The sequence below is a fragment of the Ranitomeya imitator genome, chromosome 4 (genome assembly GCF_032444005.1).
Source record: "Ranitomeya imitator isolate aRanImi1 chromosome 4, aRanImi1.pri, whole genome shotgun sequence".
Lineage (NCBI taxonomy): Eukaryota > Metazoa > Chordata > Amphibia > Anura > Dendrobatidae > Ranitomeya > Ranitomeya imitator.
In genome coordinates, this window is record NC_091285.1 from 70644069 (window position 1) to 70716157 (window position 72089).

Sequence of the window (72089 nt, forward strand, 5' to 3'; positions counted from 1 at the left end):
GATTTCCAGTGGTGGATTTCTTGTACCCCGCGGAGGTACACAAGACGAGATACATGTGAAATGCAAGTTGATATATACAAAACATTTGACCCCGAGAACACTTGCAACACATAGAAAAAATTATTATCGCATTTTGTAGAACATAAGACATCAGTCAGATGAAAGCAAAGCTATCTTTAAAGGGACACAAAACGTAGGAGTTAATCCTTTATCAACTGCTACACCGTCCTTTGCTGCAAAAAGAAATGGTGGAAAGAATCTTTCCATGGATTCTGTTATGTAAAGAACATCATTGTTCTCCGGGGCAATAGTTGGGATCTCTTCAAGTACCCAGCTATGAAATAATTAATTTTATATTTCTAAGAAGCTTGCCCCATAATGTGTGTTTAGGGTTGGGAAATTAAAGGGAATGTTTCATTTATTTCATTTTAGTTTCATCAAATGACTTACTAGGATCAATTTTTTTAATTCGCAAATGACCCCCTCCCCAGCCATGTCAGTTGCCCCCTTTATGTGCTGTGAAAACTTGACATGTGACTCAGCAAGCAGTGTTATGATCTGAGTGTGATAACATCCCTTCTGCTGTTGAGAGGTCTAAGGGTACGTTCACATAGACTAACTGGTGGCACAGTTCAACCACCAATCAGTAAACTTTTAATTCACCACCAAAGTAAATGATGCGCTCTCAGCCATCTACACTATTTTACTCACTTTGCACGGACTGCAATTGATCTTACCATTGCGAGTCCTGTTTACGCAGTACAATGCACAGCCGAGATAAATAATCTTTTATGTAGAAAAAAAATCATATTACCTGATGAAAAAGGGTTTTTCTCATACATCGGGTAGTCGGCAGCCTGTTTAAACAGCAAGATAATCATAAAACATTCGTTTATACCAATACTCGTTCACAATTGTTTTACAGTGAAAACCACTTAAGAAGATCCTTATCTGTGCCCAGGAGACCCGAATTCATCAAGAATGTGTTGTTTAGGAGCAATTTAATGTCTCCAATGCACAGTAGTTCGATCCACACATGCCTAAGTAGGAGAAAAAAGAAAATACATCTGGATAACGGTGTAATGAAATGACATGAATTATTGTTTCTGTCTTATACGGAAAATACCCACATGCATCAGAACTGTAGTCCCAAAATGACAACAACCAGGGAGGTGGATAGTAGCAGGAAAATCATTTTAAAGGAAATCTTTCACCAGTTGTCAAGTCAGCAGTCTTCCCCATGATTGTGGAGTGTACTGAAACAGACTAAGGGACCTTTTTAAATGCTTAGGAAGCCTTTGCAGGTGTTTATTGTTAATTATTCTAATTTGCTGAGATAGTACCTTTTCGGTTTTCACTGACTGGTAAGCCCTAATCATCAACATTAACAGAAATAAACACTTGAAACAGATTACTCTGTAATGACTTTTTATAATATATGAGTTTCACTTTTTGTATTGAAGAGCTGAAATAAATTAACTTTTTGATGACATTCTAATTTTGTGAGAAGCACCTGTACTTTATTGGATGCTGAAGTTTTGATTCAAAACTGTTTATTTTCTGTACTTCTACAAGATCTCTGAAAGCTGAGCTCTTCTGTGTTTTTTTTATGAGAGATTTGCTGCCAAATTCTTGGCAACTGCTTAATTTCTGAAGGAAAAAAGGATCTGAAATCCAACATGCTGGATCCTTCTCTTCGCCAACATCATCTGTCGGGGAGAGTCTAGAGGCCCAAATACACATTTGGCTGTTGGTGGCTTCAGTCAACTTTAATGTGTATGTGGACTTAGAATAAAATATAACCACCAGGTGTTTGCCACTTAATCTGAGAGCAGCATAATGTGGAGACACATACTCTGATTACACCGATTTGTCACTTACTGGGCTGCTTCCTGTAGTTTGTGAAAAAAACATAAGTTTTATTAACCCTAATGTTCTGTTCGGGTCATAGTGACCCGAACAGACTTTTTGCGGCCCTGTAGATTTTTTTCTGTAAGTCTATAAAACTTGAGACTCCTTGACTTTTCCTCATTTGGGGGACCTACCTATGAGTATTTTTTTTTTCTTTTTCGTTTATTTTTTGCTACACGCAAAAAGTTACACTTGTTGTGTTCGGGTCATAGTGACCCGACATCGTTTTTTACAGCTGTGAGGCCATATTTTCAGTGAAATAAAGGAGTTATAACCTCAGTTGGGTCTATTTATTGCATCTACTATTGTATATCAATTGATTTATTTCCTAAATGATTTCAATGGGGTCGTACACGCGCTCTACCGGGGGTATGCACTGAGATCTGCGCACCATAAAAATGGCTTTATATTGATTATTTTTGGTGCGCAGTCTATTCTAAAATGTAGAGTGCATCCGGAGAGATCACTAGGTGTGCACTACACGTGTATATTATGCGCAGAACGGACTGCTCAGAACGCGCTGTCTAAGACGTTTTTTTTTTTTGGAAAGCTGAGCTGTAAAGTCTTGCAAATAATTTTTTTTTGCTAAGTAAGTCTGTCTTCCTGGCTTATCTGCTTGTTTTCAGAAGGGTTCTTATCTTCTCTGCTCTTATCAGTACACATATGCTAGCCCAGACATGTTACCTTTCAGTTTCTTTGGAGAGCAGCTGTGTACATACCTCTGTTCCAGGATATCTCTGGTCCAGGCAGTATCTTTGTTTTCTACAGGTATGTTGCTTGTTATGCTTTTACTAATCAATTCTATTATAGATTGTATATTGTAAAGGAATACTTTTATTTTATTTTATTACATGTAATTAGTGTTATTACTGTGTGATACACTGCTCTATACTTAGCATGATAGATTGCTGGATATTGAGCACTGGTATGCTTTGATGTAGTATAGAAGCTCTTATTGTTTTTGCAACCAAAGGTGGTGTAGACACATTAGATCAACTCATTGGTACCTATTCCTGCAAAAGAAAATCAAATCGGTGGCCAATGATTCTCTTCTACAACATTCTGGATTTGTCAGCCTATAATTCTTTTGTGTTGTGGAGGGAAATCAATCCCAATTGGAACCCCAACAAACTCCATAAAAAAAGACTATTTATAGAAGGACTGGGGAAGTCACTGGCTAGGCCTTATATTGAGAACAGGAAAGTTACACCAAGAACAGAAGCAGCAGCAGGCCTGGTACAAAGCATCCATCAAGATGCCAAGGACAGTGAAGCCATGTCCTCCACAAGCGCTTCTACCCCCATGGCCTCTTCCGGCATCAAAAGAAAAAGATGCAGCTATTGCCCTTCTACTTGTGACAACAAGACGAGTATAACATGTTCTGGCTGTAAAACATTTCTATGCAAAAATCATGTGTATTGTTTTTCATGCAAGAATCCGTAAATTTATATGATCATGTAAATATATTCACATTGTAATGTTTATTATCTTTAATTTTTTTTCACAAAATGTTTGATTTGATTGTTTTGTTTTTGTTTTTTTTACAAAATATGTGTAGTTTTCTATTTTCGTTTTGCTCATTGATCTGTTTTTTCAGAATAAAAACAACAAAAAAAAGATTTCTAGTTCATTTTTCTTTTTTTTTACTACCAAACATGTTCACAAACAGTCTAGTAAGCAAAAAGTATAAAAAAAATGGAGTTAGAGTGTCTAAAATCAAGGTTTAATAAGCCGGGTCATAGCGACCCGGAACACTACAAGTGTATAGTAAATGCGAACAAAACAGCAGGGTTGAAGGGAGATTATCCCTAGAGGACTTGCAAACCTGCAGCCAAGTAGTCCTTCATATTCTGTATAACTGAGCAACCGCTACTGATTGGCTGATTTCTGCCTATGCACAGTGTACACAGAAATCGGGCAAACAGTAGTGGATATGGGATTTGTCTGCCTAGTAGCAGGCCAGATAGTCCACAGGTGATAATCTCCTGCCAATAAAACACTGGTTTCATGAAAGCACACTGAGCAGACCGGTCTCTATATTACGCTGCGCTCAGATTAGGTAACAAAAGCCTGCTGATAGATTTATTTTAAAGACTAAATAGTGTGGACATGTTGATTTTATTATTTTTTCTGCTCTAATTAGATTGAGGTCAGTAGAATAGAAATAATTTGTGATAGAGAAATCTCATAGCCTATCACAGTCCCTTGGAAGTGATGGAGTACATGCATCTTCCCCATAAACCAGAAAGTGATTGAGATCCTCCATGTAGACCCTTATTTGTGTATATTGTTGTAAGTGGCAATATACCTTAGATAGCTGTCAGATGCCTGGTTATTGGGCCAACTGCTATTCCTCTGAACCTTAGGACACGTGCACACGTGGCTTGTGTTCTCAAAGGAAAAGGTGAATAAGCCACTGACAGCCAACTCTGCAGGCATCTTATCACATTAGTACAAAATGATGGGGCATGGTGAAATTCAACATGCTACATGCCAAATCTGGCTCAAACACATGCAAAACATAAAAAGAATGACAATGTGTAGAATCTGGAGCCTGCAAAAACACTAAGCGTAAAACAGCCAAAGTAAAATTAGATTCATTTTTATTGAAGACACATAATACAAAATATGCTAAAGGAAGACATTTTGAATACTTTTGTATTGTATTTGCAATACAATTTGTTATTGTACATCAAAAGAAGATATTAAAACAGAGACTGACAACCTCTACTGGTGACTAAATTAGAAGAACATAATTGACAACAGCCAAATTACATATGCAAATGACATGACAAAGGTAAAGAAGAGGCAAACTCTGTGTGGAGGTCAGACCAGAGAAGAACACCCCGACGCGCGTTTCGCATACAGCTTCTTCCGATTATTTGATTAATCCAAGTCCTGTTATTCCTTTTATAAGACCTATGGTGACATTTGATCTACTATTGTACTAATAGTTTTATATGACTCACAGTATGGAATTCTTTACCTGATTCATCAAGGTTATTTACCAGTATCATTTTTTTGTGTTGGTGAATTGTTCTGACACTTGTCTATAAAATCCATGATTAGTGATGAGCGAGTATACTCATTGCTCAGATTTTCCCAAGCATGCTTGGGTGGTCTCCGAGTATTTATGACTGCTCGGAGATTTCGTTTTTGTCGCACAGCTACATGATTTGTGGCTGCTGGACAGCCTGAATACATGTGGGGGTTGCCTGTTTGTTAGGGAATCTAATAAACTAAATCTCCGATCATGCCAAAATACTCGGAGGACACCCGAGCATGCTTGGGAAAACCCGAGCAATGAGTATACTCGCTCATCACTATCCATGATATTTCTTTACTATCTGTAGATGGATTATGGGATAGAAAGCTGCACATGTAATTTGGCAGTTATAATTTAGGCATTCGTAGTGGTGTCGTGTCTGTTGTAACATCTCCTTTTAGCATATTTTGTATTATGTGTCTGAAATAAGAATTAATCTACCGTATATACTCGAGTATAAGCCGAGATTTTCAGCCCATTTTTTTGGGCTGAAAGTCCCCCTCTCGGCTTATACTCGAGTCATATACCCGGGTGTCAGCAGGGAAGGGGGAGCGGGGGCTGTGTAATCATACTTACCTGCTCCCGGCGTGGTCCCTGCAGTCCCTGGCTTCCCCGGCGCTGCAGATTCTTCCTGCACTGAGCGGTCACATGGCACCGCTCATTACAGAAATGAATAGGCAGCTCCACCCCCATAGGGGAGGAGCCGCATATTCATTGCTGTAAATGATCGGTGCCATGTGACCGCTCAATTACAGGAAGAAGCTGCAGCGCCGGAGAAGCCAGGGACTGCAGGGACCGCGCCGGAGCAGGTAAGGGGAGCGCAGCGCTATAATTACCTGCTCCTCGCTCCGGTGCGGCTCCGTCTGCAGCGTCCTCTAGCAATGACGCTCAGGTTAGAGGGCGCTGTGACGTAGTCAGTGCGCGCCCTCTGCTGAGCGTCAGTGCTGGAGACGGAGCCACAGAGGAGCAGGTAATTATTGAAAGCGCCGGCGTCCTGAGCAAGAGAGGTGAGTATGTGATTTTTTTTTTTTATGGCAGCACCAGCAGCATTCTAAGGAGCACCTATGGGGCCATAAAGGTGCAGAGCATATATGGGGCACAGCATTCTAAGGAGCACCTATGGGGCCATAAAGGTGCAGAGCATATATGGGGCACAGCATTATAAGGAGCACCTATGGGGCCATAAAGGTGCAGAGCATATATGGGGCACAGCATTATAAGGAGCACCTATGGGGCCATAAAGGTGCAGAGCATATATGGGGCACAGCATTATAAGGAGCACCTATGGGGCCATAAAGGTGCAGAGCATATAAGGGGCACAGCATTATAAGGAGCATCTATGGGGCCATAAAGGTGCAGAGCATATATGGGGCACAGCATTATAAGGAGCATCTATGGGGCCATAAAGGTGCAGAGCATATATGGGGCACAGCATTATAAGGAGCACCTATGGGGCCATAAAGGTGCAGAGCATATATGGGGCATAGCATTATAAGGAGCACCTATGGGGCCATAAAGGTGCAGAGCATATATGGGGCACAGCATTATAAGGAGCACCTATGGGGCCATAAAGGTGCAGAGCATATATGGGGCACAGCATTATAAGGAGCACCTATGGGGCCATAAAGGTGCAGAGCATATATGGGGCACAGCATTATAAGGAGCACCTATGGGGCCATAAAGGTGCAGAGCATATATGGGGCACAGCATTATAAGGAGCACCTATGGGGCCATAAAGGTGCAGAGCATATATGGGGCACAGCATTATAAGGAGCACCTATGGGGCCATAATCAAAGGTGCAGAGCATATATGGCACAGCATTATAAGGAGCACCTATGGGGCCATAAAGGTGCAGAGCATATAAGGGGCACAGCATTATAAGGGGCACCTATGGGGCCATAAAGGTGCAGAGCATATAAGGGGCACAGCATTATAAGGGGCACCTATGGGGCCATAAAGGTGCAGAGCATATATGGGGCACAGCATTATAAGGAGCACCTATGGGGCCATAAAGGTGCAGAGCATATATGGGGCACAGCATTATAAGGAGCACCTATGGGGCCATAATCAAAGGTGCAGAGCATATATGGCACAGCATTATAAGGAGCATCTATGGGGCCATAAAGGTGCAGAGCATAAATGGGGCACAGCATTATAAGGAGCATCTATGGGGCCATAAAGGTGCAGAGCATATATGGCACAGCATTATAAGGAGCATCTATGGGGCCATAATCAACGGTGCAGAGCATTCTATATAGCACAGTTGTATATGGAGCATCTATGGGGCAATAATGAACGGTATGGAGCATCTATTTTTATTTTTGAAATTCACCGGTAAATGCTGCATTTTCTACCCTAGGCTTATACTCGAGTCAATAAGTTTTCCCAGTTTTTTGTGGCAAAATTAGGGGGGTCGGCTTATACTCGGGTCGGCTTATACTCGAGTATATACGGTAATTTTACTTTGGCTGTTATATTCCTGGTGTTTTTGTAGGTTCTTTAGTCTTTCAGGAGAGACTTGTACAACATGATCTTACATAAAGGTTTTTGCATGGAAGAATCTTGTCATGCCATGTCAGCAAAAGAAAGTAAAACATTACAAAAATACATTTTAAGAAATTCAACCTAAAATAAAGATGAAATTTGAGTATTTAGTCATTCACTTGAATAAATTCTTTCTAAGGTATGCCAACGTAGCAAACTTTACTATCATCAATGATAATAAAAGAGAACTTGTTTGCATTTAAAACCATCATCAATTATAATCTGATTAGGAACCAGAACAGATCAACGCTCAGTAAAAAATGCAATACTCTGATTTTTACCTAAGGAAGGACCTAATCCAAATCTGAATTGCATTTTAACAAGTTTTGCATTTAACATGTTGATACCATACAATGCCAAAATAACAATTTCCCTACCAAAAAGCATGGTGGTAGCATCTTGCTCCACAACAGACCCACAAAAGCTTCAGATGATAGAGGTAAAAATCAATAAAAAAAATTACCTTTGATAAAAAAAAACCTGCTACTCTCTACAGAATACAAGATGATCACAAAAATAAAGTAAATAAGACGTCTGGGAAATGAATACAATGTCCATAGATGTACAGGTAATAGTGACCCGGCCATATAAACTCAAGTAGTCCTTTGTAACAAGAATATCTGCAGCTGCCTTGTATGAGAAATACGTCTTTAATTTTATAGGCTTGTATTGTATGATGATTCAAGTAAGCAATCTTTAACTGACTGACATCAAAGACTTGGTTCTGAATCTTCATTGATTTGGCAGAATATCGTACATGCTGTCTTCTTCTATTTTTAAAGATCTTAAATGTGGACTTATCAGTCCATAAAACCTCAAATGTTGTCAAGCCTTCAGTGTTGCATTTTCTGTTTTCAGCCATGACATGGTGGTTTTAAAACTGAAAATATGTAAGCTGGAAAGTGGCAAGAATGTGGAGAGGATGAAAATTATTACATTAAAAATCTCTAACAATTTCAAAATACATTTCAATCTTCATCTCTTGAGTTCCCTATGTGCATTTCTTTCCAAATCCATAGTCATGGATAAGGAGTTATTCTCTACTTGCTACTTTTACATCCTCCACCATTTTGCCAAGACCTTATATTAGATTTTGGAAAAAGACTGAGGGGATCTTGCTCCTTTAATCCTAAAAACAATAGTGTGGCCAAATGTTAATGTTGGGAAATAAGACATGGCACAACATCAGAATTCCCAAATTTCCTAAAAATGTTGTGATGGGGTTAAGGTCAGGAGTCTTTGGACGGTGTCAGTGTCTTCAGACCATTTTCTAAAATGTTGCTTGAATACTATAGACGTTTCCACACACTGAAATTAAGGGGACAGCCAAAACCATTAAAGGCAATCCAATACCAGTACTTTTCTTGAAACAAACTTTACAGTTTGCATTACACATGGACAAACAAAAATCCAGGGTCATCTTTCTTCCTCGTAGAAGCTGAGTGCAGGTCATAACCATTGAGCACACATTTACAATGTTCATAATTAATTCCTGTATGTTGTGCTTTCCATCAATCCAGCCTAATATAGTAGAACAGTCTAGGGTTGGCCCTATACATCAGATAAATATATCAGTCAAATCATCCAGTTTTGATGGGACCAACTTATCTAATGTGTTTGAAGGCTTTTCTCTTCTTCCTATCAGAAGTTGTCATGTGAAATAATTATCATGCAGCTGAAAATTATCTACCCAATCTATTTGATCACCAGGAGATAAGCTAAGGTCACAAGCGTCTTCGTCACCTCTTCTTACAAATAAGGCATGCACATATGGTGAGATATTATCCAACTATCCAGTGTAAATAGTGGAGACTCGATTTTCCCCTAAACACAGATCTCAGTGGAAAAATGGCGAAGCATGTTGGATATCAACATGCTCCATCCTTTTGTTCTTATGGGAGATAAGATGTCATCCGAGATACCTGGTGGTGACTTAAGGTACCGTCACACATAACGATATCGTTAATGATATTGTTGCTTTTTGTGACGTAGCAACGATATCATTAACGTAATCGTTATGCGTGACAGTGACCAACGATCAGGCCCCTGCTGGGAGATCGTTGGTCGCTGGGGAATGATCAGGACTTTATTTCATCACTGGATCTCTCACTGACGTCGCTTAATCGGCGTGTGTGACACCGATCCAACGATGTCTTCACTGGTAACCAGGGTAAACATCGGGTTACTAAGCGCAGGGCTGCGCTTAGTAACCCGATGTTTACCGTGGTTACCATCCTAAAAGTAAAAAAAAAAACACTACATACTTCCATTCCTGTCACATCCTTCAGCGTCAGCTTCCCTGCGTCCCCCAGTGTCAGCGTTGGCCGGCCGTAAAGCAGAGCACAGTGGTGACGTCACCGTTCTGCTTTCCAGCCAGCGCTTACACAGTGCAGGGAAGCTGAGGCCGGGGGATGCGACAGGAATGTAAGTATGTAGTGTTTTTTTTTTACTTTTACAATGGTAACCAGGGTAAACATCGGGTTACTAAGCGCGGCCCTGCGCTTAGTAACCCGACGTTTACCCCGGTTACCCGGGGACTTCGGCATCGTTGGTCTCTGGAGAGCTGTCTGTGTGACAGCTCTCCAGCGACCACACAATGACTTACCAACGATCACGGCCATGACTTACCAACGATCGCTGGTCGTGATCGTTGGTAAATCGTTAAGTGTAACGGTACCTTTACTCCCCTCTTTTTTTTAGACTAAATATGTGATGGTGGAATGTCGAAAGAAGCATAGCTCTTCAGTACAACCGCTGTACCAAAAGTCCAACCCCAATAACTGGAACTGGTTTTCACAAACCTTGAACTATATAGCATGTAGATAGATTCATATGACTGGATGTTGAAAGTCACTGAACCACATCATCTGCTTTTTACTTATTAGGGGTAGGAATGCTAATGCACATGTTAGGCTACTTTCACACTAGCGTTTTCTGCAATCCATCACAATGCGTCATTTTGCAGAAAAAACGCATCCTGCAAAAGTGCTTGCAGGATGCGTTTTTTCCCCATAGACTTGTATTTGACGACGCATTTGCGACGGATTGCCACACGTCGCATCCGTCGAGCGACGGATGCGTCGTGCTTCTGCGGACCGTCGGGAGCAAAAAACGCTACATGTAACGTTTTTTGCTCCTGACGGACCGCTTTTTCCGACCACGCATGCGCGGAGGGAACTCCGCCCCAACCTCCCCGCACCTTACAATGGAGAAATGCATCCGCTGCCTCCATTGTGCAATGCGTTAAATGCTAGCGTCGGAAGTTTGCTTAAAATCGTTGTTCTCTGCCGCGCACCATCCTGTGTTAACGTTATGTTTTTAGGTGAATATAACAATAATTTTAAAGATTGTTCTGTGCACATGGAGGTGCAGCCAGCATGTCTAACGGGCCCTTACACAGCCATTGTTTGGGTTTCATGTAACCGATCAGCACTCATTTAGCAGCCGTGGTCGGAATTTCTGAATGAGCCATTAGGGCCCATTTACACTACACATTCATCTTACTATAGAACAAAACGCTCAGCAGACGGGTGAAATAATCTTTTGTGCTTCACGACAGATTTATATTTCTTGGCAGCATATTATCCTGTATATTGTGGTCTGAGAATGATTGAGATGCACAGGCCGGCAGTAGGTCTCCTGATCCAAACTCAGCAACTTTATCAATGTCTATGACACTGTTGAGTTCAGGTTATCTACTATATAATTGTCTAAAGGTCACTTCCGTCTTTCTGTCTGTCTGTCACGGAAATCCTGCATCGCTGATTGCTCTGTGACCGCTCCTGGCACATAGAGCCGGATGTCAGCTGCGATAGTCAGCTGACACCCGGCCGCGTTCAGTCGCGCTCCCCCCGTGATCGCGGCCGATCACATATCACATACTCTCCCGTCACTGGGTATTAAGTCCCAGGTCACCTTGACGGGATAGTACGTCATATGGGATTAAGGGGTTAAGAAGCCCTCCTCCCCTGCGCTCACCTGTATTAACTGCACCTGTTTGAACTCATTACCTGTATAACAGACACCTGTCCACACACTCAATCACACACCAACCTCTCCACCATGGCTAAGACCAAAGAGCTGTCTAAGGACACCAGGGGCAAAATTGTGGACCACCACAAGGTCTGGGGCTCCATGCAAGATCTCACCTCGTGGGGTGAGGATGTTTCTGATAAAGGTCGGGAGTCAGAACTACATGGGAGGACCTAGTCCATAACCTGAAGAGAGCTGGGATCACAGTCTCAAACATTACTGTTAGTAACACAGTACGCCTTCATGGATTAAAATCCTGTAGGGCATGCAAGGTTTCCCTTCTCACCCCAGCACATGTTCAGGCCTTTTTGAAGTTCACCACTGACCTGCTGAATGATTCAGAGGAGGCATGAAGCATGGCGGTGGAAACATCATACTTTGCGGTTGCTATTCTGCAAAGGAGACAAGACAACTACACCGTAGTGAAGGGAGGATCAATGGGGTTATGTATGGCAAGATTTTGGACAACAGCCTCCTTCCCTCAGGAAGAGCATTGGAGATGGGTCATGGCTGCATCTTCCAGAATGACAATACCCCAAAACACACAGCCAGGGGACATGAAGAGTGGCTCCGTAAGAAGCATTTCAAGGTCCTGAATCCATCATAAAATCTTTGGAGGGAGCTGAAACGCAATCTTGCTTAGCAACTGCCCTAGAACCTGGAGAAGATCTGGATGGAGGAGTGGGCCAAAATCCCTGCTGCAGTGTGTGCAAACTTGATCAAGAACTACAGGAAACGTCTGACCTCTAAATTTGCAAACAAAAGTTTCTGTACCAAATATTAAGTTCTGTTTTTAGATTGTATTAAATAATTTTTTTCATGCAATAAAATGCAAAATAATTATCTAAAAATCAAATAATATGATTATCTGGATATTTTTTTAGATTCTCTCTTAAAGTTGTAGTGTACCTATGGTAAAAGCTATAGACAAGTGCTATAAAAGTGGGCAAAATAAAACAAAAACAGACTTCTCCATTCTTTGTAGGTAGAAAAACACGGAAAATCAGCAGTGTATCAAATACATATTTTCACCTCTGTACATATTTATTTTGGGGTGCATTAAAGGGAATATGTCTCCAAGTTTCTGATGCCCTTTCTGAGGACAGCATAAAGTAATAGCTGAGATTCCTGATTACATTCGTGGGTCAATACAAATAGAGAACAAGACCAGCACATCCGAGCTAGAGTGAACAGGCGCCAACCAAAAAAACATGTATAAAAGGTTGCACCATTATTTACCAAGAATGATTACTTTAGAACATTGAAAAACGATTACTGCCATAGAAAATAGGAAAAAAACGCTATGTAATGTACACATGAGATATTTATCTGCAAAACTTGCTATGAAAAAAGTAAGGTACTTCGCGCATAAATTGGCCAATGTATGTGAGCCCAATTGCAGCTTCAAGGCATCCTTCATAATTGGGTCCCTGTCCTGTACATTGATGGGTCACTTACTTTTTTTTGTGCTACTTTTTATAAGATAAACTGTTAAATTAGCTTAAAGGGAACCTGTCACCTGAATTTGGCGGGACTGGTTTTGGGTCATATGGGTGTGGTTTTTGGGTGTTTGATTCACCCTTTCCTTACCCGCTGGCTGCATGCTGGCTGCAATATTGGATTGAAGTTCATTCTCTGTCCTCCATAGTACACGCCTGCGCAAGGCAAGATTGCTTTGCGCAGGCGTGTACTATGGAGGACAGAGAATGAACTTCAATCCAATATTGCAGCCAGCATGCAGCCAACGGGTAAGGAAAGGGTGAATCAAACACCCGAAAACTCCGCCCATATGACCCAAAACCAGTCCCGCCAAATTCAGGTGACAGAGTCCCTTTAATCTGAGCCAAGCATAAAGTCCTTTTCAGAAGATGTAGGGAGCCCCAACCTACTGATGGCTTTCTCCATAGTGTTAGCTGGGGGAAGGGGACACAATGGCATAATGAGGTCTCCACAACGAGCTTACATATTGGAGAGGATGGCAGCACACCGTTCCTTCTTCAGCTAAACAGTGATTTTTATGGAAGCTACAGCCAAGGAAAGTGACAAGGGTCTCTGCCACTATTTTATGATGCTCTTGGAAAATAATATAAAATCATAATCCAAATATCCAAATCATAATCCAAAAATCCTGATAAAGCTAACTTTAGAGCAGCACTTACAAGCGCAATAGAAAATAGCTTGCAACTTTTGCCCTCCTTGCCAAGGAGACCAGCCACTGCTGATAGTCTTCAGCAGTGGTCGGTAACCTTGCCAATGAGCAGAAAACAAGTACATTAAAATCCCTAAGGTCTTGAGAACAGATTTATAATATAAGTAAATTGCAAAGTTGCTTGTTTTTTTTTAGACTCTTTGCAATTTTACCATTTATATGAGGAGACGAGCCCTTTTAGGGATTTTACAATTTTCTTTAAGGAGTATCTAAGCTTTCTATTTTTTTTTAGAATTTTGACAGCATAGAAAGTTATAAAAAAAAAATATTGAATCATTCTTTAAATGGGTTCTGCGCCTAAATAGTGCTGACGTCACTGGCCCTGAAGAGGAAGTCAGAGATCAGCTGGAGCCCTAGCTTACTCTTCATTTGTCCTAATGCGGGTTCAGTGACGCCAGCGCTTTTTGGGCACCAGGCTCACGTGTCACAACAACCGCACGAGACTCCCGGAACTGCGAGTGCTGGCACCACTGGAATGGCGCTGGCATGGGAGGTGAGTATAAGGTTTTATATTTTATTGGGGGTCAAACATTTAGATCAAGAAGGGGTTGTCCTAGCAGTGGAGAACCCCTTTAAAGAATGATTAAATATTATTATTATGTTATTCATAATTTTCCATGCTGTCAAAATTCTTATAAAAAAATAGAAAGCTTAGTTACTGTTTAAAGAAAACTGTAAAATCCCTAAAAGGGCTTGTCTCCTCATATTATCTATCTACAGTTAGGTCCATATATATTTGGACAGAGACAACATTTTTCTAATTTTGGTTATAGACATTACCACAATGAATTTTAAACAAAACAATTCAGATGCAGTTGAAGTTCAGACTTTCATTTGAGGGTATCCACATTAAAATTGGATGAAGGGTTTAGGAGTTTCAGCTCCTTAACATGTGCCACCCTGTTTTTAAAGGGACCAAAAGTAATTGGACAATTGACTCCAAGGCTATTTCATGGACAGGTGTGGGCAATCCTTTCATTATGTCATTCTCAATTAAGCAGATAAAAGGCCTGGAGTTGATTTGAGGTGTGGTGCTTGCATTTGGAAGGTTTTGCTGTGAAGTAAACATGCGGTCAAAGGAGCTCTCCATGCAGGTGAAACAAGCCATCCTTAAGCTGCGAAAACAGAAAAAAACCATCTGAGAAATTGCTACAATATTAGTAGTGGCAAAATCTACAGTTTGGTACATCCTGAGAAAGAAAGAAAGCACTGGAGAACTCATCAATGCAAAAAGACCTTGGCGCTCATGGAAGACAACAGTGGTGGATGATCGCAGAATAATCTCCATGGTGAAGAGAAACCGCTTCACAACAGCCAACCAAGTGACCAACACTCTCCAGGAGGTCGGCGTATCAATATCCAAATCTACCATAAAGAGAAGACTGCATGAAAATAAATACAGAGGGTTCACTGCATGGTGCAAGCCACTCATAAGCATCAAGATTAGAAAGGCTAGACTGGACTTTGCTAAAAAACATCTAAAAATGCCAGCACAGTTCTGGAAGAACATTCTTTGGACAGATGAAACCAAGATCAAACTCTACCAGAATGATGGAAAGAGAAAAGTATGGTGAAGGCGTGGTACAGCTCATGATCCAAAGCATACCACATTATCTGTAAAACACGGAGGAGGCAGTGTGATGGCTTGGGCATGCATGGCTGCCAGTGGCACTGGGTCACTTGTGTTTATTGATGATGTGACACAGGACAGAAGCAGCGGAATTAATTCTGAGGTATTCAGAGCCATACTGTGTGCTGAGATCCAGCCAAATGCAGCCAAACTGATTGGTCGTCATTTCATACTACAGATGGACAATGACCCAAAACATAAAGCCAAAGCAACCAGGAGTTTATTAAAGCAAAGAAGTGGAATATTCTTGAATGGCCAAGTCAGTCACCTGATCTCAACCCAGTTGAGCAGCATTTCACTTGTTAAAGACTAAACTTCAGACAGAAAGGCCCACAAACAAACAGCAACTGAAAACCACCACAGTGAAGGCCTGGCAGAGCATCAAAAAGGAGGAAACACAGCGTCTGGTGATGTCCATGAGTTCAAGACTTCAGGCAATCATTGCCAACAAAGGGTTTTCAACCAAGTACTAAAACTGAACATTTTATTTACAATTATTGAATCTGTCCAATTACTTTTGGTCCCTTTAAAAACAGTGTGGCGCATGTTAAGGAGCTGAAACTCCTAAACCCTTCATCCAATTTTAATGTGGATACCCTCAAATGAAAGCTGAAAGTCTGAACTTCAACTGCATTTGAATTGTTTTGTTTAAAATTCATTGTGGTAATGTCTATAACCAAAATTAGAAAAATGTTGTCTCTGTCCAAATATATATGGACCTAACTGTATCTATCTATCTATCTATCTATTCATAAAGGAATCCTATGAATTTAATTTATTTATGAGTTTCTGCTGCTCTATCCAATCTTCTTGTCCATTAGAACAATTTTAAGGGGCTGCCCCTGATTGTTGAGGGTCCTACTGCTGCGACTCCCATTGGTCATGAGAACCAGGTTAATTAGGAGACTTTAGCCCTGCATTGAGTTGGGGTAACAGCAGCAAGATCTCGATGATCAGCAACTTATCTCTTACTTTATGGCAATATATTCTCTCATCTGACAAAATCAGGTCGTTTATGCAAATCACACTCTAATCAAAGTTTGATTAACATGTGAGAACAGTGCGATCCGATTCACTTAGGTAACGTGAAAAGTATTTCTCCATCTTCTTTCTGTGAAAATTGGACTGCACTCAGATGCCATCTGATGTTTTGTCATCTCGTACTCAGACCGAATATATGGCCGTGTGCATGAGCTGTATGAATCGCTGATGAGTTGTGATTGTGGAGCAATTCTTATATGGTTGAAACCCTTTCCTATATACTCTAGTTTTCTGGTTATAAACATAACGTGTCCTTCCCAAATGCTGCAATAATGAACCTATTGTAGTATAAAACTTTTATTCTCAGCAAAACCCTTTTGTATGTAGAACAGTCCAGTATCTAAGTGAAGGGAGTAAACCCAGCCCCAAAGCCAGTGGAGTAGCTGCAGTAAAGATGAATGTGTTTCCCTCTCCCGTCTGTCGTTGTGTTATCTGCTTGATATTTTCCATATTTTATCTGAGTTATGATGGGGGAAACTGGTGGTTTAGTTAAGTGCATTAAACTGTTGGGAATAATCTTTTGCAGATCACCATTAAATCCTTTGCTTGAGGTCTTCCATCTCTTTTAAGTGTCTTTTAGGAAGAGTTTAGGAGACAAGTGGTAGCTCATGGGCGCCAATAAACAGCCGTGCACCCTGGCTGCTTCCATCACAATCATCCTGCGCTGCTGAGAGTGGAGAATCCACACTACAGATGTGCTGCAGGCTGCTAAAAATAATGGCCACTAGAATAGTAGGTTATTTTATTATTTTATACCTTTTAAATGTATTTGTGGTGGGGACAAAACATTTAGATTGGGGCAATCAAAATAATAATAAAAAAAACAGCATAAAACTAAAGACCTATACAAAAGAGAGAAGTGTTAGGCGAGCCCACTGACTTCATTAGGACCAGTGGGCTCTCTTGTGTATGGCGGTCTCCCACCTCTTCCCCAACATATCATGTCTGAAGAACAAGGGATCAGGTATGGGGAATTTCAACTTCTAATCCTTTTATTTCCAAGGTAAAGAAGCCAGTGCCAGAGGTCTCAACATTTAAAACTCATGCACGCTCACCTAAACCGAATGTGCATGTGTATGGGAGTTATACCGAAAAGTCTGAAGTGAACAGTAGTTATTGAAAGTGTATAGGCAAGGCAGAGATAGATAGATAGATGATAGATAATAGATAGATAGATAGATGATAGATAATAGATAGATAGATAGATAGATGATAGATAATAGATAGATAGATAGATGATAGCTAGATAGATAGATAGATAGATATGGGATAGATAGATAGATGATTGATAGATAGATAGATGATAGATAGATAGATGATTGATAGATAGATAGATAGATGATAGATAGATAGAAGATAGATACATAGATAGATGATAGGTAGATAGATAGATAGATAGATAGATAGATAGATAGATAATAGGTAGATAGATAGATGATTGATAGATAGATATATAGAAGATAGATAGATAGATGATTGATAGATAGATAATAGGTAGATAGATAGATAGATGATTGATAGATAGATAATCAATCATCTATCTATCTATTATCTATCTATCAATCATCTATCTATCTACCTACCTATTATCTATCTATCTATCAATCATCTATCTATCAATCATCTATCTATCTATCTATCTTCTATCTATCAATCATCTATCTATCTATCATCTATCTATCTATCAATTATCTATCTATCAATCATCTATCATCTATCTATCTATCAATCAATCATCTATCTATCAATTATCTATCTATCATCTATCTATCAATCAATCATCTATCTATCTATCAAATTCAAATTCAAATTCAAATTAGATAGATAGATGATAGATAGATAGATAATTGATAGATAGATGATTGATAGATAGATAATTGATAGATAGATAGATAGATGATTGATAGATGAATTAAGAAATGAATTAACCCTCACCTACTGTATTCTCACCCATCCCTTGTAGATTGTGAGCCCTCGCGGGCAGGGTCCTCACTCCTCCTGTACCAGTTATGACTTGTATTGTTTAAGATTTTTGTACTTGTTTTCATTATGTATACCCCTCCTCACATGTAAAGCGCCATGGAACAAGTGGCGCTATAACAATAAATAATAATAATAATAATAGATGATAGATAGATAGATGATTGATAGATAGATAATACATAGATAGATAGATAGATGATTGATAGATAGATAGATAGATGATTGATAGATAGATGATTGATAGATAGATAATAGATAGATGATTGATAGATAGATAATAGATAGATAGATAGATGATTGATAGATAGATGATTGATAGATAATAGATAGATAGATGATAGATAGATCGATAGATAGATAGATGATTGATAGAGTATAGATAGATAGATGATAGATAGATAATAGCTAGATAGACAGATAATAGATAGATAGATAGATGATAGATAATAGCTAGATAGATAATAGATAGATAGATGATTGATAGATAGATAGATAATAGATAGAAAAAAAAAAAAAACTAATATCATGGTGTTCCAGAAAAGAAAGCAGAAACCCACTGGCAATCCTACCTTTATGATAGACAACCGTCCACTTACTGAAACCAACAGGTACACCTACCTGGGCCTAGAACTCAGCCAGTCAGGGAGCTTCAAGCAAGCCATAGAGTCACTAAAAGACAAGGCATCCAAAGCCTTCTATGCCATCAGAAGGCGTCTGTACCACCTCAAGGCACCAGTAACCATATGGCTAAAAATTTTTGACTCCATCATTGCCCCAATTCTTCTATACGGTAGTGAGGTCTGGGGCCCAGTCTCATACCCAAACTGGTCAAAGTGGGACGCTGGGCCGACAGAAATATTCCACCTAGAGTTCTGCAAGCATCTTCTCCAAGTCCATCGGAGCACATCAAATAGCGCCTGCCGAGCAGAGCTGGGCAGATTCCCACTACACATCGCAATAAAGAAGAAGGCGCTGTCATTCAAGGCTCATCTACAAAGTAGCAGTCCCAGCTCCTACCATCACAAAGCCTTCCTACACCAGGAAGCCTCCCAAGAAAAAGTACCCAAAGCCAGTCTGACCAAGCCACCAACCTCCATAGCCTGACAAAAGGTGAAATCCAGAAAATGGTACACAAAGTCAAAGAGGAATATCTCAGCATCTGGAGGAACGACATAAACAAATCCCAGAAACTGACAATATACCGGAATCTACAGAGGGAGTACAAACTGGCCCCATATCTAGAGAAACTAGAAAACCCCAAAGATCGACAGATCCTGAGCCGGTACAGACTGAGCGCCCACAGCCTACTCATCGAATCCGGGCGGCACCGACAGAACTACAAGCCTCGAGAGAACAGACTCTGCCAGCAGTGCCCCCAAGAGGCCGTGGAGGATGAGGCCCACTTCCTGCTGAGGTGCCCCAAATACTCCGCAGTGAGGGACACTCACTTCAAGAGGCTGTCTGATCTCCTCCCAGATTTCACCTCCAAGGAGGAGGAAGAGAAACTGCCGATAATACTGGGGGAAGAGGAAAGTGCAGTGGCCGTAGCAGCGGAATATGTCAGTGCCTGCCACAGACTAAGAGGAGCCTGATATGTCATGGACTCCCGTACTCCAACACTGGACAAATCCCTATCCCCCGACTAAAGAGCCCGATATGTCATGGACTCCTATACCCCACCCTGGAAACATCCCCTATCCTCTAAAAGGAATTTGATATTCCCTGGACCTCTATATGCCCCCCCTCCCCCACCCCCGTATTTTTACCATATGCTTTGGCAATGCTAACATGTACTTAGTCCTGCCAATAAAGCTCATTTGAATTTGATAGATAGATAGATAATAGATAGATGATAGATAGATAATTGATAGATAGATGATTGATAGATAGATAGATGATTGATAGATGGATAGATAGATGATAGATAGATGATTGATAGATAATAGATAGCCCACCCCAGCCCCTATACCCCACCCTGGAAACATCCCCTATCCTCTAAAAGGAATTTGATATTCCTTGGACCTCTATATCCCCCCCTCCCCCACCCCTGTATTTTTACCATATGCTTTGGCAATGCTAACATGTACTTAGTCCTGCCAATAAAGCTCATTTGAATTGAATTGAATTGATAGATAGATAGATAGATAGATAGATGATTGATAGATAGATAATAGATAGATAATAGCTAGATAGATAATAGATAGATAGATGATTGATAGATAGATGATAGATAGATAGATAGATGATTGATAGATAGATAATAGCTAGATAGATAGATAATAGATAGATAGATGATAGATAGATGATTGATAGATAGATAGAGGATAGATAGATAGATGATAGATAGATGATAGATAGATGATTGATAGATAATAGATAGATAGATGATAGATAGATAGATGATTGATAGATAGATAGATGATAGATAGATGATAGATAGATAGATGATTGATAGATAGATAGATAATAGATAGATAGATGATAGATAGATAGATGATAGATAGATAGATGATAGATAGATGATAGATAGATAGATGATTGATAGATAGATAATAGATAGATAGATAGATAGATGATAGATGAGTCCAACGCTCTTTAACATCTACATCAATGAGCTGGCAGTGGCCCTAGAGTCCTCCTCAGCACCAGGACTCACCCTCCATGACACCCAGGTGAAATTTCTGCTGTATGCAGATGACCTCGTGCTGTTATCACCAACTGAGAAAGGCCTCCAAGATCATCTGAAAATCCTAGAGACCTTCAGCAGCACATGGGCACTGCCAATCAACGAGAAAAAAAATAATATCATGGTGTTCCAGAAAAGAAAGCAGAAACCCACTGGCAATCCTACCTTTATGATAGACAACCGTCCACTTACTGAAACCAACAGGTACACCTACCTGGGCCTAGAACTCAGCCAATCAGGGAGCTTCAAGCAAGCCATAGAGTCACTAAAAGACAAGGCATCCAAAGCCTTCTATGCCATCAGAAGGCGTCTGTACCACCTCAAGGCACCAGTAACCGTATGGCTAAAAATTTTTGACTCCATCATTGCCCCAATTCTTCTATACGGTAGTGAGGTCTGGGGCCCAGTCTCATACCCAAACTGGTCAAAGTGGGACGCTGGGCCGACAGAAATATTCCACCTAGAGTTCTGCAAGCATCTTCTCCAAGTCCATCGGAGCACATCAAATAGCGCCTGCCGAGCAGAGCTGGGCAGATACCCACTACACATCGCAATAAAGAAGAAGGCGCTGTCATTCAAGGCTCATCTACAAAGTAGCAGTCCCAGCTCCTACCATCACAAAGCCTTCCTACACCAGGAAGCCTCAGAAAGCCTTCCAAGAAAAAGTACCCAAAGCCAATCTGACCAAGCCACCAACCTCCATAGCCTGACAAAAGGTGAAATCCAGAAAATGGTACACAAAGTCAAAGAGAAATATCTCAGCATCTGGAGGAACGACATAAACAAATCCCAGAAACTGACAATATACCGGAATCTACAGAGGAAGTACAAACTGGCCCCATATCTAGAGAAACTAGAAAACCCCAAAGATCGACAGATCCTGAGCCGGTACAGACTGAGCGCCCACAGCCTACTCATCGAATCCGGGCGGCACCGACAGAACTACAAGCCTCGAGAGAGCAGACTCTGCCAGCAGTGCCCCCAGGAGGCCGTGGAGGATGAGGCCCACTTCCTGCTGAGGTGCCCCAAATACTCCGCAGTGAGGGACACTCACTTCAAGAGACTGTCTGATCTCCTCCCAGACTTCACCTCCAAGGAGGAGGAAGAGAAACTGCCGATAATACTGGGGGAAGAGGAAAGTGCAGTGGCCGTATCAGCGGAATATGTCAGTGCCTGCCACAGACTAAGAGGAGCCTGATATGTCATGGACTCCTGTATCGCAACACTGGACACGTCCCTATCCCCCGACTAAAGAGCCTGATATGTCATGGACTCCTATACCCCACCCTGGACATGACCCTATCCCCCCACTAAAGAGCCTGATATGTCATGGACTCCTATACCCCACCCTGGAAACATCCCCTATCCTCTAAAAGGAATTTGATATTCCTTGGACCTCTATATCCCCCCCTCCCCCACCCCCGTATTTTTACCATATGCTTTGGCAATGCTAACATGTACTTAGTCCTGCCAATAAAGCTCATTTGAATTGAATTGAATTGAATTGATAGATAGATAGATGATAGATAGATAGACAGATAGATAGATGATAGAATGATAGATAGATGATAGATAGATAGATATATAGATAGATAGATAGATAATAGATAGATAGATGATAGATATATAGATAGATGATAGATAGATAGATGATAGATAGATGATAGATAGATAGATGATTGATAGATAGATAATAGATAGATAGATGATAGATAGATAGATGATAGATAGATAGATAGACAGATAGATAGATGATAGAATGATAGATAGATGATAGATAGATAGATAGATAGATAGATAGATAGATAGATAGATAGATAGATAGATAGATGATAGATAGATAGATGATAGATAGATGATAGATAGATGATTGATATATAGATAGATAATAGATAGATGATAGATAGATAGATGATAGATAGATAGATGATAGATAGATAGACAGATAGATAATAGCTAGATAGATAGATAATAGATAGATGATAGATAGATAAATAGATAGATAGATAGAGTATAGATAGATAGATAGATAATAGATAGATAGATATTAGATCTACAGCTCGGGCAAAAATTAAGAGACCACTGCAAAATGTTCAGTTTGTCTGATTTTTTTTCTTTATTGGTATATTTTTGAGTAAAATGTAAATTATTCTTTTATTCTATAATCTTCTGACAACATGTATCAGAATTTACAAGCAATACATTTTGTGTTTTTTTTCTGAAAAGGATCCAAGAAGTATCGTGACATGTTAAGCATGTCGAGGTGAGGAGACTTAAAGCTGCAATGCTCCTCTGGGAAATATGCAAATTGTCTCTTCAGAGAGGAAGAGAACTAGAACTCTAGTGCCACCTATAGGAAGTAGCAATCCTAACAGTCAATGTCGACCCTTTAACGAGCCTTGTCACATGACTTAGGATAAGAGCCAAACCAGAATCTCAATTTGCAGACACTGTGTTTCGGGGTACTGCCCCTCGTCAGTGCAAAGTGGAGATCTGGTTTGGATGATTGAGAGGCGTCTGACCGGGATCCAAGAAGTATCGTTTCTCCTTGCGGAGAGTGACATGTTAAGCATGTCGAGGTGAGGAGACTTAAAGCCGCAATGCTCCTCTGGGAAATAAGGAAAGGAGAAATGGTCAAAATTAAAAAAAAAATAAACAGAGCTTTCAGACCTCAAATAATGCCAAAAAACAAGTTAATAATCCTTTAGAAACAACAATACTAATGTTTTAACTCAGGAAGAGTTCAGAAATCAATATTTTGTGGAATAACCATGATTTTTAATCACAGCTTTCATGTGTCTTGGCATGCTTTCCACCAGTCTTTCACATTGCTTCTGGGGCAAAAATGTAAGCAGTTCTTCTTTGTTTGATGGCTTGTGACTATCCATCATCCTCTTGATTACATTCCAGAGGTTTTCAATGGGGTTCAGGTCTGGAGATTGGGCTGCCCATGACAGGGTTTTGATGTGGTGGTCTCTTAATTTTTGGCTGAACTGTAAGATAGATAGTCCATTTAAAGTGTACAGAAAAAGTGTCCGGACTTTCCTGACCCATCTTAATGGGACATTCCAGGTCCACAGATAGCTCTGCACTGTTTTTTCTAGAGCCAAAATGTCACATTGAGACGGGTCAATAAAGTTCCCCACGTTTTGTGCACTTTAATTGTAGAGTAGTCTATTTTTTCTCCATTTATTTAGTGGACCTTGTGTCCAGGAGCTTGCACTTAGCGTCCCACAGTGCTGCTTTCACCGTTGTTTTTAGATTGATAGATACAAAGACAGCAGAAATGTTTTGTACATAGGTATTTGTGTATATGTGTATATATATATATATATATACTAGATGGCAGCCCGATTCTAAAGAATCGGGAGTCTAGAATCCATATATACTTTATTTATTCAAATGTAAGAATAATACAATTAATAAATAATAGTAAGAAAGAACAAAAATAATAGGCAGTATATGGAGAAAACACCAAACAAAAGTTCAAAATTGGTGTGAAAATGTCACTGAACCACTTCACAACTAAATATATATAGTTTTGGTAAATGGTATTATCATTTTTTTGACGAAATTCGGCAGGAGCTTGAAGAGCAACGTCACTGGGCCCGCCTCCACGCAGTAGAAAGTTGCTGTGAGGTAAAAATTCAAAAATCACACCAAAATGGCGGGCGGAGTGTGTCACAGTACGGCACGTTTCTGATTGGTCGCTCGCAGCAGGCGGCAACCAATCAGACACTGGACACTGTTGACGTCACTTATCTCCGGACATTAGCTCCGGACATTAGCTCCGGACATTATCTCCGGACATTAGCTCCGGACATTAGCTCCGGACATTAGCTCCGGACAAAGCCACGGAAGTTGGCACAAATTGCAGGAAGTAGTATTCTAGGCAATTAATCTCCGGACATTAGCTCCGGACATTAGCTCCGGACATTAGCTCCGGACATTAGCTCCGGACATTAGCTCCGGACAAAGCCACGGAAGTTGGCAGAAATTGCAGGAAGTAGTATTCTAGGCAATTAGATATATATATATATATATATATATATATCTTTTTTTTTTATTATTTTTTTTTAGATATATTCTTGGACTTTGCATGATTTCATGTTTTGTGATCTCCTTTGGGTTCTCCAGTATACCCTCATCTACCCTTGGCAGATAATCTAGATGTGAGCCCCAATGGGCACAGCGAGTGATAAGAATGTCTGTAACGTGCTCCGGAATGTGTTGGCATCGTATCTGAAACAGAAATCAAAATGTAAAGATAAGTTAATTAATATGTACTATACAAATGTGTGCATATGATATAGAAACACATGCATACATGTACACAATACTATATTTATTTATTCAAATATATACTGTATTTATATATATATATATATATATATATATATATATATATATATATATATATATATATATATATATATATATAGGTATATATATAATCATTTACATACACACATACATACATACATATACACACATGCACATATACAAATATATATTTTTTTTTATTTGTGTGGATACAGTGGGGGAAATAAATATTTGATCCCTTGCTGATTTTGTAAGTTTGCCCACTGACAAAGACATGATCCCAGCTGCCTTGAGATCATTACCAAGTTCCCCTCGTGCACTTTTAGGCTGATCTTTCCCCTTCCTCATGATCAAGGATACCCCACGAGGTGAGATTTTGCATGATGTCCCAGATCAATGTCGATTGACAGTCATTTTATATTTCTTCCATTTTCTTACTATTGCACCAACAGTTGTCTCCTTCTCACCCAGCTTCTTACTTATGGTTCTGTAGCCCATTCTAGCTTTATGCAGGTCTATGATCTCGTTCCTGACATCCTTATAAAGCTCTTTGGCCTTGCCCATGTTGTAAAGGTTAGAGTCTGACTGATTAATTGAGTCTATGGACAGGAGTCTTTTTATAAAGGTGACTATGTAATTAATGCAGGTAACGAGTTGATTAGGAGCGTCTAATTGGTCTGTAGGAGCCAGAACTGTTAATTGTTGGTAGGGGATCAGATACTTATTTCTCACTGAAAAATGCAAATAAATCTATATAATTTATACAATGTGATTTTCTGGATTTTGTTTTTGATATTCTATCTCTCAATAGTAAAATTAACCCAGCCTTATAATTATAGAGTGTTCATGTCTTTGTCAGTGGGCAAACTTACAAAATCAGCAAGGGATCAAATACTTATTTCTCCCCACTGTACAAAGATATAAAGATAGATAGATTGATGTATGATAGATATAGATAGATAGATAGATTGATGTATGATAGATATAGATAGATAGATAGATAGATAGATACATTGATGTATGATAGATAGATAGATAGATAGATAGATAGATTGATGTATGATAGATATAGATAGATAGATAGATAGATAGATTGATGTATGTATGATAGATATATAGATAATAGATATATAGATAGATATTAAATAAATGAATAAGGTAAAACAGTTAGAAGAAAGCAGAGCGCTGGCTTAGAGGTGGGTGCAGACCCCAGGACCCCGACACTGTACCTCACTTTTTTCACATTGCTATTGGGATTACTGGTGTTTTCTGTTCCTTCTAGATGTATAGATTAGAAAGCAGACATGACACTTAGGTCTAGACATGTATATTAACATTTCCACAGTAGAAATATCTGCAGCCGTATAGATGAGACGTTTGGATGTATTGTGCGGTACGTGGTAACATTCTCGGCTAAGCTGTTCCTTTAGGTTGAACATTATAGAATAGAATTATGCGATGTTGGATTTCCAGAGTTAATGTGTTTTCCTCCATTAGTCGGGCATTATGTTGTGGTGCAGGATGTGTCCGCTGTATACAGTGTATATATCTGAGCTCCCATGATGGCGGGGCATCCAGTACCTGCTTGTAGCTGCAGAGGACACAATGGGATGACCTCCAAGTGTGGGGCAAGTTTGATCAGACTGCTGGGATTCCTCTCTTGTCACACACAGCCCCATTCTCTTCAGTGCACACAGACACACACGACCCCGTGACGTCATCCCGGTCTGTGCAGATCTCCTCCGGAGGACCCAAAAAGCTGCTCCCTGCAGCCAGGAATCGCCGGGGGTCCAGCCGGGAGCACATTGCACCAGTCTGGCAGCAGACATCACTTGCTGGTAAGTCACTCAGGCTTTATTCCTCTCCTCGTCTATCTCTACATTGAGGAAGTTTGGTCTCCTTCCGGAATCGACTCTGTGCTGAGGTTATAGCTTCCTCCTCAGTGCTGATTAACAATAAAAAGGATTAATATCGTCTTATTATCATCCTTTGTCTTAGGATAATGCAGCATTGTCTTATCTCTGGAATAAGCGGATGTTCTGGGAATTATTATTTAGAAATCAGTACACTGAAATTTATTATTATTATTATTATTATTATTGTTGTTATTATTAATTTATAACAGAATAATATTTTCTATTCTTATTATTGTTATTGTTCCTAGCACCAGTGCTTTGTTTTATCACTGCTGGCTATCAGAAAACGTCACCTGAATAGTGTTTTTTTCCCCCTATAAATTAGTTTTATTAGATATTTTCCTACAAACATCTGTTTGCACATTAATGTTTCCTGGTTGCTTCCCCCTTTCTTGCCTCTGATTAGCTCCCAATTTACGGAGGCCCCTCGCTTCCAGCATTCTCTGTTGTGCACAGTTGACAGCTAAAATTGCCTGGGTTATCCTTAACCACTTAAAATGTGTGTCATTATTTAGATAGTCATCCGGATTAAATGTGACCTCCTGATACAGATGCCCATTTTAATAGGCTCGGTGCCTATTCTATATTTATACCATCAGGCCCCTGTTGACATCCTGATATGTTCACTACATTTTTTTATTTTTAAAAGTATCTTTGAATAAGGGGTTAGAAGCAGTAGTCTTTTCTCCAAAAAAGTCAGGACTTTCTAAAGATAGATAGATAATAGAGAGATAGATAGATAGATAGATAATAGATAGATAGATAATAGATAGATAGATGATAGATAGATAGAAAGATAATAGATAGATAGATAGATAGATAGATAGATGATAGATAGATAGATAGATAGGTAATAGATGGATGATAGATAGATAGATAATAGATAGATAGATAAATAGGTAATAGAAAGATAGATAAATAGGTAATAGATAGATAGATTGCCAATAGACAGAATATCTGTGTAGATAGATAAATAATATAGATAATAGATAGATCATAGAAAGAATAGATAAATAGATTAGATAGATAATAGATAGATATATAAATAGATAATAGAATAAAAAATACATAGATGATAGATAAATACATAGAATATATTAAGATGGCTAATAGATTAAATAAATACACATATAATAGATAATATATAGATAGATAAATATTTAGATTTATAAATAGATAATAGATAAATACTTAGATAATAGATAGATGATAGATAGATAATAGACAGACAGATAATAATAATAATAATTTTTACTTATATAGCACCAACATATTCCACAGCACTTTACAATTAAACAGATAGATAATAGATAATTGATAGATAAATACATAGATAGATGGATAAATCCATAGATTCCCATTACCTCCATTGTACACCGGGCAGCGTTTTGTAGACAAGGTCTTCCTTTTAGCAGGGCTGATTTCTTAGCACAGCCTTGAAGTCAAGTCCTTGACATCTTTATACCTTGTATAAATTCTTTAGTGCCCCTGCACTTCGTCAAACCTGACAAATATGTTAGAAAATATAATTCCAATGGGGCTTTAGCTCACTCCACAAATTTAAGGATTTAGGCAAAAAACACAGTTTGTTCTCAGACCGGCCCTCACCATCTTGGTAGCCTCGCAGTATTTATGGATGTTATTATTCTACAATATCAAGGCTTCCTTACAAAATTCAATGCCATGCAGAACACGAGCGATCTGACAAGACACACACTTTAGAATGGCTAATAAACGTAATACTTACAAGAGCCAGGGAAAAGCTTTGTCCCGATGAGGCGCCTTCTGTTTTGCTTAATAACGTTCCTTATTATGGCAGTAAAAAGCTGAAGATTACAGAGGAAGAAAATCTGCTTTGAGCCATCGACTTTATGAATTAGTATTGGTGAAAAGAACAGTGTGCCGGCTGTTCTGGTACCGGGGAATACGGCTCGTTTAGGGGCTCGATGTAACAGATCAGTATCTCTTAGAGAAGAAAACCACAAAGTGTTAACGGAATCATTACAAGAGCGCCGTCATTATTTTCTCCTGATATTAATGAAGCCAAAGTTATAATCTGTCAGTATTAGGCATCCAAACGAGAGTATGAGCCATAAAGAATTATACAGGTCGCCCCCCCACATCTTCCTCCTTAACACTTCACTAAAAAGAAAAAAAAAAAGAAAATCTATTGAACAATGTTATGTATGTAGAGGAACGTCATGCAAATGAGTCCTGGCTACTGTACAATTAGTCCCTGATTAAAGCCTCATTTGTGTAACCCTGGACGTTACGTAGAGTTATGGTTTTACAACGTGTTACCATTTTTCACTGTTTTTATTGTTTTAATTAAAATAAAAAAAAAAATAAGGGTAGCCTCATTCTGCACAATTATTACACGAACACCAAGAGGGAGACCGCATGTTACTTTACACTTTATTAAATTAAATCTAAACGATTGACAAGTTGGCGGTTGATTTGGGAATTAAATCAAATGACATCGAAATTTCCCAATTATTCCATGAATGGTCAGAAGAATTGGGTCTGTAATTCATGCAGAATGTTTTCAATCCACATTTGTTACATTGACGTTACAGGAGAATAAGACCAGAACGAAAAAATCCCAACGTTTGTCATTTATTTTATTTACAGAGCGACTGCTATGGAGCTCAGCCTTTCGAAGAGCGCCCCCTCCTATGTTGACTTAGGTAAGTTAAAGAGTTTTGTTGATTTTCTTTTTTTTTTGTGTAAGTTTCTCTGATGTGATTCACATCCGAATAAAAGCAAAAAAAATAAAAGCAAAACAATAATAACAATATTACTAAATATAATAAGAAAATCTAAGAAAGAGAATATTACAAAATCAGAAAATAATCGCATTCCGGGTCTTAATGTTGGTAACATGCACAACAACAATAACAATGAGGATAACGAATGAAATGTTACAATTAAATCGGTACGATCATTTCAATTCGGTAAAATCAATCATAATTATAATATATGTAATAATTGAGTCAATAAATAATCAAAAATAATATATTAACATATTTTTCAGACTTTTTAGCATTGTTTTGACTTTTAGAATTTTGTTTCCCATTTTTGAGGCAGAAAAATGTAAGTTTCTCCACTTTTTTTAGAATTTGCAAAACCCAAAGTTGAGCATAGTTTGGGTTTATAAAAAAGATGGCAGCTACTGATGCAAATGTATGTATTGTTGTGTCAGCAACGCATTTACAAAACAAAATATCATTTTGGTTTTATATTAAATTATACATATATGCACGCAAATGTAATAAAGTGTTATTAGGAATATATTATTATGTTATCACTCGTTGTATTTAATGCCAACGTTTCCATAACTTTGTGTAATTCACAGTGTGTAGGTCACAGTGCCCTCTCCGCAGTGATATAGGAGCTTTAGCCAGACACAAAGACCTCGTAGAATGTGAGCTTTATGCTCAGCCGAAGATTACAGCTCATTTTGGGTATTAGGGATTGGTCATGTCATCAATCGGTTATTTTATGGGTTTGGTAGGTCATGGAAATGTCCTTATTGTACAACTTGCATATCTTGTGTGTGTTTGGCAGCAAAAGTGGTTGATGATATCATTAACCCCGGACATGAAATTAACACAGAAGAGGCTGTCTACTGGCCAAGTAGCAGCAAAATGTCAGCAGCTTGTTAGAGATAGGCACAGAGATAGATAGAAAGATAGATACATAGATACATAGATAGATAGATATGTGATAGATAGATAGATAGCCAGATACAGTATGTGATAGATAGATGATAAATAGATAATAGATAGATAGATAGAAAGATAGATAATGGATAGATAATAGATAGATAGATACATAGATAGATAATAGATAGATAATAGATAGAAGATAGATGATAGATAGATAATAGATAGATAGATAGAAAGATAGATAATAGATAGATAATAGATAGATAGATACATAGATAGATAATAGATAGATAATAGATAGATAGAAGATAGATGATAGATAGGTAATAGATAGATACATGATAGATAGAAATATAGATAGATATTAGATAGATAATAGATAGATAAATAGATAACCAGATATTAGATAGATAGATAGATAGATATAGATAGATAATAGATAGATGGATAATAGATAAATAAATAGCCAGCTATGTGATAGATAGATAGATAATAGATAGATCATAGATAGATAGAAAGACAGATGATAGATAGATAGATATGTGATTGATTGATAGATAGATAATAGGTAGATAATAAATAGATGGATAGATAATAATAGATAGATAGAAAGATAGATAATAGATAAAATATAGATAATGGATAGAAAGATAGATAATAGATAAATAGAAGATAGATAGATAGTTATAAGATATGGATAGATAGATAATAGATAGCAGCAGATCCTATTTAATATATAATCATGATAATATTGATATTCAGCAGTTATTGGCATCTACCCTTAGAGTAAATTATATACTGTACAGTAACAGTAATATTATACTTAACTTCTATTAGAAAGCTACATAAGCCTTAGTTCTTTTCACAAAGTTTGCTTCATCTAGATGTTTCCTTTATTGAATATTGCAGAGCAGGAGATACAGGTAGAACGAAAGGCAAGACTCTCATGGGTTCTCCTAAAATGGGAGAAACCCCTCAATTTCTCTCCCTATTTTCTATACAGCACATAATACAATTTAGTAGATGGATAATGTAAATAGGTCTCAATGCACTTGGTATGGAAGCAGTCATGTGTGCACGTTGTTGTATACGTATGCCATTGTAATGCCTGTACTGCAAAGATTCTGTTGGTTACATTGACTCACACTGACAATGCTCCAGAGCCTGGTTTCCGTGTACACACACTTTCTGTTGTTGCTCTTGGTATTAATTTCAATATCATTGTCAAAGAACAGCACAACCCCTACCATGACCTAACTAGGTATATGCTAAAGCCATCATGTAGATTCAACAAAAGGGTATTTATTTTTAGATGTGCAGCATACATACATACATATATATATATATATATATATATATATATATATATATCACATCTTAAAGAAAATAAATAGAAATGTAGAATCTGAATGCATACAGGTGCTTGCATGTGTGTGTTTTGTATTGCCCACATGGATGTATTCCTGGTTTATTCCATCTGTATTTCCATATATTGATTAATGAAAATTCAAAAGTACTGTAGGAATAATACTTCCATTGGCTAACTAGAAAATGGACAAACAAATAAAAAAATGTTCAATAAACATAAAAAAACTTTATTAAATATCACCTATTAACAATTTGCTAGATTTTAACATACAATTAAGAACCAGTCATTCCTTGAAGCTAATTATTTCTAATTACAAGAAATACAAGTTATACAGCTGCCATGTTTAGACATTCAGAATGATTGTGAATTTTTGCAAGAGATTATTACTTTAACGTACAAAAAATACCTTGTTACGTGTTACAAATTGTTGAATAAAAAGTATCCAAAAATAATAACACTCAAAACAATTTACGGTATGTCCCCTGTGGACAATGCTACTAAGTGTTAGCGGTAATATACATTTTAAAAGCATTCTAATATTGGTAATATTTTGGTTTTAGCCTACATATATCGGAAAAAAGTGTGTGTGTGTGTGTGTATATATATATATATATATATATATATATATATATATATATAAACTTTTACTAGAGTATTGTGTATATGTATGAACTTCTACTTGTAGAAGTTCTTATTGTATTTTTTATTTTAATAGTTAAATCTGACATTGAGTTTTAGAATAATAAACACCCTATTGTTATTATGTCACCTAAATGGAATTATTTTCTTAAAACGTACAAGTAGCTCCATTAGTAATAAATTAGTCATGCACATTAATTTAGTTATTACTATTTTACATTTTTAAAGCATAGGTAAGTCAAAGCAATTATAAAAAATGCACATTCTATAATTGTCCATCTTTTTTTCTATATTAATTGCCACTTCTCATGGCTTATAAGTTTACTAATTAATGTTAGAACATTTTACATTATTTATCCACTATTAATCATTACTAAATTGGCGGCGTTTCCTTATGCAGGCTATATTTATGAATTATACTGTATGTTATATATATATAGTTATAACTGGTATTTCAGTAACAATTTAATGAAATAAACAGTTACAAAAAAAAATCCTAAAATTAGTTATCAATATGTAATATAAAAATAATACATGTGTGTATGTTATTTAATACAGGCGCCAAATCTAACAATGCTTTTAATTGAACCTATGCATTTGAAGAATGGGTATTATTTTAAGAAATAACAAAACAAAATGTATATTAATAATAAGGAAAGTTTAAACCTGTTTTATTTTTATTTTTTGTATGTCTTGAAAATTTGTAAAATGAGCGTGCGCGTAAATTACTTATACATAGATTAAGTAGTAAAATATTGACTTATATATATCAATAAATTGTTTGAAAAGATAGAAGTATGGGTATGTTACTAATTGTTTTTATTTAATTAAAAAAAATCTATGGTGTTGAGGGGTATTTTCGTAAGAATGTTTACAGGGGAGACAATATACGCTATAGTCATGAAGAATGAACGCTAGGAATTGATGTGATTTTTTTAATATTCCAAGAGGAACATTTTAAGCTAGAAATGAAATGTAATGTTATTAGTTTTATAGCTCCATTCTAAATGTAGTAATAGGTTTTTTTTTTATTTGCATTTTGTTCTGAAATCCTGATAATGCTATTAAAATAATTGAATTAATTAGTTTCAATCTGAGAAAACATTAGAATAAAAATAAACGTTAGGAAATATTAGAATAAGTTTAAATATTAGCCCATAAAAAAAAAATGTATTAATAGCATAATATTGCCTTTACCAGTATTATTTATTTACCATCATGGAGTGGGGTAGATTAACAATTATAAAAAATCTGATAACATAAATGTCTCGATAAATACATAGATATCAATGAATAATGTGATGATTGTATCTGGAGCTCTGTTTCTCCCTCTAGTGGTCTCCCACTTCATGCCAATACCTGCATTAAACATCCCAAATATTAGTATTAACGAGATGTCTGATTTAGTACTTTGTATATACCTAAAGAATAAATAAAAATCAGTCCCATGTCTTCTAACATAAGTATTTTCGGTTGGAAGCCTTACTTTCTGCTTTCTTTGCTCCCACCTTTTGTTGTATTTGTGATCATTGTCAGATGTTGTAAACATATAGTGAGGATTTATCCCACCCCGACACTATATATCTGATTTTCCCTATGGCATTAAGAGGATTTGCCTAATTGATTTGAGTCTATACACACATTTCATATAGCTCCAGGGAGCAGCTTGTAGCAGACAAGAGAGCATTTAGGAAGATTACCTGCTGGCTAAACGCTGCAGTCCTAGGTGGGTTTTGCTACAACGCCCCTCGTTAGACAGGTCCCTCCGAACTTTATTCATTCATTCATTGGGATGGCTTTAACAATATACATACATTTGGTATAGTAACACAGTTGTGGGTAATTATGAAACATTAATATAGTGATAAATTATATAAGTAACATTTTTATATATGTACTATAGCTTTAATGGAGATAAAGTATGTAATAAATGAGGCAGCATTCCAAGAGTTAACAAATTGATCATTTCTGTGAGCTCCTCTGTGATCTTATTCTTATAGATGGCATACAGATGGTTGTCTGCGGCTTTAGTGATGCAGATACATGGCTAAGTTCACACTGGGCAGTTTTTTTATGCCTTTCTTAATCCATTTTTATGCTAATTTTCAGCTGCTTTTTACAGTACCAGAAAAGCCTATGAGATTTTTGCAATCTCATGCACGCACATATTGGTTTTAGTCATCAGGATTTTGTGCTTCGCCTGGTTATTTGGTCATAGAACACGTCACTTCTTTTAGTGTTTTCTCAGCATTTTCCCCCCATTGACCTGAATGAGTGGTGAAAAACCACTGAAAATCCGCAGCAAAAAACACAGATATGTTTTGCTTCAATTTTTATGCCAAAACCTGATTCTATGGGATAGGACTTTTTTTTTCAACACTAAACTTTATCAGCATGCACAAGAGACAAATCTAGCATGCAAAATAACGCATAAAAAAACGCAGCCAAAAATGCATGAAAAACCAATAAGAAGCATGCTTTTTTTCTGCAGCTTCTTTCCCACCACGAGATCATGTTTTACTGCAGAAAAAAACATGAAAAAACACCTTGTGTAAACTTACCTAAATATTATGTATCCGTCTTTTAGCTACAGTTGTGTATTGCTATACTTATTTCTATACTTATTGCTGTACTTATTGCTATACTTATTACTATACTTATTGCTGTACTTATTGCTATAGTTATTACTATACTTATTACTGTACTTATTACTGTACTTATTGCTGTACTTATTGCTACACTTATTGCTATATTTATTACTGTACTTATTACTGTACTTATTGCTGTACTTATTGCTACACTTATTGCTATACTTATTACTATGCTTATTACTATACTTATTACTTTACTTATTACTATACTTATTCCTGTACTTATTGCTATACTTATTACTATAATTATTACTGTACTTATTGCTATAGTTATTACTGTACTTATTGCAATACTTATTACTATACTTATTACTATACTTATTACTGTACTTATTGCTATACTTATTACTATGCTTATTGCTATACTTATTAATAATTTGTAAAGCGCTGCAGAATATGTTGGCGCTATATAAATAAAATTATTATTATTATTACTATACTTATTACTATAGGTATTACTCTACATATTACTGTACTTATTGCAATACTTATTACTATACTTATTACTATACTTAGTACTATACTTATTGCTGTACTTATTGCTATACTTATTACTATACTTATTACTATACTTGTTACTATACTTATTACTTTACTTATTGCTATACTTATTACTATACGTATTGCTGTACTTATTGCTATGTTTATTACTCTCCTCGTCTCGTCCAACTACATGCACCACCGACCCCATTCCCTCACATCTCCTCCAGTCTCTCTCTCCAGTCGTCACAACTCACCTAACTACAATCTTTAATCTCTCCCTCTCATCTGACATTTTCCTCTCCTCCTTCAAACACTCTATCATTACTCCATTACTAAAGAAACCCACCCTTGACCCATCCTGCACAAACAACTACAGACCAGTCTCCAGTCTCCCCTTCATCTCTAAACTCTTGGAGCGCCTGATATACTCCTGCCTTACCCGTTACCTCTCCACTCACTCCCTCCTAGACCCTTCACAGTACGGTTTCCGCCCCCTACATTTGACAGAAACTGCACTCATCAAAGTGACCAATGACCTTCTGGCAGCAAAACGTAACTGTGACCACTCTCTGCTTATTCTTCTCAACCTTTCTGCAGCTTTCAACACTGTTGACCACCCTCTCCTACTCTCTAGGTCCAGTCACTTGCCATTAAGGACACTGCTCTCTCCTGGTTCTCCTCCTATCTTTCTGACTGCTCCTTCAGTGTTCTGTTCTCTGGCTCCACTTCATCTCCTCTTCCTCTCACTGTCGGGGTACCCCAGGGCTCAGTCCTTGGCCCCATTCTCTTCCCTCTATACACGGCCCCAATTGGACAGACCATCAGCAGATTTGGCTTTCAGTACCATCTTTATGCCGATGACACACAACTATACACGTCATCCCCTGACCTTACCCCCGCTGTACTACAGAACGCCACTGACTGTCTGTCTGCAGTCTCCAACATCATGTCTGCTCTCTATCTGAAACTCAACCTCTCCAAAACTGAACTACTTCTGCTCCCGCCATCTACTAACCTCCCTAAATCTGACATTTCCCTCTCCGTGGGTGGCACCATAATAACACCCCAGCAGCAGGCGTGCTGTCTGGGTGTTATGTTTGACTGCGATCTCTCCTTCACCTCCCATATACAATCTCTTGCCTGCTCGTGCCGCTTACACCTAAAGAACATCTCTAGATTCTGCCCTTTTCTCACCATGGAAACCACAAAAACCCTCACTGTCGCCCTGATTCACTCCCGCCTGAACTACTGAAATGCTCTACTAATTGGCCTCCCCCTTACTCGACTTTCCCCTCTCCAGTCTATCCTTAATGCAGCAGCCAGGGTCGTCCATCTGGCTAATCGTTACTCGAACTCGTCCGCTCTTCGTCAGTCGTTACACTGACTGCCCATTCATTACAGGATACAATTCAAAGTACTTGTTCTTACCCACAAAGCTCTCCACAGTGCGGCACCCCCTTACATCTCCTCCCTCATTTTGGTCTATCGACCTAACAGACCACTGCGCTCTGCAAAAGACTTTCGACTAACCTCTGCACTAATCTGTACCTCCCACTCCCGACTCCAAGACTTCTCCCGCGCTGCGCCAATCCTCTGGAATGCTCTACCCCAAAATATTAGGACCATCCACAATTTGCATAGTTTTAGGCGCTCGCTCAAAACACATTTGTTCAGAGCAGCCTATCACAGTAATCAAAGTCATGTTATGTTTGTGTTTGTGTGTGTGTGTAGCCCATTCACTATCCCCATCTATCCCCCACTCCATGAAGATGGCTGGACCATCATTGTAAATACATCATTGTAAATACACACCTGTGCTTTGTATCTCCCCCACCTCATTGTAGATTGTAAGCTCTCATGAGCAGGGTCATTTTATTTCGCTTTAATTATTGTATTGTTAACGTTGTTACCTATGACTGTTGTGTTTGAAACTAACTGTAAAGCGCTGCGGAATATGTTGGCGCTATATAAATAAAGATTATTATTATTATTATTATTAGTTATATAACTAGATGCAGTTGCTAATTGCCTCAGCACTAAAGAATTGTTATTTTTCTTAAAGTTGCACAGTTGATCTTTGCTTAGTAGCAGATAGATTGAATGGTTCATTTAATGCAGATGTTTTCAGAGATGTTATTTTGTCTATGTAAAGAAAATGGGAAGAGCAACCTTTTTTTTTGTGTCTCAAGGTTTCTACAGAATAGAAAACCTAGACAGTGTCTAGGCAAACACGTGTAATCTAATCACATTCTCTTATCAAGTCTGGTGCACAGACTGCAGGTCCTCAGCACTCTACACGTGTTTATCTTACCATTCAATAGCCCCAACCTGCTGGGTCTGTGTTGTGTGAAGTGGCAGCTACACAATATTGACTGTGAGTGTGTGTGCTCTGCGCCCCTGCAATGTGTAGGTGTAAACTGCACAGCCTTCAAGTAGCACAAGCAATGGACGTGGTTCTGTCCTCTGGCTATATCTTATATTAGCATGAAAATAGTGGTGAAACAAATAAAAATGTACATTTTTAGAAATTGTGAACCTGGAAATTGGCTTTTCTTAGGCCTGGTTCACACTAGCGTTCTGGGGCTTTGCGGACGGCTGTGTACATCCTCCGCTAAGCCCCGCCTACTTTTGCATACTTCTGCAAGCTTCCTGCATACCTATCTTTGGGTACGCAGGACATGCGGATGTATGTGGATGTATGGAGATGCGTAGTTATGTATTGTGCAGACGGCGGCATCAAAACAACGTATCCACATACATCTGCATACATCTGCATGTCCTGTGTATCCAATGTTAAAGATAGGTATGCAGGACGCATGCAGAAGTATGCGGGGCTTAGCGGAGAATGTACGCAGCCCTCCGCAAAGCCCCGAACAGTAGTGTGAACCCGGCCTTTTAGATCAATTAACAAAAGTGCATATTCTTTTGTGTAGAAAAAGTTTCTATGTTTTGTGAACAGACAAGAAGATAGAGATATAACAGCATTTATTAGATAGTAGATAATAGATAGATAGATAATAGATAGATGGATAATATATAATAGATAGATGGATAATAGATAGATGGATAATATATAATAGATAGATAGATAATAGATAGATGGATAATATATAATAGATAGATAGATAATAGATAGATGGATAATATATAATAGATAGATGGATAATAGATAGATGGATAGATGAATAATAGATAGATAGATGGATGGATAATAGATAGATAATAGATAGATAATAGATAGGTAGATAATAGATAGATAAATACATAATAGATGAATAGATAGATAGATAGAGAAAAAAAGGTGGTAGTAATCAACTCTACCTGCCCATAAATTGTAGGTTTAGTCCAGAGTGACATGTTTTGTAAATTGTAGGCTGGTGGCCCAAAAGTGGCATGGTAGAGTAGGACCCATCAGAGGGAGATCACCTTGCCGTGGTTGATGGGCACACATGAATTGGCCAATTTTTGCGCTTAGAATCTTCATTTTATCTATAACTGTAAGCTTTATGAAAAAAAAAATTTTGAAAAATTTTTTATGAAAAAATATTTTTGAGAAGTATAATTCGTATTGAATATTTGTCTGTGTTTTCATATGGCCTAGATTCATGTACATGTGCTGCTGTGTTCTTCTTTATCTAGATAGATAGATAATAGATTGATGATAGATAATAGATATATAGATAGATAGATATATGATAGATGCTATATACTGTTTCAGTTACTCCACTGCTACTGATACATTTTAACATTTTAAGGTCAGTGGAACCACAAGTCACAGCAAAACTTATTGAGACTAATTATCATTCCAAATCTTTTTGGTTAGTGTAGGTTTGTCCCATTGTTTTATATATATATATATATATATATATATATATATATATTTATATATATACAGTGGGGCAAAAAAGTATTTAGTCAGTCAGCAATAGTGCAAGTTCCACCACTTAAAAAGATGAGAGGCGTCTGTAATTTACATCATAGGTAGACCTCAACTATGGGAGACAAACTGAGAAAAAAAAATCCAGAAAATCACATTGTCTGTTTTTTTTATCATTTTATTTGCATATTATGGTGGAAAATAAGTATTTGGTCAGAAACAAAATTTCATCTCAATACTTTGTAATATATCCTTTGTTGGCAATGACAGAGGTCAAACGTTTTCTGTAAGTCTTCACAAGGTTGCCACACACTGTTGTTGGTATGTGGCCCATTCCTCCATGCAGATCTCCTCTAGAGCAGTGATGTTTTTGGCTTTTCGCTTGGCAACACGGACTTTCAACTCCCTCCAAAGGTTTTCTATAGGGTTGGGATCTGGAGACTGGCTAGGCCACTCCAGGACCTTGAAATGCTTCTTACGAAGCCACTCCTTCGTTGCCCTGGCGGTGTGCTTTGGATCATTGTCATGTTGAAAGACCCAGCCACGTTTCATCTTCAATGCCCTTGCTGATGGAAGGAGGTTTGCACTCAAAATCTCACGATACATGGCCCCATTCATTCTTTCATGTACCCGGATCAGTCGTCCTGGCCCCTTTGCAGAGAAACAACCCCAAAGCATGATGTTTCCACCACCATGCTTTGCAGTAGGTATGGTGTTTGATGGATGCAACTCAGTATTCTTTTTCCTCCAAACACGACAAGTTGTGTTTCTACCAAACAGTTCCAGTTTGGTTTCATCAGACCATAGGACATTCTCCCAAAACTCCTCTGGATCATCCAAATGCTCTCTAGCAAACTTCAGACGGGCCCGGACATGTACTGGCTTAAGCAGTGGGACACATCTGGCACTGCAGGATCTGAGTCCATGGTGGCGTAGTGTGTTACTTATGGTAGGCCTTGTTACATTGGTCCCAGCTCTCTGCAGTTCATTCACTAGGTCTCCCCGCGTGGTTCTGGGATTTTTGCTCACCGTTCTTGTGATCATTCTGACCCCACGGGGTGGGATTTTGCGTGGAGCCCCAGATCGAGGGAGATTATCAGTGGTCTTGTATGTCTTCCATTTTCTAATGATTGCTCCCACTGTTGATTTCTTCACTCCAAGCTGGTTGGCTATTGCAGATTCAGTCTTCCCAGCCTGGTGCAGGGCTACAATTTTGTTTCTGGTGTCCTTTGACAGCTCTTTGGTCTTCACCATAGTGGCGTTTGGAGTCAGACTGTTTGAGGGTGTGCACAGGTGTCTTTTTATACTGATAAGAAGTTTAAACAGGTGCCATTACTACAGGTAATGAGTGGAGGAAAGAGGAGACTCTCAAAGAAGAAGTTACAGGTCTGTGAGAGCCAGAAATCTTGATTGTTTGTTTCTGACCAAATACTTATTTTCCACCATAATATGCAAGTAAAATGATAAAAAAACAGACAATGTGATTTTCTGGATTTTTTTTTCTCAGTTTGTCTCCCATAGTTGAGGTCTACCTATGATGTAAATTACAGACGCCTCTCATCTTTTTAAGTGGTGGAACTTGCACTATTGCTGACTGACTAAATACTTTTTTGCCCCACTGTATATATATAATACTTGCAGATGTCTGGTTTTAAGAATATCAAAGTATATATAACTAGATGTCAGCCCGATTCTAAAGAATCGGGAGTCTAGAATCCATATATACTCTATTTATTCAAATGTAAGAATAATACAATTAATAAATAATAGTAAGAAAGAACAAAAATAATAGGCAGTATATGGAGAAAACACCAAACAAAAGTTCAAAATTGGTGTGAAAATGTCACTGAACCACTTCACAACTAAATATATATAGTTTTGGTAAATGGTATTATCATTTTTTTTGACGAAATTCGGCAGGAGCTTGAAGAGCAACGTCACTGGGCCCGCCTCCACGCAGTAGAAAGTTGCTGTGAGGTAAAAATTCAAAAATCACACCAAAATGGCGGGCGGAGTGTGTCACAGTACGGCACGTTTCTGATTGGTCGCTCGCAGCAGGCGGCAACCAATCAGACACTGGACACTGTTGACGTCACTTATCTCCGGACATTAGCTCCGGACATTAGCTCCGGACATTAGCTCCGGACATTAGCTCCGGACAAAGCCACGGAAGTTGGCACAAATTGCAGGAAGTAGTATTCTAGGCAATTATATATTAGATAAAAGCCACCAAAACAAGCATCAAACAATCCATGGAAGAGGGACAAAACAGAAAAACACCAGTAGTAATATAGTAGGATTCCACGGAATATGTGGCAAAGTAGTCGTAAACAGATCTTTATAAAAAATGATCTAGTATAACATGATCTCACGAGTATATATATATATATATATATATATATATATGTACAGTGTATATATATATATATATATATATACATATATATACGCATGTTACCTACACATAAGTGTCCACATAATGTAATATTTGTTTTTTGTTTTGTTTTTTGTCCTATTTCTGTTTTTTAAGCCTCTGAGTAATGAAGTGCCAGGTGCCGTCTGAGGTCCAGTTAAGGAGTAGCTTTCAAACTCCCCAAAGGTCCTTGGAGCTGCTCTGTAAGGGATCCAGCTTTTACTGGCACGGCCGGCCATGAATAGGTGAATGGTATGCTGAATAGTATGAAAGTATATATTTGCTTTAGAGTCTATCAATATTTGAAGTAAGGCAAGGTATTCAGGGCTATACAAAACCATATAAATCACCTAAGTTGTAAAGTTCAAGGGATATCGCAGCCATAAAAAGGTGCAGGTCTGAACTAATGAAAAACAAAAGCTAATTATTCTTTGCACATTTATTCTCGCCGCTCTCCCCTGATAGTGGGAAGTAAGGTTATTTAGAGGGATTGGTGTCTCTTTAAGGAAGGCCTTGCCAGTAAAGCGTAGATACCGTAGAGAGCGGCTCTAGAGATCTATGGGGAGTTTGCAGGCTGCTTCTTAGCCAGGCTGTAGGTTGGGCTGAAGACTGCACATAGTCATTTATTAGTAAGACAGGGAGGTATTACGCTCAGTTGGGCGGTGCTCCATATACTGCAGCCACTTCTACCAGGGCAGCTCCTTTAATCTCTTTAGCTAAAAACTATCCAGCCAGCAGCTTGTATCTCTTAACACTCTAATGTCTTTTTGCTTGGGAAGCTACATCCATTATACTGCCTAAAAAGAAGGAGAAGGAACTTTGTCCCAGTCAGTTTTTATGGGTCTCCAACCTTTGCAAGGACAGAACCTGGATGTGACTTGGTTTGTATAGGATCTTGTGGAATACCAGTTTTCATGAGCAGTATTGTCATGGATTCTTTTAAAGGGGGTATGAATCTGGAGAGGTTGCCTGAAAGCTTAAGACCCCAGCCGGCTCATGACATGGCCTCCAACTTCCATTTGCAAAGATCAGCTGAAACTAGAGATCCAGTTGAGAATTCAGCCAGTGAATCATCTGATACCGAACTTGCAGGTAATGATATTAATTAACAAGGTACTTTATGAAATCCTATCCGACCGACTGACGCCTTACTATTGCCAAAGACGTGCGGTGTCTCATAGAGCTCACTGTGATTACTGTGCATTAGGATCGAATTAATAATAATCCTCACAATATATTGCTTTACCACAATATTACACTAAGAAAGACAATGTTTACGGTAGGGAAAGAATGTATAATAATACAATTAGACAGAAGGTAAATACACATAGATAGATAGATAGATAAATACATAGATAGATAGATACATAGATAAATAGATAGATAGATAGATACATAAATACATAGATAGATAGATAGATAGATAGATAGGTGTGGGATAGATAGATAATAGATAGATAGATAGATAGATACATAGAGAGATAGATAATAGATAGATAGATAAATACATAGATAGATAGATACATAGATAGATAGATAATAGATGGAGAGAAAGATAGATAATATATAGATTATAGATGGATGATAGATAGATAGATAAATACATAGATAGATAGATACATAGATAGATAATAGATGGAGAGAAAGATAGATAATATATAGATTATAGATGGATAATAGATAGATACATATACAGATAGATAGATAGATAATGCTTCAATTGCTTCTTTACATGGTAATTATTACAACTTATTATTATCCTTTTTTGACTGTGTAACTTAAGACCTAAATTCCCCGAGCAGTTTTTGTTTGGACTGATAATTTTCAGTATTGGAATGTTTATGAGCTTTTATAGCAAAAGAAAAGAAATATTTTGCACTCAACCTTGCAATAACTCCCATCGGAAGGAATCTCTGGATATCTGTCGGTTTCGATTATTTAAGGACAGGCCTTATACTGCTACCCAGAGGAAGGAAGATGGCATTTAATCTTCTGAAAAAGAATTCCAATTGCTTCCAATGAATTTAGATTGAATCAACTTATTTAATAGAATTAACGGAATTTAATTTGGAAAGATAATAGATTTTTAATTAGACAGACAGATAAATATACGAGCGATAGATGAATTGATAGAAACTAGATTGGTGGCTATATATATATATATATATATATATATATATATATATATATATATATATATATATATATATATATATATTAGATTGTCAGATAATAGAATATTGATACATATGTAATAGGTAATATATTGATAATTGATAATAGACGGACAGATGTTCTCATAGTCTTTGGTGGAACTGGTCGCCTAGTAATTACACATATACAGATAATAAAGGGTATTTCGTTGCCGTCTGCGTTATTTTGATTCAGCATCATACGGCCGTATCCGTCCTGGCACTAATAATAATAACTTGTGTGCTTTGTGTTCCTCCTGACAGGCCTTTTTCCCTCTTCAGACACGTAAACATTAGACAGGTCAGTTTAGGTAACCTCACAGAAATATCCCTAATTCCCAGAGGGTTTGTCGCTCTGTGGCCTATTGAAAGCAGCTACTGAAAGAACCTTGTAATCCAGGGAACATCAATATCTGTCCCTTTATTACAATTACAGAAGAATTCTGACCAGACTATTCTTAATATTCACTGACGCCGCGTCAGAATTGCTTTCCTCTATTTTTATAATGTGATAAACTAACAACGGTTAAAATAAAAGGATACAAATATTCTAAGATATTTTTTATTTATACCGGATGTTTTTTTTATTGATAAGACTACTGATTATTATGAATACTTGTACAATAAAAAAATACTATTGTTTTGTATAAATGGTTATGGCAATCATGATTGTTATGATTAATAACAGCAGTCGCACAAATAATAGTTATTGGCTGTAATAGTATAATTTTTACAAAACTCTGATTTATTAATATGAAAACTATGAATATTTTATTTATAGGAGGAGTAAAAGAATTACAGTGTAACTTTTTTTTAATCTTTTCAAATGAGCATTTTATAGAAAGAGAGCGCTCGTGCCTCATTACACTGAGAAGACATGTTTATTGTATACGTGAAATGCGCAGAGCACTGGGTTATTACTGTGTGGCCGCTTCTGCTCATTCTGTGCTAAAAAATATATAAATATATTATTATTATTTTTATAGCAGATAGTTTTAGCTAAACTTCCATTTTTCTGTAGTCACTAAATATTATAAGATTTAATTTTTATATTATTATATTTAAATTGTTTTAATATTATTAAATGTGATTTTTATTGCAGCTAACTGGCAAAATCTAGAAAATGAATTGTTGTCTATGCATTTATTTATTTTACACACCCAATCCCCATTAATGTAGCCTTACCTATCTGCATCTCTGAACTCTCCACAGAAAAAGACAGAAGTGGAGAGCCAAAAAGTGAGGATGGAAATGTGGACGACCCCTCTAAGAAGAAAAAGCAGCGGAGACAGAGAACTCATTTCACCAGCCAACAACTGCAGGAGCTGGAGGCCACGTTCCAGAGGAACCGCTACCCGGACATGAGCATGAGAGAGGAGATAGCGGTGTGGACAAACCTGACGGAGGCCAGAGTCAGGGTAAGGGCAGCCATGAGCGAGCGTGCGACAGTGTGACTACACACAACCCCCTCTATGTCTTATAAGAATAGATAGATAGATAGATAGATAGATAGATAGATAGATAGATAGATAGATGATAGATAGATAATAGATAGATAGATAGATAGATAGATATATAATCTTTATTATAATAATAATCTTTATTTTTATATAGCGCTAACATATTCTGCAGCGCTTTACAGTTTTACACACATTATCATCGCTGTCCCCGTTGGGGCTCACAATCTAAATTCCCTATCAGTATGTCTTTGGAATGTGGGAGGAAACCGGAGAACCCGGAGGAAACCCACACAAACACTGAGAGAACATACAAACTCTTTGCAGATGTTGTCCTTAGATAGATAGATAGATAGATAGATAGATAGATAGATAGATAGATAGATAGATAGATAATAAATGATAGATAGATAGATAGATAATAAATGATAGATAGATAATAAATGATAGATAGACAGATAATAGATAGATAGATAATAAATGATAGATCATAGATAGATAGATAGATAATAAATGATAGATCATAGATAGATAGATAATAGATAGATGACAATAGATAATAGATAGATAGAACATAGATATAAAGATAAACAGATAATACACAGAGAGACATATTGGAATTATAAGATAAATAGATTATATATAGATAGACAGATTGCTGCATAAATATTAGAAAGATATATGAATAGATAGATAGCTAGATAATAGATACATAGATAATATAGATATATATATATCGATATTAGATAGATAACAGATAGATAATAGATAGTCACAGAGATAGATAATAGATAGATAATAGATAGATAAATAGACAGATAGATAGATGATAGATAGATAGAGAGATAGATGATAGAGACAGATACATAGATAATATAGATAATATATCGATATTAGATAGATGATAGACAGACAGATAATAGATAGACAGAGAGATAGATATTAGATAGATAATAGATAGATATTATATAGATAATACAGACAGATACATAGATAATAGATAGATATTATATAGATAATACAGACAGATACATAGATAATAGATAGATATTATATAGATAATACAGACAGATACATAGATAATAGATAGATATTATATAGATAATACAGACAGATACATAGATAATAGATAGATATTATATAGATAATACAGACAGATACATAGATAATAGATAGATATTATATAGATAATACAGACAGATACATAGATAATAGATAGATATTATATAGATAATACAGACAGATACATAGATAATAGATAGATATTATATAGATAATACAGACAGATACATAGATAATAGATAGATATTATATAGATAATACAGACAGATACATAGATAATAGATAGATATTATATAGATAATACAGACAGATACATAGATAATAGATAGATATTATATAGATAATACAGACAGATACATAGATAATAGATAGATATTATATAGATAATACAGACAGATACATAGATAATAGATAGATATTATATAGATAATACAGACAGATACATAGATAATAGATAGATATTATATAGATAATACAGACAGATACATAGATAATAGATAGATATTATATAGATAATACAGACAGATACATAGATAATAGATAGATATTATATAGATAATACAGACAGATACATAGATAATAGATAGATATTATATAGATAATACAGACAGATACATAGATAATAGATAGATATTATATAGATAATACAGACAGATACATAGATAATAGATAGATATTATATAGATAATACAGACAGATACATAGATAATAGATAGATATTATATAGATAATACAGACAGATACATAGATAATAGATATACTACCAGTCCAGGTACAGTGAGGAGCAGACAGGTAGTGGGGACCCACAGTGGAAAATTCATAACTGTGAAATCTGATCTGTTCCCTTTCCTCACTGTGTTCTGCAGACTTTCACAGCTCGGTTACATGGCAGAAATGCTCCATTTTTTTCTGGGTTTATTGAGCATTTTGACAAGACAGAGTAGTCACCTATGATAGTGAAGATGTCCTAGAGCAAGTATTAATGCTGAAACAAAGCCAGCAGTAACTGGCTAAATGTGAAATAATGACTGACCAAGTATGATGCTGATCATTTCACCTATTAGAGTAAGCGAAGCCCTCATGAGGTACGGATTCAGGCGTCCTCCTCCAATCATGTAAGGTGGAATCCAATCTTACGGTTCCTTGAACTCAGGGATGCAAATAGAGGATTAATGCAGTGGTCATCATCAGCATTCATTTTTTATAGATTTTGAATGTATATTATTTTGTATTATTATTATTATTATTATTTAATTATGCAAACAAATATAATTCATAGATGTCTATACAAACACTGTTAAGTAATTCTGGTATTTTATGTTTTAAACCTTGGCTTTATGCGTTCAAGTTTAAATGAGTAAGTTAAAAGGTAGATGGGGGAAATATTTAATATTGGCGTCCGCTTGGTTACCTAATTACGGTAATAGAATCATTACTTCTCTGTTTCATGCATATATAATATGCATTTACAAGTGTGTATATTCATGTATATATTATAGCTATTTATCTGTATGTATATATATTTGTGCATATAGACAAACACACACACATATATACATATATACAGTATGTGTGTATATTTATATATACGGTGTATATATATATATATATATAAATATATATATATATATATATATATATATATATATATACATATATATATATATATATATATATATATATATATACATATATATATGAATTTATGCCTGTGCATATTCATGTGCGGTATATATTATAGCTATATATATGTTCATATAGACACACACACACACACACACACACACATATATATATATATATATATATATATATATATATATATATATGTATACATATATCAAACAAAGTAACCAAATGGTTTTTATTACTGTTTTTATTTCATTTACCTATATATTACATTCATCTTTTGGGATATTATTATTATTATTATTATTATTATTTTGTACTGTTGCCCTTGAAACTAATAATAGCAGTGATAGTGATATAAGAAACCTCGTTTTGATACCCCAATGAATAAATGCCGCAATGCTTCCTGCCTATAGCTCCCCCATTAATGCAGCTATCTCACTCTCATACGTTCTCATTTTCTTAAACCCAATATAATTTTGCACAGAGACACATTAAAAAAAGCACTGGCCCCTAACAAAGACGAGATGGAAAGCTAAAACCCATGAACAAACCTCAAGGCAAAGTTAGATTGAAAGGTTCATTTCATATGGCCCCTAATAAAAGAATGAAGAAACGGAAATGATTTCCATGTAAAAACGCACAGTTAAATCTTGCTGCATGAGGTCAACGCGTTGTGTTTGTGCCCAGCTCAGTAGGACATTTTACAGAAGGCGCAGGATCCATGGATGTGAAGTCTTAGGAAACGTGATCGTGTTCGATGTTCTGCGCTCGCTGCATTTACCAGGGGCTCTTTGTCATTCCCTGTGAGCACGCAACGCTTCAGGTCATGCAGTGGAAACTTCAATAAGACGCTCCCATGTTGGGACACTTGAGTCCTATTTATTTATTTTATATATTTTTATTATTTTTTTTTTTTTTTTGTATCACATCTTTGTGTTTTTTTGTGCTGCACAAATTAAAAGTTTAAATATTTTTTTTCAATCTCCTTTTTTCAGTTCTTGTTTCTTTTTCATCCTTTCCTATGTGAACTAAGCCACTGTCAACGAACATATCTTCGGATCATTATGCTTATCAAGTAATTTACTCAAATCTGGAAAAAAAAACGATTGTCAAATTCTAAAAACAAAAAATGCGGAAAATAGCAGAAACTTAGGCTAACATTAAAACATTCTGCCCTTTTTGCAAAAAAAAAAAAATATTAAAAACTTACGGAAATTAATTTAACTAGTCATTATTATTTAGATTTTGCTTCCACATTTTTGACATTTAGAAATGTATTCTCTTTTTGTGTTAGTTGTGTATGCATAAAAACCTTCCGCTAGTATGTAAATTACTAGTGATGCTGCAAAGCAACGGGCGTTGGTACTTTACATATAAAGAGGATTCTTCGTGCAAAAAAAATTAGACTAAAGAATTTATTTTTGGAGAAAAATGCAAAAGGGACAAAAAAACAAAACACATTACTGAAGGATTTAGAATTCCAATAATATCTAGTAATTTATTAGTTCATTTTTGTTTTCTTTTTTGTACAGTTTGATTTATGTTACTGTTTAGGTTTATTGCTTTTTATAGCAATTTATAAAACGAAACATTCTAAATAGATTATATCCTGTGTGTCCACCTACACTTTTAATTAATATAACAATTAGAAAAAAAAACTGGAAAAAAAAAGAAAATATCATTAAATGAAAAACATAGATATTTTTCAAGAAAAATCTAGCAGAAAAATCTCACAAGTTTGCATATATACACTGATTATATAAAAATAAAGTTTACTGGGCTAGATAGTTTATAGATAGATATTAGATTAGAATTCAATTGTATTTACAGGGAGAATTTATAACCGGGGCAGTTTATGTATGGATGACATTAGATTATAATTATTGGAATAACAATATACTAATAATAGTAACCAAAATCCTAAATAATCCACAAATAATTGAATAATTCAGGTTTGCTTTTTCAATTAATTTAGAAAACTAAAATAATATGATCTTATGTGATTCTAAGTATTTATCAAATAGATGCCTGCTAAATGCAATATTTATTCTAATATTGAAATATATACAAAAATCAGATGAGGTTAGATTAAAATTTATGTATGGTAATGTTATAATAAGCTAAATAACGAATAAAAAAAAAATTGATGTGCTCCTCCAATAATAAGTTCACGCTAAATCCACTTTTACATAGCTTATATTTGTGTCGTTGTAAAGTGATATATATATATATATATATATATATATATATATATATAGATAGATAGATAGATAGATAGATGAATATATACATATATAGATATATATAGATATATAAGTATATGATAATGAAGTTATAATAATGATATGATTTTATGCAGCCCAGTATATAATAGCAAAGAATGAAATGAATTAGGTGTCTCCTCTTAACGATTTTCTTTCCCTTTAAAGGGTCCTTTGCTTTTAGTTACGGAAACTACATATGATGAATGGTGCTGTCTGCTGTGTTTCTGCTGCAAATACCCTTTTAATTAGGAATGCTTTTTGTAAAGTCGTTATTTGTTCCCTGAGTGTTTTCTGTAAAAGTAAAGCAAAGCCAAGGCTATGGGGGCAGATGCATCTGCGACTGGTCAGGGTAGTAAATCCTAATGAGTTCTACCTGTATACACAGCATATCCAAAGGGCAGTGGGAAGATTGTGCTTCAGCCTTACTAATCCAATCCTTGCTTTTATGATCTGTAAGCAGGGATTTTTATTATGCACACTATATTATTAGAGGGAAGCCCTTGATAAAACATTTGGCCAATTAATATAATATGGAAACCGGGGGCTGCTAGAATTAGAAGGGCAAATTAAATGCAGAACAGAATCAAATTATTAAAATGTGAAACCAACAGAATTTGATTTTTTTTTTGTATCGACATAATATACTGAAGATGACAAGTAATGTGACCTACGTACCATAAAAATCCTAGCATACCTTATTATCTTATCTGACGGGACAAAAAAAATTCTAATGAAGGGCCAGTTGGTTTAAAGAGCAACAAAAGAGCAACAGTTAATGCTATTTTACAAAAATATTTAGAATTGAGAGTCCTCAGTGGTTGATAGACTTTTCAGTTAGCCATTAAAAGGTATCTACTGGCTAACACGGTACCAATATATTTTGCTGTTTTCCAGACATTCTCCATTCAGCAAAGTGTTCATTCATTGATTGCTCTAGTCACATGGTAAAAAGTATCACTGTAGACTTCATTGTCTCAGAGAATGGTCTCTCTGATCCTTTGTCAGGATAAATAGCATGTAAGGTTTATTCTGAACTGAACTTGATACCATTATTTTGTAGGCTCTGATTTCATATTAGAATGTTGTATAAAGTGACCCGTTGACATACGGCAAGCAACAATTTCTTGAGAATACCATTATGCGAAAGAAAAAGAGAGAGTCTTTCAGTATTAAAATGTTAGGCGTACCTTAATTAGATTGAATCCAGATTAAATAATAAAGGTAGATATACTAATTTCCTTTCCCAAGAATCCCCCGCTCTAGGTACTCCAAGGAGCCTATTAATCTATTATAAGCACCGCTATGATTGACTGATTAATATTCTCTCCTATTGATCTAAGAGGTCCAGGGCACCAGACATCTAGAAAGCCTACTTCTTTATTGTCCCAACACAAACGGCTGTAAGGAAATTGCTAAATGCTTCCCATTTAGGTTTGAACTGTTTATCTTCTTTGGTCGCTTGACCCTCAGAGTTGTTCTTGTATTATTATTGAGGTCAGCCAAGTGTAGGTGTTGTCAGAGGTCTACTCTAGATGATTGTGGGTGACCTTTCTATGGTTCAGCCACACTTATGGCTTAACCATTTTTTTTTTTTTACATTGCAGGTCTGGTTCAAAAACCGCAGAGCCAAGTGGAGGAAAAGGGAACGTAACCAGCAGATGGACCTATGTAAGAATGGCTATGTGCCTCAGTTCAGCGGCCTCATGCAGCCCTATGATGACATGTATGCAGGATACCCCTACAACAACTGGGCTACTAAAAGTCTGACTCCTGCTCCACTGTCTACCAAAAGCTTCACTTTTTTCAACTCAATGAGTCCTTTGTCTTCTCAGTCCATGTTCTCTGGGCCAAGTTCTATCTCTTCAATGAGTATGCCATCCAGTATGGGGCACTCTGCTGTACCTGGTATGCCAAATTCAAGCCTGAATAATATCAATAATCTTAACAATATCAGTGGGTCCTCGCTCAACTCAGCTATGTCTTCAACAGCATGTCCATATGGACCTCCTGGTTCCCCATACACCGTTTACAGGGACACTTGTAATTCCAGTCTGGCTAGCCTTAGACTAAAATCCAAACAACACTCAACTTTTGGATATAGCACCTTACAAAGTCCAGGATCTAGCTTGAATGCTTGTCAATACAACAGCTGATGGAGCGAGCATCAACCCATTATGCCCTGTGGACTTTTGACTTTAATAATGGACCAGAAACGTTTTGCAAGAGACACAAAAAACTAACACACATGGATGAGTTGCAATCTTCTCTCTGGATTATGCGGGTTGTATGTACTTGAACTTGCACAGGATTTTCCAGTGTCCACTTTATAGAGAGATTTAGTGGAGGTAAAGTTTTCAATATCTAAATTTTTGGTAGTCATCAAGGATGGGGAGAGATGGATTGTGGGCTACACTGAGATTGGTGATCGTTTACCACTGCAAATTATTTATTTGCAGAGCAAGAGTCTAGGGGGTGAGGCGGGAGAGAGGAAATAGTAAACTATTAGGTATTAAAATAATAAGGGTTAACCACTTAAAAAGGTTATGTGTAAATATATAAATATATATCTACAGCTACATTGTGTTAAATGATTGTGGGCCACAGTTTAATAAACTGGTTCAAGTGCATGGATCTCAATGGTTGTCCAGATAAAATAATCATTTATTGGTTTATTTGTTCCTTCTGTATAATGAAAATGCCCGATATCCCCCATAACCATCCCAGTGATCGAGCTAATACACAGCATTGCCTCCACTACTTTTCCCACCCCAGCTGTATTTATCATATGCTTTGATCAGTTGATCAGTCTTATTTATCTGCAATCTCTTTTAGCTTCCCATGTATCTTTGAAATATGCTATGTAGATGAAATGGAATAACCCGAGGTACCTAATAGTGTGACCATGTAACGAGTTAGCCTTCCAAGTCAGTTGGCTCACCAGTCATAAAAAGTATTGTTAGCGTGAAACAAGGCAAAATATTCTGGTGTAGCATTAATAGTGGTTTGTTGTTCTAAATCTGATTTTTTTTTTTTAATTGTATGCCAAAAAATAATCAACATTTTAGCCGGATATTTGTCAATGTTTTTTTTATCTAAGGAAACTCCGTATAAAATGCACAGTGTCCCTGATTCTCTCCCCTGCTCCCCTCCTGCTCCTCAGTGTATTGTACACCTGTGGTAATCGTGACGTGGACGTGTGGATGTTTAACGATGATGTCGTGCTGGATAAGAGAATGCAGTGTCTTTTTTTTATAACTTATGTTTTTGATTTTTTTTTTTGTGTGAATACTTTTTCCTTTGTCTTTTTTTTTTTTTTTTTTTCAAAATTAAGAGCATGGGAATAAAACAGATTTAAGCAAAAACTTTTTGGTGTTTTTTGCGAGTTAAATTCTGTTATTTATTATGATGTAATTATGAAACAAGTTTTACAAAACAAAATAAATGTATCGTCAGCCATTTGTTTCTATTCCTTATGATATACATTATGTAGATTAATGTATAGTCTACACTACAGGATGGATTTAATATGTATATAAACACATACACATTTATATACACATATATATTATATATATATATATATATATACGGTATGTATATGTGTGTATATGTGTATATATTAATATATACACATATATATATACATATAAATATATATATATATACTGTATATATACGGTATGTACATGTACACACATTTTTATACACAAATATATTATATGTATATATAAATATATGTATGTATGTACATGCATGTGTATATATTAATATATACACATATATTCATATAAATATATATATATACATATATATGTATATGTACATGCATTTATATACACACATATATTATATGTATGTGTGTATATATATATATATATATATACACATGTTTATATATGTATGTACATGCATATGTGTATATATTAATATATATATACATATATTCATATAAATATATATGCATACATGTGTGTGCATATATATATCTATATATATATATATATATATATATAATCACTGCATTTTTTTGTTCATAAGTAAAATGTAGTACATCAACCATGCTAGGTCCTATAATTGCATAAAAAAGCAAATTATGGGTTTATTGTTTTATGTATATTTTTAAAAAAGCTGCAAGAAAATAGTATAGCTTTCCTTTAAATAAATAATGCATATTTATTTTTTGTATATACCGTATATATATATATATATATATATATATATATATATATATTAATAGATCTTTACATTTTATTACTTTAATCATATATATTTTATGTCACTAATTTGCCATGAGTGATGTGTCTATTTGATGTACCGAGGTATTATAATAATTCATAATAATCCCAATTTCTTCTACTACCTAGAACAATTATATAGTTTATATCCCTTTTTGAGAATTAATATTACTCTTATTATTCACATTTCACTAAAAGCCAACAGATGACGCTATAAGCTCTCAGGAGTGAAGTGTGAGACTGCTGCTGCGGTCCGCTGGCCGTTATCGCGCTGATAGCTGACTGCAGCTCTATCACTACTTTTACACATTATGATTATTGTCTTATTACTTTAAAGTTTCTTTTGTAAAGTTTATTTTTTTTTGTGTTTGTAACTTAATTTGATATGAGAGGTTTGATGTTATTAGTAGCCAGTATTATTACTGTAGACTTTTTAATTACTGATAATAGCAAAATAATGAATAATTTCTAACAAGCAACTAAAAACGATCATACGGTAATTATTTAGTTGGTGGTCAATGCATGTAAGTCATCAGCTCAGTATTTGCCAGAAGCAGCAGCTGTAGTCCCTGCAGCTCTGACAAGGACTGCCGACAAAGCTGATCATGGGGGAGCCACAAGACACACGCTGGGACAAGTTTACAGATATGGCTTTGTCAGGCCAGCGTAGGAAGCGCTTATACTAGGGAGTCAATAGTGGGGGCATATATTGGTTGTCTATCTGTGCTTAGAAAAGGTGTCAAAAAGATATGATGAACTAATTAGTATTCTTTATGGGGAAAAAAGAAAGAAAGAAAGAAAGATAGAATGAGAGTTAGATATAAAGAAAGAGAGAAGGAGATAGAAAGAAAGACAGCGAAAGAAAGAGAGATAAAATGATAGAAAGAGCAAAAGAAAGAAAAATACGATGAAAGAAAAAACAAATATACAATAAATATAAATTTGCTACAATATGTAACATAGACAGATAGACTATATATATATAGAGAGAGAGATAGATAGATAGATAGAGGATAGCTAGAGAATATAGATGATAGATAATAGATAGATATAAATACATAGACAGATATTAGATACATAAATAAATAGATAGATGATAGATAATAGACAGATAATAGATAGAGATATAGATAGATAATAGATAAATACATAGATAGATAGATGATAGATAGACATGATTACATGTGCGCTAAGTAGGCATTTCATGGGCATTTTTATGTATTTCCTCCATTAAATAGCTGTACAGTTTCATTAGATTGTGGGGCTAGCCGGAGCCCCCTCCGCCCTTCCTCCCCAGCGATGTCTGCCACACATGAGGAAGAAATACCAGTTATCCAGGTTTGCTCTGTGAGTTCACACACAATAAAAGGTTTGTCAAAATGAAATGGTTAAGTGATTTTAAAAGCAATTGTTTAGTCCTGTGTGTTTGACTTTGTCTGTATTCAATATGGTGTTTATAGAGAGGCCCGAAATCCCTGTGAATCCCTATAAAAACATAGCCAAAATGCAGACTAGACTTTGAAGAATTACCACAATGTTTCAGTGGCATACACCCGAGAGTCAGGGCAAAAATACGCCTCCCCTACATGTAATAATCCTTATCGGAGCTTATGCCGTCAGCCTCTTACCTGCCCTAATATTAGGCCCAAATATTCCCAAATACGGCTGAGCTCAAACAACAGGCATCATAGATATCATTTACCACATTCTTTAAAAATAAACAGTAAAAAAAAAACAATTATGGCTCCAATGTAAAATATGAATTAATATTCAATAAGCAAAATTCTAAAATGTGCTTGCGGAATTTCACAGGCCATTCAACTGACTTAAAAATAAAACTATTTATTACTGAATATAAAGGTGACCTCTAATATTCATAGTTGTCGGAATAATAAAACCTTGGTAGCCAGCTAACAGCTCACTAAGACAGTATATAGGGGCAGATACATACTTCATTTCCAGCGCCTTGGACCCAATGCACAATCTATAACAGGACCCTCAGGTTCCCTCTATACAACTAACATCCATTCATGCTGGCGACGGTCCTCTACAGGGACGAGGGCTTGGGTACAACTGAAATTAGAATTGCCATGTTAATAGACCTACAGTTCAGAAACCACTTCTGTGTTCTTGGGTGCCAGCGATTGCCGTAGTACTTGCAGACATTATTCACCTGACTTCCAGCATTTTGTCACTTAAAACACTTAAGAAAATTGCCATTGTTGTAAAGCAAGCTAAGCCCTTTTTCATAAAAAATGCATTGAAAAATGCCATAATATTGATTGAAAATAAAAATAAAAAGCAATAAATTCAACAGCACAGGTCCTATTATATGTGTTTTTTTAGCTTGGATTCTGCACCAAACTTCAACAACACTCCAGCTCCTCTTCATGTCTAGAAGGACTGCACAAGTTTCTTCACATAAACCCGGAAACTTCTACACAAAAAAATTCTGAGAATAAGTAGTGTGTTACTTCTTCCAGTGGATTCCATAGAGATTAAATGGTGGATCGTCGCATTGAATGGGGCTGAGCCTTGTGCAAGTTCACAACTGAAACTCTACAGCACCTTCCACGGCAGAAATGTGAATGGTCAGCTTGGATTTCAGCTGCGGACATTATGGGTCAGATTAATTTGACATTAAATTATCTTTCGTGGTGGCATATTTCGTACCAGACCCAATAATAATTCATTGAGATGGATCCATCCTCCATAAATAAGCCAGTAAGCAATGAAAATAAAATAGTGTAAGATGAAATGTATTTTGAGTGGATTTGCGCAGTGATTTTACGATCTCCATAGCGTACAAATATGTTTATATACAATCATCCCCCAAAAATATTGTAAATGAGATGCACTGAAATTCCCCAAAAAATAATAGCAAACTTTGAAAGATCATAACATTTAAATGTAGGTTGAATACCGGTCCTCGACATTTTGGTAGATTTTGTTGCCGTTCCGGCATTTGATTAGTATTGTAAATCAGCAATGCTATACTTTTTTTGCACAACATCCATTTCTTTTCCTGACATAAAGGGGTTGACTGGGTTATCACAAAATTCGGCAGTCTATTCTCTGGTTCCAATGGCGAGGCCGAACACTCATGTGACCACAAGTATGCTATTTGCATCAAAGAAAAACGAATGAACCAGCTCACCCACAGCGGCATACAGCTCGGAACTCGTGCGGTCACACGTGTAGTACCGAAGAGACAATGGAGATGTGTTCCAGCTTCTATGAATCCAAAGATTCAAACGCTCAAGGCATCTTTTATCAAACTATAAAGGACACCTCGAGCATTTGAAACGCGTAACCATATCTTGTCGTGTGAATTTTGCCATTGCCATGGGGTATTTTTTAAGCAGCAATTTCTAATAATTTTTTTGATTCAAAGAAGTTAGAACACATCTCCTTTTTCTCATCATGCTCTTTGTATACTTCCAGCCACATTCCAACTAAACGTGCGCGGTCACTCAATACCATTACTAGTTGGAATGTGGCAGAGAGTATGAGTGTCACACACTTGATTAATCGGTCTCGCTATCAAGACCGGAGAATCCTCACTGTGCACAGTGTGCGCAACGTGAGGATTCACAAGTCTGCAGTCGCATAGAATGATTGTAGACTTTCATGAGAAACCTCTTTAAGCCTGCCATACACGATATAGAAGGCTGATAGCAGAATGATGGTCGGGAAGCTCTCATGCATAAGAGCGCTTGATGTTCTGGGATCTCCATATACGTTATAGTCCGTCAATATTGACAGGTGCAGCCAACATTGGTCTTATGAAGAGGGAATTGGCTACATCCAGTGATAGATGGGTTGACTGATAGGGTTCTCGTATGTAACCTCCTAGCCGGTGACAATGAGGGAGGGAACAGTATGGACACATGGTGGAGGCAAGTGTGTTCTGCTGTACTCTGGGGTTGGTGAACCGGGCATAACAATGCTTCTGGCATTACTTTGTGGCTGACACTTTGCCACTTTTATGAGTAATGTTTACCAGGAGTGGTTTAGAAGGTTTGGCTTGAGAAAGCAAGGCTGTGGCTTCTATAAGAAACACTTGTCTTGACTCACTATTTTGGCAGGAGGGGTGCTAGTTTACTTTCTGTCTCAGGAGAAGGACTAAAATCACTGTACATGTAGACTGATTATAGACAGATCGACTATACAGAGTTACTGACCGGACGTTGAAAAATTGTCACCCTACCGCCTTCCACTCATCACATCTGCAATTTGGAAAATGTACTTAGAAAAATTTAGAAAGTGATTTCCAGAATATTTCTACCCCATGTGTAGTGTACGTTTAAGCATTTCCATAAGCGCACACATCTACAAAATATAATAAATACATAGTATAAGTATAAAAGAGATGGACACACATACACACAATGGCTCGATAAGCTGGTAAGATACATGTGTCTTATACATGTGTCTTATACATGTCTACCAATGTCAGTATGTTTCATAGTAAGAAAGAAAACGGCCACTGTTCTGCACAGATTGGAAAAAAAATACTCAGCAAAAACTACGTGCTAACAGGTTGTTTTTCAACTTACATCTTAAATTTTTCTTTTCTGTCAGCATATCAAGTCTTACTCACAGTCCTCAATGAAAGTGTTGACAGGCCGAGAAGCGTCAGTGGGAATGGCGCTTGCATAATAGCACTTAATTATATCCTAAATAAAACACGTTGGGATGATTGCGATATTAAATAACTGTCAGAATACAGCTTTTGCTTGTGTTGTTTCTTGTAAATCATTCCTTCTTTATGCTGCATGGTTTCTGAAACATTTATTAAAAATTCCGAAAAAAATCTAGCTAAGAACTGAGCAGAAATACTAGTATGCCCATTCAGTGTCCGTGCTTTCAATTCATAAAATGCATTCTTATGGTCTCCGTTCACATTGCTTGTTTTCACATTGCTTTTGTTTTTCACCTTTGAGAACTTTCTTTTTTTTACATAAATCCATGCATATAGGGTTACCGTACTTATATTTTTTCTAATGTGGTTTGGATAAATCTTTTGCGCCATTTGTCTTCTATAGCCTCTGCTGGCTGCAGAATAAGCTAACTGAGAATTCATCAGTAACCTTGTTCTCTGACAGTCTTACAGGAAATTTTGGAACTCTTTGATCTGTCTTTTTCTGAGCTCCTTTTAGCTTACTTATAAACCCAGACTACATTAAAGTTGATTGTACAGTAAAACAAAGAGTCTGTAAAAGCCAACATTACAAAATGTGTCATTAAACTCAATAGCCAAAATGTTTCCTAGGCGGGCGTCACACTGGCATATTGCATCTGATGCGAGAGCATGGGATGTGATATGCTAATGACACTCGGCTCCTGCTCGGCTGCGAGCGGGAGCCGAGTGTCATGCGTCCATGCTCGGAGCCTCTCGCACAGAGCGGATTGGAGCACAGCTGCGGAGGAGGCGGAGAAACTAATCTCTCCATCTCCTCAATTGCCGGGGTCAGCGTTTAGCACACAGCACTCGGATGATATCTGAGTGATGTGCGCTGTCTCACTCGCACCCATAGGCTTATATGGGTGCGAGTGAGCCGAGAGTCGGCCGAGTGTCCGTGACAATCGCAGCATGCTGCAATTGTCTCGGACCGAGGAAAACGGCCGACAAAAAATCGGCTGCTGGGAGCTGCCCCATAGTGTAAGATTGGTCCGAGTGCAATGCGATTTTTAATCGCATTGCACTCGTCCGTTTAAGTCGCCAGTGTGACGCCGGCCTTAGCCCCAAATATGTGCATTTAAAAAAAAGTATCCCAAAAAATTGAACAAGCCCTTTAACACATTAACAACGGCTAATTTGTCTTTTTATGATGGTCATTAAGGGGTCTTAATCCTCAGTGCCACTTTTTAAGGACACTGAGGATTAAATGATTGGTGTGCCCAATTGGACAAAATATGTAGTGCCTTTTATGCTCACACCCTGCTGCATTTCCATGATTAACACTCTAGATGCTGCTGTCAATCACAACTGTGGCATCTAGATGGTTAAAAGAGGGAAAGGGTACTCATTAACCCTATCAGGACCTTGTGACCACTATTATTATTATTCATTTATATAGCACCATTAATTCCATGGTGCTGTACATGAGAAAGGGGTTACATGCAGGGTTATAGATATCGTTAACAGTAAACAAATTTACGATGACAGACTGGTACAGAGGGGAGAGGACCCTGTCCTTGCGGACTTACATTCCACTATTGTAGGTCTCCATAGGTGCCATGGCAACCTGAAGCAAAATAATGGAGTTGGAGTATGGTAGCCTGTTAGTTTCTGCCATAAGCAGGGTCTAACAGGCTGTGTCAATGTGAAGCTTACATGTTTCATGCACTGCAGTATTATTAGGAGTATTATAGTGTATTAGACAAGTGATGAAATTGAAAAATATTTAGGACCCACCGTGGCACCAAGTAAAAATGTGAAAAAATAGATCAATAAAATGTGTATAAATTTTAAAAAAAACGCACAAAAGAAGCATGAAAAAAATCAGGAAAAACAGTTTGGCCACCCAAACTAGAATTGAGCGAATATGTTCGGAAATGGTCACCAAATCCAAATTTGCCATATTTGTGGCATTTTTGTGCCCTATTCATGCCGAATTTATGTTTGACGATCGATTCCGGACATATTTGGTCAACTCCAATGACGTTCAGCTGTTTTAGGCGAATATTGCAAAAACAATATTCGCCGGCGATCGTAATCTGAACCGAATTTTGCAAAATTTACTCAACTCTACTCAAAACTCAGTTTTTGCATAAAAACAAGAATTTACAAAAAAAAACGTACACATATTTGATAATTAGTAACTAGTCCTCAACAATCTATTATTTATTCATTTTTAATACAAAAAATGTTGTTTTCTTATCATAGTGACACGCAAAAACTGGAATAAAGAGTAATTAAAAGTAATATGTAAAATAAAATGAGACCACTGGGAAAGGCAGCTAAAAATAAAAGTAAAAAAGTCACAGCTCTCAGAACATGGTAATGGAAAAACAAATAATATTGTTTGAAATATTATTTTTAATGTGCAAAAGTAGAAAAGCTTAAAACACCCTGTATAAAAGCACCCTGTATAAAAGTGGTATTACTGTGATCATCCAGACAAAAATAAAGTTGTCCTATGACATTTACCGTACGGTGAATGCCGTTAAAATAGAAATAAAAACAATTCCTGAATTACTGGGTTTTGTTACTTCTGCAACCAAAATATTTGAATAAAAATTGATCCAACTTATCTCACAAAAACAAGCCCAATTCCGCTTTGAGAGCTCAAAAAAATATCGCTTTCAGAATGTGGGGGAAAAAACTATTTTTGATTAAACTTATTTTTTTATGGTTTTCTACTTTTGCACGATAAAAACTAATTAAACTAAACAAAAAGTAAAAAAAAGTGACAGAAATGTGGTTGACCACAGTTGTCTGAATGCTTAAAGAGTTGGGACACCACAGAAACAGAGGTCAGATCGAGCCAAAACTTACTCCATCTGCCTCATTATAGTGAATGGTTCCACTTAGTTTTTCTCATTTTGGGGGGCATTAGACTGGAACCTTGCTTGTTCCAGATTACAGGATAAATGTGCATCAAACCTTATAAGTGATTTAAAAAAAAAAATCACATACCCCAAAATGGTACAAATAAAATATTTAACCAGGACTGTAAAAAATAAGTCCCCACTCTGGGCCATCATCTTTTAACATGAATATAGAGGGTTTCCATATTACTGGTGGCATAAAGGCTCTGGAAGAACAACACCGCTCCCGTTAAAAGAAATCCAGTCACATCTCTGGTCCCAAATTCATATGCACCCCACCATGCTGAGCCCTGAAGTATTCCTTAATCACACTTAAAGGGACACTGTCACCTGGATTTGGAGGGAACAATCTTCAGCTATGGAGGCGGGGTTTGGGGGTTTTTGATTCACCCTTTCCTTACCCGCTGGCTGCATGCTGGCTGCAATATTGGATTGAAGTTCATTCTCTGTCCTCCATAGTACACGCCTGCACAAGACAAGATTTCACCTTGTGCAGGCATGTACTACGGAGGACTGAGAATGAACTTCAATCCAATATTGCAGCCAGCATGCAGCCAGCGGGTAAGGAAAGGGTGAATCAAAAACCCCGCCTCCATGGCTGAAGATTGTTCCCTCCAAATTCAGGTGACAGTGTCCCTTTAAGGTACCTTCACACTCAGCAACTTTACAACGAGAACGACAACGATCCGTGACGTTGCAGCGTCCTGGATAGCGATCTCGTTGTGTTTGACACACAGCAGCGATCTGGATCCCACTGTGACATCGCTGGTCGGATCTAGAAGTCCAGAACTTTATTTGGTCGTCAGATCGGCGTGATTCGTCATGTTTGACAGCAAAAGCAACAGTGCCAGCAATGTTTTTACATGGAGCTAACAACTAGCGAGAACGATAAGTGAGTCACTGTTACATCACTGGATCGCTCCTGCATCGTTCTGGAGTTGCTGTGTTTGACATCTCTACAGCGACCTAAACAGCGACGCTGCAGCGATCGGCTCGTTGTCTATATCGCTGCAGCGTCGCTGAGTGTGACGGTACCTTTAGTGTCCACCTTTGTGGAACTACTATAGCAAGGCTGGCTCACTTCATTTATGGAGCGCATGTCTTTAGAAACACAAGATGGGCACGATGTATTGGGTGCTACAGTGGTATACCGTAATTTCAGCTTTAACTCTGCAAAATCCACTTTGCTTTTTTTTGGAAAACGTCACTAAACCCATAAATAAATAAATTAATCAAGGATTCTACTTTTCAAAATACTTGTGGGAGGTCTCTGTTTTTCTGACAAATTTGGGACTCTGCAAACCAACTATTCCAGCAAAATTTGAGTTCAAAAAGTGAAATATCACTCCTTCCTTCTGAGCCCTGCTATAAAGCCAAAGAGACATTGTGTTTCGCTCCGTTTGAGCCAGTATGCTTACATTCACTTTACCCCCATTCGATAATCTCAGAACAAGTACACTTTCCGAGCACTCTTCTAAGGCCGGGGTCACACTTGCAACTGCAATGCGAGAAACTTGCACGAGTCTTGCACCTCAATACCCGGCACTGCCGCTGGCACTCGGGACCGGAGTGTGCGGCTGCATTTATTTCTATGCAGCTGAAAGCTCCGGTCCGAACCACCAGCGGCAGTCCCGGGTACTGAGGCGAGATACTCGCTCGAATTTCTCGCTTTGCAGTTGCAAGTGTGATACTGGGCTAACTGGGAATATCATCCTTATGTCAGATTGCTATATACATTACCCCCAATAGTGTATGTGCATCCATATTTGCTTTCCTATGTGGGGCTACTCACAAAAGTCCCCATCCATTCTTCGTAGCTGTATGCTGATGCACCAAGCTGGCAGAGAGCCGCAAGCCACACATTATGGGCCCATGATCAAAAATCACAGGTTGGGTACTCCTGGTCTACAGAAAATAAATTTTCTCCATCATCACTGGCAGTGATTCTTTACTGAAAGAGCAGTGAGATTATGGAACAGTCTGCCAAATGATGTTTTAATGGATAATTTACTAAAAAAAGTTCAATGAGGGCCTCAATGCCTTTCTTGATAAATACAATATAATATTACATGTAATGGGTATTAGATTTTGTGACAAGATGTTGATACAGGGAATCTAGGGAGTTAGTCTGATGTTCTTAAAGGGACACTGTCACCTGAATTTGGAGGGAACAATCTTCAGCCATAGGGGCGGGGTTTTTGGGTGTTTGATTCACCCTTTCCTTACCCGCTGGCTGCATGCTGGCTGCAATATTGGATTGAAGTTCATTCTCAGTCCTCCGTAGTACATGCCTGCACAAGGCAATCTTGCCTTGCACAGGCATGTCCTATGGAGGACAGAGAATGAACTTCAATCCAATATTGCAGCCAGCATGCAGCCAGCGGGTAAAGAAAGGGTGAATCAAAAACCCCAAAACCCCGCCTCCATGGCTGAAGATTGTTCCTTCCAAATTCAGGTGACAGTGTCCCTTTAAGTGGAGTCGAGAAAGATTTTTTCCCTTTTTGTGGAAACTAGCATCTGCCTCATGGGTATTTTTCTTTCCTCTGGATCAACTTATTAGGACAGAGGTCACTTTTTTTTGGGATCCGCAAAAAAAGACGCACACATGAAAATCCCTATGGACTAAAATGGGTAAATATTCTATCTGAAAAACAGGGAAAGAATATGAACACGAAAAATGGAAGACCAAATGTGGCCTTAGAGTTGTTGGGTTTTGTCAAATTCAAAGTAAATTTTCTGCTAATGGTGTGTCCTGCCAATCGTGCGTTTAGCTCCAGGACCACTAGGCCCAATAGAGGCAGCTGCATTGCCTCACTTAGTGTTATAGTGAAGCGAAAATACGAATATAAAAAAACGGGAAAAAATGCTTATTTCTATATGGTTCCCAGGATTAGCGAGTCCTGCTGCTCTCAGTGTGACCTGGCAACTCTGATGAGCGGAATGATGCTGTCGTCACCTCTTTTCGGAGCATGTAGCATGAGCCATGGTGGCTGCTGATAAACCTATTGGATCCTCAGAACGAGGCTTTGTACAATGGATTTGGGGAACATCGTGGGAAGGGTTGGACTATGTCGGACCTTCTGGGACCTTTTTCTTATAATAAATTGGTGAACGAGAGACATTGACTTGTTTTTATTTCTCTCTTTTTATGTGTTTTCAGGTGTCCATTTGTAGACTACTTCGGATTCCCTTGACTACGCTGGACCGGCATAGGTTTTCTCTTTAATAAATTGGTGAATAAGGAAAAGTGTGGGGCAGTGTTTTTTAAATAATGTATTTTTGTGTGTGTTTTTATTTGTGATTACTGTGTTGGTAATTGGGGTGTCTGATAGACACCTCTCCATTACTAACACCAGGGTTTGATGTCAACTGTCTTTTTGCACACGTCAATGACGTCATAGCTGACATAAGCCCCAACTACCATTACCCCAATAGTCATTGCACCAGGGCAATTGGGAACAGCAAGGCAAAGCGCCAGATTTGGAGCATCTCAAGTAATGCGGCTGAGGGATGGTATTTTTAGGCTGGGAAGGGAACAATAACCAGGGACCTTCACAGTCTGATAATATTAGAGAACAGCAGTCTGTTTTGTTGGTTTCCTAAAAAAGGGGGGACCCCACATAATTTTTTCCATGTATTTATTACTTTAAACAAGATGAAAAAGCTGTAGCATAAACTCCACATGAAAGACACTAAAGGATGCGAGTTCATAATATGCAGGGGGCTTGAGAATTTATATATCTGCAGAATATGTATCTTACTTGATCTATCTTTTTCTATGATATACAGTATCTAATATCTTTCTATCATCTACCTTTATCTGCATATAAGATTGCTTTATTAGATTTGTAAACTCGCTTTCAGTTACATAGAGTATTATAGCATGTAAAACACATTGCATTTGGATTGCATATACATGTCACACGGATGTTAGGTGGGGAAAAAATCACACACACTCGTGTAGCACTCGCACAACATATAGAATGGCATGCACATGACACTCATCAAACTTTTCAGGATGATCATCGGAGCGATTCTTTTCTAAGTTTCTAATAAAAGTCGCCATTTTCCGAGACCTGTAGGTCTCCCTTTTTCATGATCTTAGCCTGAGAGAGGGCTTATTTTTTGCACCCTAAGGCTTCTTTCACACTTGTGTCGGTACGTGTCCGTCGCTAAGCATCGGCGCGATGTACCAACACACGTTGTGAAAATTTGGCACGATGTGGGCAGTGGATGCACTTTTTCAACACATCCGCTGCCCATTCTAAAGTCTGGGGAGGAGGGGGCGGAGTTCCATCTGCGCATGCGCGGTAGGAAATTGTGGATGCGACATACGAAAAAACGTTCCCTTGAACGTTTTTTCGTGCCGATGGTCCGCCAAAACACGACGCATCCAGTGCACGACGGACGCGACGTGTGGCCCTACGTCACGATCCGTCGGCAATACAAGTCTATGGGCAAAAATGCATCCTGCGGGCACATTTGCAGGATCCGTTTTTTTCCCAAAATGACGCATTGCAATGGATTCCAAATGACGCAAGTGTGAAAGTAGTCTAAGCTGATGACGTTGTTGATACCACCTTGGTGTAGATGCAATGTTTTGATCGCCCATTATCGCATTTTATTGCAATGCTGCGGTGACCCAAAAAAAAAATTCTGCCTTTTTGACATTTTTTCTTGTTACGCTGTTTACTAATTGGATTAATCATTTTTAAATATTGATAGATCGGGCCATTCTGAACTCGGCAATAACAAATATGTGTATTTTTTAAATTGTTTTATTGTGAATAGGGCGAATGCGAGGTGATTTAAGCTTTTATTTTTTTTATGTTTTTAAAAACATTTTTTTATCTTTTCCCTTGCTTCCCTTTCTGATTGATTGTGCCACACACAGCAGGGCTTCAGCTCTGCTTTATGTAGCTAAAATTATCACTGGGTATGAGTGTCCACCAGCTATCCAGAAATGTCAACCAAAGGGGTCTCCTTCAGACCCAGGGTTGTCATGCCAACCCATCGGCAACCAGCGGTCAAGGGTACCTATAGCTCTAAGGTTGGAAAGGGGTTAATGATAAAAAAAGATGGAATTAAGAAGACACCAGGCGATGTACTGTAGTGCAGCTGCACTGGCCATTGAGAAAATCTAGCAAATGCCAGTTCAGCCCTAGAGTTTGGGAGTTTATGCCCTTTTGTGCCTGCGCTCTATGTGCCATGATAGGACTTGTGCTATGGGGCCCAGTGATTTCTTTATATGCCCTTGCATTATTACAATAAAGAGGCACTGAGGGTCATTACAAGATGGATGCACACTGGGGAACATTATAGTCCTCTCTCGGAAAAGACCGTTTGCCTTACAGGGAAAGCACAGAAGGCATTATTGTTATTATTAGAAAGGAAGTTTGTAAAATTATAAGGAATTATAGCATCGTTATTATCATGAAGGGAAGTTATAATTATACGGTAGTAGAGGGGGGCACTATTTCGCTAGGATACTACATAACTCTATATAATGGTAAAGAGAAACAGGGGAGCATTCTTACTATGAAAAAGTACAGAGGAAACATTATTAGTGAGTAGGAGCACAGAGGAGGATGCTATTATGGTGTGGGGTGAAGAAGGAGTGTTCTATTACTGTGCAGGACACAGGCGGGCATTGCTACTGTTCTGGATACTGATTACATCATTCCATGGTTTGTGTAGAGGTGGGGGAATATGAGCAGAGGGCAGGAAAGCGATAAGCCAAAGTGGTCTCTGTGTTACATTTTGCAGGGACCAGTTATGGATGGAAGACTTGCTCATGTTGGTCTGGGCTGTATGGGAAAGAAAAGGGAAAATTAATGACTACAATCAACGAAAACATCACTGGATATTGTCATGTATTAAAAGAGGCATGGACTCGCAGAACAGGAGCATGATATTTATTAAGATTTATTTCTTATTTATATCTTGAGATTTATTCAAAATTATAAAGCATTAGTCGGCCTCACCTGCAATATGTAGATCAGCTCTGGGCACCAGTTCATAGAAACGATGCTCTGGAGTTCTAAAAAGTACTTACAAGAGCCACAAAGCTGATGAAGGATCTTAGTTATGAGGAAAGATTTAAATAATTGTATTTATTTAGTCTTAAGAAGAGATGTCTAAGAGGTGACATGAATTACTTGTACATAAACAACCCATAGAAAGGATTGGTCAAAAACTATGTTATGTAAAACCTCCTCAAAAGACCAGAAGTCACTCCTTCTACCTGGAGAAAAAAAGGTTCAATCTCTGTTGGAGTCAAGGTTTTTTTAACCATAACAACAATTCTGTTCTGCGGAACATCCATCATCAGGAGCTGGTCACTTTGATTTTAGAAGAAAATAGCCTACAGCAAACACTTATGTATATGTATAGAATTATTGTTCTAAATAGTCATCCAGTCAATAAAAACTTGGGATCAAGAGGGGAAAACTTGATTTTTAGGGTAAAAAGGACCATGTATTAGGGATGTAAATATATCCCATATATGTAAACAGTTGACTTGTTTTTATTAAAGTCCAAACTACCGTATGTATCTACAGTATGTAAAACAATAATACCATTTTCATAAGTTATAAAAATATGGTATATTAGGTAATTGTGCCGATAATGTCTGTAAAGTGCTGTGGAATTAATGGCGCTATATATGTGAGTAAAATAAAAATATTAAATAAGCAAGTTGTATGATAGATGGGATTTGACAGCTCTTAATGTACCCGTTACACTATCCTACTACTAACGAAATGGCCTTTGTTTCTCCAGCGATCAGTCCAATGGTAGAGTAAAATATAACTTTTATTTATCCATTAAAAAATTCCGGGTCTCTTCAATAACAATTTTGCATTGTCAGTCCCTTATGGACGACATGTTTCGACACTCCGTGTGTCTTCCTCCAGGTCCTATCATACTGCTGTCACCAAAATTGACTGTTTTCATAATACAATGAAAGCACTTATTTGCTGGTTTTCAGTCTGTTGTGTAATCATTCAGAAGATAAGCATTAATATCATTTTTGAATGATTTCCACATTGCTGCTCTTTATATCCTATAGTTGCCCATTCTCTCAAAACCCTCACCATTGCTATTTGGATCATTTATTTGGATCTTCTCTTAGGATATTTCGTGCCTTTCAAGATGAGCTGTTGAGTCGACGCATCAGTGGATTGACCTTGTTATGATGTTCTATAGACTTACATTGTAAAAGCAACTTCAAGCTCTGAAATAACCAGCAGTGTGATCCAGCAAATCGGAATTTTAGACGTGGACTGGAGCAGCATTGGAAATCAGGGAAGAGGGAGATCAGTAATTATAATGACACCTTTACACCACATTACACCATTGCCGAGCACAGTCTCTATAGGGCCCTTGTGCAAGGCCTGCATATAGGTCAATTGCAGTCCAATAGCCCATCAAAATGCGCAGTGTCTGGTTTCAGGGCGCAGCCATGCCCAGCAAATTAGGTTTTGTATACAAGGGTGTCCACATGGGATGCATTGAGAGACTGCTGGCCAGCTCACCTAATTGAATAGTATGGGCGTGACTAATAGGCTGAGAACTAGACACTATGCATTACCTACATGTGAATAGTGCCCTATACAGGCCTCTATTGGGCAAATCTACTGTATAATTGTCTAAGGGTCACTTCCGTCTGTCTGTCTGTCACGGATATTCATTGGTCGCGGCCTCTGTCTGTCATGGAATCCAAGTTGCTGATTGGTCTTGCCAGCTGCCTGTCATGGCTGCCACGACCAAGCAGCGATGGCCACAGTCCGGCAGAAAAATGGCCGCTCCTTCCTCCCCGCAGTCAGTGCCCACACAAAATGGCCGCTCCTTCCTCCCCGCAGTACTCCCCTCCAGTCAGTCAGCGCTCACACAGGGTTAATGGCAGCGGTGACCGCAGTGTAACGCACTCGGTTAATGCTGCTATTAACCCTGTGTGACCAACTTTTTACTATTCATGCTGCCTATTTTACTATTCATGCTGCCGCGGAGACACCATCACGTGTTTCTCAACGCAAGCAATAAATAGCCAGGTCTTTCACCGGGAAGGAACAATCACGGGAAGGGCAGCATCCAAATAGGAAAACCACCTATGCCAAAACATGGTATCCATCCACAGACAGCTGTTTCGGGGTATTTTCCCCTCATCAGTGTGGAGTAGGAAACTGGCTATTAGGAGCAGTGCCTAGTAAAAGGACTATAAACATAAGGAAGAATGACCTCGGGGAGTTGATAGTGACAGGTTGAAGAGGTTGGTAAGGCTTGGGATGAAGACTGTGGTAAGGTTTGGAATGAGGTGGGATGTTATTGTGTCAAGTTTACAGGTGGTGAGGCAAAGTCTTCAGCTGAGATGAGAGGAGAGGGAGGGGAGGCTGGTGGATGCATGAGAGAATTGAAAGTACCCCATGTACAGTAATAATGTCCCCCGAAGTGCTCCCATGTACAGTAATGGCCCCAGCATTGGTGATGTGAACAGGCGGTCACGTGACTGCAGGTATGCAACTTCTAGTCATTTGTTGACTACACTTTCGGCTTCTCTCAATTCCTTGTTATTGAAAAACGCCAAACATTTCTAGTGGCACGTACAAATAGCAAACATGCACTTGCATGTCCGCCTAATTGCACCTGATCAGACTCATGGCAGAAGGCGCACTGCACCTTGTCATGATTTGGCAGTCTGCAGTCACATAGGTTGACTGCAGACTTTTGTCCCAAGCCTGGACTACCCCTTTAAAGGGACCCTGACAGGTGATAAAGGCTGCTCAAACTATGTGCAACACGTACCAGGCCCCAATTGTCTCACCAGGTATGTTTGTCTCTGTAAAGCTGCAGCGTTTTAGAGAAAAACATACTTTTAATAGGTACTGGAGAGCAAGCGGTGCTGTGCACTAGTCCAACAGACAGGTTCCCGGTGCCTTCTCCCCAGCCGCTGACAGTGACTGACAGGTCTCTGCTATATGCGCACGTAGGAAGACACTTGTCAGTCACTGTCAATGGGTGGGGAGAAGCTCCCGGGACCTGTCTGTAGGACTAGTGCACAGCACTGCTCGCTCCCCAGCAGCTATTAGTATGTTTTGCTATAAAACGCTGCAGCTTTAGGGTATGTGCAGGTGTTACAGTAATCAGCAGCGCTTTGGTTCAGCACATGTCCGCTGTGTCCAAAGTGCTGATGGCTTTTGACCGCAGGTGACTCTGTGTTCATTGAACCATGCGGAATCACCGTGTCCAATACATTGTACGGGTGAAATTT

At 37.6% G+C, this 72089-nt stretch overlaps 1 protein-coding gene across 1 annotated transcript; it reads left to right on the top strand.

Annotated features, from left to right (window-relative positions):
• Window positions 1-27046: 27046 nt before the first annotated feature.
• On the top strand, window positions 27047-54391 carry PITX1 (paired like homeodomain 1). The gene is made up of 5 exons (XM_069763808.1): window positions 27047-27244; window positions 29954-30009; window positions 43368-43514; window positions 45827-46032; window positions 52634-54391. The coding sequence occupies exons 2-5, from the start codon at window positions 29964-29966 to the stop codon at window positions 53180-53182; spliced, it is 948 nt and encodes a 315-aa protein (XP_069619909.1). The 5' UTR covers window positions 27047-27244; window positions 29954-29963; the 3' UTR covers window positions 53183-54391.
• The last annotated feature ends 17698 nt before the right edge of the window (window positions 54392-72089 follow it).

Excerpts from the sequence above, each read along its gene's own strand:
- PITX1 (XM_069763808.1), top strand. The coding sequence starts at position 29,964 with ATGGAGCTCAGCCTTTCGAAGAGCGCCCCCTCCTATGTTGACTTAG. Across the intron at positions 30,010-43,367 it reads CCCCTCCTATGTTGACTTAG|GGGGTATGAATCTGGAGAGG; the intron begins GTAAGTTAAAGA and ends ATTCTTTTAAAG. Across the intron at positions 43,515-45,826 it reads ATCTGATACCGAACTTGCAG|AAAAAGACAGAAGTGGAGAG; the intron begins GTAATGATATTA and ends AACTCTCCACAG.